The following is a 72089-nucleotide window of genomic DNA, read 5'->3' on the forward strand; positions in this document are numbered from 1 at the left end:
AAATCTTGCTGATTGATAGGGGATCAAGTTATTTCACTCATTAAATGCAAATAAATGTATAACTTTTTTGAAATGCGTTTTTTCTGGATTTTTTTGTTGTTTTTAATTTTTATTTATTATTATTATATCTTTTTACAGTGAATTATTATAAACAGAGTAACCAGTTTGTTTTTCAAGGCTTTAATTGTCAGCCATTTATTTAAAAAATGTAAACAAACTGTGAATTGTTTTGTTTGTTTGTTTCTTTTTTACTTATTTTAAAATATTTTTATAATAAAAAGGTTCCAATGGGAAAAAAGCTCAAAGGGAGTGATGAACTCACCATAAAACCATGACATGTGCTTTTCTTATATTTGTAAATTCATCACTAGTGATCTTTAGCATCTCTCTATAGCGATGTGGACACACTTTCTCAGGTCTGTTCTGATCGGTCAGTCCTGCTGAGAAATTTCCACTCACAAATCTGTGCTTCATCTCTGGCTGACATAAGAGAAAAATTAGAGTGCATGAAAGCAGGAAGAGTGACATATTGTAGTTTTCCTGGCAATCGTCCAATGGTACTCCATAACAGAACATGTCCCACACTTCTCCATGATACAAAATGTTTAATCTCTACATTTCACAGATATTTTAAAAACATCACAATCTGCTTCAGATATACTACTTCATCTACTTTAGAGAAGTATATTAATTCACATTCTTAGCTAAAGGGTATCTGAGATGAATGAACTACACAGTAACTAATAATGTGACACCTCTCATTGACTTACAACATCAATCCCATCTGATCAGTTAATTTAATAACAGCAAACACACTTCTGACAAGATACACTCACAGCAAGACAGAAAATCACTGACTACGACAACTTCAAATCTGATATCCCAATTTTTTAATATAGGCAACAGGCTTCTCTCTCTTTGAATTTTTTTTCACAATTATGTTTTATCTCATTGAAAAGTCAAATTTGTAAGAAAAAATACAGAATTATTAGATGTAGAAAAAAAGTCTGAAGGATAATTGCATCTTTTTATTTTATTCCAATATATGTGTGCACTATATTGCACTTTTATCAACATGTTACTATCAAACTCAGCATCAGAGAGGGTCGCGTCTCTTGTCCAGCTAGTCCACCCTCCCCCATTCATTCAGTAGACCAGCTGAGAGATAAATCAGCGTGGGTGAGATTGGATGACTGGACAACATCATTCTCTCTGCTCCACAAACACAGATATCTGTCACAGACCAGACCTTGAGAGTCTTTAGCCCAAACTCTGACCCTGTGGATGATCTGAAAAAGCAAGATCACGTGAAGAGCTCGGTTCGAGAAAGCAATAGATCACATGAGCAGATCTGCTGGGCAAGATCAGTGGTTCAACAGTAGAGAAGATGATTACATGAGGAGATCTGAGAGGAAAAGAAGAGAGAGATCAAAAAAATATTCTTTGTAAGAGAAAATGACAGTGATAATGTTTATTTAGGGATCTGAAATGCAGATAGAAAATTATTCTCCTAGATGTTTAGTGCATAATGCAGCTTACAAACCTGACATGACAGATCAAGTATCTGTCTTTCTAGTCTATTTGTAAAATGCAAAATATGAATACTGCATCATCCAGATATTTCCAGATACATTATAATTTGCATTGTGGTCATGTTTTCTTATATACAGTTTTAGCTACAAATTAGAGTTACAAGTCGATTTACCACTAAAATGTCTATTTGAGTAATTTTGTGCACTGTGCCACAATTTAGAATGTCCAGTTTCGTTCCTGAACTCTGAATGTAAAACGGTTGATTGAGAAGTGAGGACTGATGGAAAGAGGAAAGGGAAGTGATACAGCAAACGGAGGAAGACAAGCGTGATGGATGGAGGTCAGAGTGAGAGCAATGACCTGCCCTGACACCATTCACACAAACACCTGGCTGTTTTTTATTAGACTGATTGCTGTTTTTACCCTTTACATTTGGTTTTTCATTATTGTTTTACTAAATGGATTTTGCTGAAAAGACAATATTGACTACGTAGCGCTTATAGTGCATCTGGGGGCATGTTGTCACAGAGGGTCACGAGTTTAATTAACATTTTCCCCCCCACTGGTCAATAACTCTAAAACAGAAAATGTTCTATTATTGGCATGACCGTGCCTACACAAACCTGACTTTCATAACTCAACCAAAAAAATTGTGACAACTAGCCCCGTTCTGCTGTGAGAGGCAGGGAAGAGGAGCGCGCTGTGTGTGTGAGTGAGCGAGTGTCGGCGGAACAGGAGCGAGTCCTGGATGATCCCTGCTACAGAGACTAGCTGCTGCGGGTGCGAGCGCTTCATCACCATCATCGCGGTTAGCTCTGGTGAAGTTCTGTGCGGTACTGCTCTGTATCGCGATGTATGAGGCGGAATGGGACTGATGATCAGGGAAACACACGCTCGACCATGACACGCGCGCTCACCATCTTCGTTTGCATATTTACCCTAATCCGAAGTAAGTGAAAAAAACTTATTCTGCCATTAGTGTTTTATATTCGATGCAACTCTTCAGCTTCACAAGTTAAATGCCGTTGCTTATATCTTTTGTCGGTTTGCTGATTTATTGCTGTTGTAAAATTGTAAGAAAACGTGATTGTTGCTTTATTAGGATGCGGATCGGATTTAACGAAAGCCTTCCTTTTGCTTAAAAACACAACATTCTCTCTCTATCTTTGAGTAGGACATCTTACACATCTGAACTATTTAAAGGTAGACTACCATTGTAGATTTTTTGCAAAACGAAATTGGTGGCACTTTTGTTAAGTACCATTAAAGTGATGAATATTTTCATGAGATAAATACACCAGTCATAATAGAGTTTTATGTAAGGCTGTTTGTATTCTACATGGAGCAGGTCACTCTTCCTGGGCCGCCATGTTACTATCACGTGACCAGCTGTCACACAATTCAGTTACTACTAATATTCATAACAATCTAATAGGGCTGCCAACTTTTGAGTTCAACTTGGAATGAGAATTTAAATTGGAGTGAGTTATTTGGGTTGTTTTGTGTTCACATCACTTTTTACTAGTGTTGTCATGATAACAAAATTTTAACTGCGATACAGTACCTGATTTAAATATCTTGATTACCAATACTACGACAAAAAATATAGAATGACAGGTAAAGTAATTGAATAATAGATGATCCAAATGGAGATTATAGTTATTTTATCTATTAAAAAAGCATTTCATTCTCCTTAAAAATAAATAAATAAATAAAATAATAAAAATAACATGCCAGTGCCACTACACAGTACCACACTGTAAAAAAATAATAATAATAAAAACACAATTTGTGGAGTCAACTGTTTGTTACCTTGCTGCCTTAAAATTTTAAGTTAAGTCAACTCAAATGAGTGACAGTTTAGATATTTGAGTTGACTAAACTAAAAATGTGGTGAGCAACCGAGTCTACAGGTATGTATAGATCTTTGTAACTTTAGTAAGTTAGCTATAAAAGATAAAGCCAAATCTTATTTCATAATTTAGTCATTTTATTTTACAATAACAATTTATATAATGATATAGTCATTTTTGTTATTTGATCTTTGTTTTTCATAATAAGAAAATAGATGTAAGTAATAACTAAAGGACAAATACAATAAAGCAGACACAAATGAAATGAATAGGCATCACAAATTCACAAATTCAGTTTTATTTTTTCCAAATTAAAAATGTTTTAGACTTTATTTTAATGGTTACATAAAAAAACCCAAATTGATCAAAAAGCATGTCTATTTAATTGAAATCATGAAACTTACACAATTTAATAGCAATTTATTAAAGTTTAACAAAAGTTAAATTTTTGAGGCCCTAAATACGTTAAAAATTTAATTAAATACGTTTTATTATTTTTCTTAAATTCAGTTTTATTTTTTATCAAATTCTGTGAATCTGTTTTCCATTAGTTTTATGGATGACATTTTAATAGTTTAGTTAAATTTTATTGATCAGAAGCATGTCTAATTAATTTGTAAACATTAATTAGATTTTATAAAGAATTCATTTATTATATTATTATTATTATTTTTTTTTTTTTTTTTTTTTACAGAAATACTATGTTGTATATTTACAGTTTTCTGGTAAATATTCCTTAAATACCGTTTTAATGATGTTTTTATTAGTAGCACTATCATTACATTAAGTAATATTTATGTCAAGTTAAATCAAACCTTTATTTTGACTGGTTTCTGTGAAGACTTTTACGTTTCTGTTTGTATTTGATGTAATGGTGTTTTTTCCCAAAAGTAACAGGAAAATGCTCATGAAGTGATGGGTGTATTCATTATACATATATTTATTAAATGAACACAACATGTTTTTTTTTTATATATATATATACAAGCATGTGTGTGTATTTATATATTCATTATAAATATACACAGTACACAGTGTACACACACACACACACACACACACACACACACACACACATGTTTGTTTTTGTGAATTGTGGGGACATTCCATAGACGTAATGGTTTTTATACTGTACAAACAATATTTGCTATCACCCTACACCTTCCCTACACCTAAACCTAGCCCTCACAGGAGACTGTGCATATCTTTACATTCTCAAAAAAACGTATTCTGTATGATTTATAAGCCTTTTGAAAAGTGGGGACATGGGCAATGTCCTCATAAGTCACCCTCTCCTTGTAATACCTATGTCATACCCATGTTATTACACACATTTGTGTCCTGATATGTCACAAAAACAAACACACACACACACACACACACACACACACACACACACACACACACACACACATTTATTATGTACACACTATTTTTATTTTGGATGTGATTAATTGTGATTAATTGTTGCCTAGTGCTAGTATTCATGTATTCATATATTGAGGCGGCAGAGGCTAAAAACACCACAAGTGTCACATGCGCTTCAGTATGTGTGTGGTAAACAAAATCATGCGTCTGCGTCATTCATTCAAATAGAGATGTGCAGAACATGCAGGATTCATATTTTAAATAGGCAAATTCCGTGATATTCCGTGTTATACAGTAAATTCCATTTTTAAGACTTGATTCCGTGATTCCGTACGCACTTTCTGCTTTGCGGTAATCATAGGGTCCTAAATAAACAGTGTTTTACTAAGTTTAATGAACAGTTTATAGCTACAGTTTTTGTGCAAATGTTTAAAAACAAAAGACCAGAAAGTTTTGAATGAACTTTCTATAAGTGTTACTATCAACTAGCATTCTATTAACTTTAGGTGTGGAAAAATAAAGTAAAAATACGCCCACTGCTATGATTGGCTAACAGCATACATTCTTTCCTCATAGATGGAAGTAATGCTGTGATTTAGGTTTAAAACATGTAACTCAGTACATATCAAACGATCTGTAGAGACAAAGTAATAGTGACCTGACCACGTAATAAAAACAGTTACTCACAATTTTGTTGCGACATCGCTGTCAGATCCAATATAGTCCACATCGCTGTGGCGCGAAATGCAGCTGGAGGGCAGGAAGTGATTTTTCTCTATTGGAATTACTAGCAGAAACTTAAAATGTCTATGTTTTGCTTTGTTTTTGGACGCTCAAATCGGTCAGACCGAGAAAACCACAAGGAGCTTTTATCATGTATGAAAAATTTGCTGTTCATAAAGGGAGAAAGGCAAGAAATTGACTTAAAAGCGCAGGAAAAAGTGGCTTGTAAACCTCCGTCTGTGATCAGGAGGAGAGTCGGATAATGCTTTTGTGTGCAAATGGTTAAGAAAAGATAATATGTTAAGATATTATTAAAGAAATATATAAATAGATACAGGGTGAGAGTGAGAATTCACTTAATGCTAAACGCCACACGTGCACAATGTAAGATATTATATTTGTCGTTTCGAAATAGAATTGAGTGACAGCTTTTTAGTTACTATATGGAAGCGCTATTTGCTTACTTTCTACGCTATAATCAGTATGGAATTTGAATAAAAGTTTAACTTTACGTGCGTGACTGAAAAAGCAGAACGGATGAGATAGAGGAAAGTCTGTAATGGTTTAGACACTATTACAAGAGAAATGTACAGTACAGACCAAAAGTTTGGACACACCTTCTCATTCAAAGAGTTTTCTTTATTTTCATGACTATGAAAATTGTAGATTCACACTGAAGGCATCAAAACTATGAATTAACACATATGGAATTATATTTAATTCTATAAAATATTTAATTCTATATATACTATATACTTCTGCACAACACAACTGATGGTCCCAACCCCATTTATAAGGCAAGAAATCCCACTTATTAAACCTGACAGGGCACACCTGTGAAGTGAAAACCATTTCAGGTGACTACCTCTTGAAGCTCATCAAGAGAATGCCAAGAGTGTGCAAAGCAGTAATCAAAGCAAAAGGTGGCTACTTTGAAGAACCTAGAATATGACATATTTTCAGTTGTTTCACACTTTTTTGTTATGTATATAATTCCACATGTGTTAATTCATAGTTTTGATGCCTTCAGTGTGAATCTACAATAGTCATGAAAATAAAGAAAACTTTGGTTCAAAGGTGTGTCCAAGCTGTGTCCAAACGTTTGGTCTGTACTGTATAAACAGAAAATCACAACTGTTGGATGTGATCCTTATGTTATGAAGACCAATTTTCATAAATAACTCAAAACATAGGCATTTTGAGTTGATTGACACTGCCGTCTTACCTTAATGTCTTACCCTGAGTGAGCTGTAAACTGTCCGTCATTGTTTCGACGCCAGAGCAGGAATAGTCAAGAATGTCTCCTAAGCGATTGAGGTGTTTTGTTGCTGGACGTAATAATGAACATAGCAGTCATCATTTACTCCTGACATCTGAGCTGCTGAAGAACCAGAAGATTACTTTCGTTTTTGAAGGGAATGCACAGATCCCTGATCTGCCTAAATGTGTTTATGTTTGCACAAATCATTTGTGATCCAGCTTCATCTAAAGAAGAAGTGAGTATGAGGGTATTTTATGAATCTTTGCAAATCACCTTTTCTAATAATATGCTAGTTATCAAGTTTCTTGGCTAAATGTAGCTAAAATTTACAGTCTCATAGAGAACCACTCATCAACCCACGGAAGAGAGGGATGGGGTGAGCAGAGCTCATTAGCATTTAAAGGGACATGCACCAAAACAGCTTGCTATGAACAGAGCTGTTTTTGACAAGGTAAAAGGGTGTTGTTTTACACTACCATTAAGAAATTTTAACCTAAGTATGTTATAGACTTTTTATTGAGGCATGTCAACTTGTGTAAAATGGGCATCCGATGACTCCTTTAACCTTGGTTAGTTCTTACTGATGCAGTGTGGAATAAAAAATAAATAAAGTTCATCCCCTCTTTCCTAATGTTGGGATCAGAAGGAAGGCAATGCAAAGACTGTTTTTTTCCACAAATTGGCACTGCAGAGCGTCCTGTTGTTTTTAGAGCCATCTTTATTGTTTGGTTTCTGTATAGACCTGTACGTTCACCTCTCTGTTAAACACTATGCACAAATTGGTGGGTGTGGCTAAAAAAGCAGCAATGTCAGTCTTCTTTTGTGGAGGCAGTGCTTATCTATCTATTACATCATTCAAAAACCTGTAGTTTTGGCAGACTGCCTTCAATATAAGCTGTTTTTAGACTAACAACAAAGTTTTGAGCTCTGAAACTTACAGGATGTTTTTATAGTACAATGACCTCTTATATGTCAAAAAAAAAAAAATAGTATGGTGTAGTATGAAACAGAGAGATATGCAAATGTAAAATAACCGCTTTTCATCTCAACCTCATGCGTTCAGGCTAATGACTGTCAGTAATGTCCAAAAGCACTGGTAATATTTGGACAAATGTAGGCCAAGTAAATTCAAACACATACTTCTGTACCTTTAAGAAGTCTGTAATACCAGTGGTACTGAGGCACTATAATGCATGAGAGACTGAACGCTGTTCATCCGTCACACGTTCATTCACTGTTCGCTGGCCATTTGAGGCCATGTCTTTGTGTGGCTCTGTCTCTTGTCTACAGCTAAGGACAGCCTGTGGTTATAAAACCATTTAACAAATATCACACTGGCTGCATGCTCATGATTTTGGGATTGTATGTCCTTAAATGGACCTGCATGTGACCAGCTTTTGCATTAAAACTGTAGACTGCTTGTGGAGGACCTGTGGTTCCCCATTAGAGGATCCTCCAGTTAAGGAGAACAGGCTTTGATGGGTTCCACTAGTATTATGGGACAGTCTTTAGTCCATCAAATAAACAAAAAGAAAATAAAAGAAGTTTACTTTTTAATATTTTATTTTATTTCAGTTTTTTTTTCTGGAAATGATACTTGGTATATCATCTAGTAGTGTTTTCTGCTGTATTTGGTTTTTGCTGGTTCTTCATATCATCACTTTGAATCAGATCTGTGTTTGTACCGAAGTTTTGCTTTGTCTGTTTGTTCCTGTGGGTCTGCTGTTCATTTCTTGTGTTTTGTGCTTCTTTAATCAGCATTACAAAGGTAGTGCTTACAGTGTAGCTCTGGGTGTCTCTAATTTAACGCAGATCACTGCTCATTAACATTAATTCATCACAATTAAAGCTGCAAGTCTCAGTGATTAGTCCATGTTTTTTATACTGCATTAACAGTGTTGGGTGCAGCACCTCATTAGAGCTGTATGATCTCCAAAAAAGATGATGAAGCATACTGAAAATAAATTTAACCATTTGTGCAGAAACGTAGGAATGATTTGTAATAAATATTATTTTATTGGACGCCAATAAAAACTCATTTGAGTGTTGTCCTGAGTCAGATTAGATTGTGCCAAAGAAAACACTGTGTCTCAGCATTATTTATATGAGTGTAATGAAAAAATGGACTTGCTACAATACTGTAGCTTTGCAGGTAAGTTTCATGAAGCATCTTAGATGTTGCCACAGTTCTTCTGGATTTAGTCTGTCTCCGTTTGTTCTGTTTCTTAATGTCATTCCAGACAGACTGGGGACATGTGTGGAGCACTGGCTGTTGTCAGACTCCTTGTGGAAACAGAAATCTCACTGGATTATTACAATTAATGGCAAAATTAATGTTTGGAAATGTAAACTACAGCAAAATATAGAAATAACTGACTTAAAACCATTTTTAGCTGGTGAAAATACTAGTGTTCTAATAATTTTGGCCACCACTGTATAGTCCATTAATGTTTAATTATTCCTCTCTACTGTGACGAGAGATAAACATCCTCATACTCAATTGATCTACATGATTGCATTGCACTACATGATCAGAGAAACAGAAATATGTACCATATGACAGCTGTACTAAATCAAATATATGGGGTTTTACAGACTTTACAATTAGCTACAGAAATGAATCTCTGTGGCAGATTAAACTATTGGCTGATGATTTAATGCTCTTCACACTGCATGTGTCTGATGTTGAGGGTTTTCTGGTTGATTGTGATTGTGTTCTGCTGACTCTGCAACTCGTTCTAAACTACTGCTGCGCTTCTACAGTCAACACTGCGAGCGAGACTTTAGCTGACAGATAACATTTATCAACATGCTTTACCACCATTGTATTTTCAGAAATCACATGTTTATCTAAGAGTGAAAATTCTATCATTTCTTTTTCAAAGTTGCCATTCATCTGACTTTTTGAGCATTTTGGTGGACATGAGTCTAGGTCACAACTTAAAATGCAGTGCTGCATCCCAGTGTAATATTTTTACCAATACAGTTACCTTACAATCGTGATACACAGAACATCTGGTTTATGAATCTTAGACACAGACCTCTATATTTCCTGCTTTGATATGTCTAGATTTATCAAGCTAACAAGGAACATTCTCAGAACTTTGACTAATGTATGTATCTGACTAAGATTCTCTTAAAGTTATGTACAAACCATTTTTGTTACCTGGTCTTTAGTTATCTGGTCTTTATTTAATAATGTTCTCAAAACATTAGCACACAAACATGTATATACATTATACATTATTCATGTTTTTTTTTCTGAAACATTTTAGTTAAACATTCGTCTAGCGTTTTTTAAATGTTACTACTTGTTTCAGAAAGTTCAGAGAACTTTCAAAAGTGACATTCTCATAATGTTTGCTAAACACAAACTGAAATGTTCCTTTATGACTTGTCTCAAGAAAAAAGGTTTTTAAAAACATTTAAAAAAACTGGACGTCTTCATGTTTCAGAAACCAAACCATCTGCTGAAATTGGCTGTTACTGTTCTGATGTATTTTTGGTGGTCTGCAGGTGGAGTCTGTGCAGACTCAGAGGAGCGTTTGATGAACTGGCTTCTGGGTAAGGAGCGCTATAATAAGCTGATCCGACCGGCGGTGAACAGGACCGAGAGAGTGACGGTTGTCCTGCAGGTTTCTCTGGCACAGCTTATCAGTGTGGTGAGTCAAAACCGGACCTCGACAGCAATCAAAATGTCAATATCTGTGGTTTTGTAGTGTATATCAATGGCCTAAAAGTTTGGCTAATCAGAGAGATTTCAAAATACATTTCAATAAGTTATGAGACCTGTGCAGAGATATTGTTACGTTCATTCACATTTTAATTCACAACTAGCCTCCATTAACCTTAATGGAAGAAGTTTAAAACTTAAGGACTTGTAAGAGTAGAAGAAAATCTCAATGTACCAAAATATTGAGATAGCCTTAATGGAAACCCAGTCCAGAGCATTCAGAACCTCAGACTGGGCAGAAGGTTCACCTTTCAATAGGGCAATGACCCTAAGCACACAGTGAGAGTGGCTTATAGACAACTATGTCCTTGAGTGGCCCAGCCAAAGCCCGGGCTTGAAACCAATCAAACATTTCTGGAGAAACTTTAAAATGTCTGCCAGTCTCCATCCAAGTTGACAGATCTTGAGAGGTGAAGAGGTGAGGCGAAGAATGGCAGATAATTGCCAAATGTTGATGCGCAAATCTTGTTGCATTAAACCCAAAAAGACTTGAGGCTGTAAAGGTGCTTCTGCTAAGTACTGAGTTAAGGGTATGAATACTTTTTTTAATGTTCTTCATCTATTGCCTAAATTCAGTTGTCATAATCTATTAGTTGCAAAGTTCAAGTCTGTGAGGAAATGATTATGATCACAGTGACTATGGGATAATGATGCTGTAAAGATGCTGTTTCATTGAATGTCACATTTCTATGTTAGAATATCTGCAGTCACTGCACTTATAAAATGTTTCCGAAGTCTGTATTAGTGGTATTATCAGTGTGTTTATGTGTTTTTATTTCTTTGCTTCCAGAATGAAAGGGAACAGATTATGACAACAAACGTCTGGCTCACTCAGGTCAGTGTCAGAGGCTTATCAAATGTCAGTTAATACTCAATTAAAGCATCATCAGCTCTGATGTCCTTGTGGTTGATCTTGAATTTATCCATTGCGAGTCCTGTCCAATAATCAGTGCGCTCACGTCCATTCATCACACTGCTAATCAAGCGTGTAATTGTGGCTGGTCTGGGAAAGCTCATATATGAAATAATAAGACAATTGCAATATTATCTGCAGAACTGGAATGATTATCGACTGTCGTGGGACCCGGCAGAGTACGAGGGAATCGACAAGCTTCGGATCCCCTCCAGACACATCTGGCTGCCTGATATAGTGCTGTACAACAAGTGAGTGATGCCAGCGAGTGTTGATGATACAAGAAACCCAGATGCTGCAGGCTGAAGTAGATAATAACCAGAAACTGAACGGAAACTGGCTCTAGCTAGAAATGAGCCACCAGAAATGTACAGTGAGGGAAAAAAATTATTTGATATCCTGCTGATTTTGTATGTTTGCCTGCTGACAAAGAAATTATTAGTCTATAATTTTAATGGTAGATATATTTGAATAGTGAGAGACAGGATAACAACAACAAAAAACAAGAAAAATGCATTTCAAAAATGTTACAAATTGATATGCATTTTAATGAGTGAATTAAGTACTTGACCCCTTCGCAAAACATGAGCTAAACCCTTATTGGCAATCACAGAGGTCAGACGTTTATTTTAGTTGGCCACTAGGTTTGCACACATGCATAATGAAGTTGTCCCACTCCTCTTTGCAGATCCTGTACAAGTCATTAAGGTTAAAAGACTGACGTTTGGCAACTCAAACCTTCAGCTCACTCACAGATTTTCTATGGGATTAAGGTCAGGAGACAGGCTAGGCCACTCCAGGACCTTAATGTGCTTCTTCTTGAGCCACTCCTTTGTTGCCTTGGCCATGTGTTTTGGGTCATTGTCATGCTGGAATACCCATCCACAACCCATCTTCAATGCCCTGGCTAAGGCGAGGAGGTTCTCACCCAAGATTTGAAGATACATGGCCCCGTCCATCATCCCTTTGATGCGGTGCAGTTGTCCTGTCCCCCAACACCCCCAAATCATTTTTCCACCTCCATGTTTGAAGGTGGGGATGGTGTTCTTGGGGTCATAGGCAGCATTCCTCCTCTTCCAAACATGGCGAATTGAGTTGATGCCAAATAGCTTGATTTTGGTCTCCTCTGACCACAACATTTTCACCCAGTTCTCCTCTGAATCATTCAGATGGTCACTGGCAAACTTCAGACGGGCCTCTACATGTGCTTTCTTGAGCAGGGGGACCTTGCGGGCACTGCAGGATTTCAGTCCTTCACGGCGTAGTGTGTTACCACTTGTTTTCTTGGTGATTATGGTCCCAGCTGCATTGAGATCATTGACAAGATTGTAGTTCTGGGCTGATTCCTCACTGTTCTCATGATCATTGAAACTCCATGAGGTGAGATCTTGCATGGAGCCCCAGATCAAGAAAGATTGACAGATATTTTGTGTTTCTTTCATTTGCGAATAATGATACCAACTGTTGCCACCTTCTCACCAAGCTGCTTGGCGATGGTCTTCTAGCCCATTCCAGCCTTGTGTAGGTCTACAATCTTGTCCCTGACATCCTTGGACAGTTTTTTGGTCTTGGCCATTGTGAACAGTTTGGAATCTGATTGATTGATTGCTTTTGGGGACAGGTGTCTTTTATACAGGTAACAAGCTGAGATTAGGAGCACTTCCTTTAAGAGATTTGTTACATATGTATGATTTGTATGATTTTATATATAAAATGCACCTCTAGTAATAACATATCTTACATGTCTGATATTCTGTTCCGTAGTGCTGATGGAACATATGAGGTGACGGTCTTCACCAACGCCATCGTCCTGTTTAATGGGAGCATTGCCTGGCTTCCTCCTGCAATATACAAGAGCGCCTGTAAGATTGAGGTCAAACACTTTCCTTTCGACCAGCAGAACTGCACTCTGAAGTTCCGATCCTGGACGTACGATCACACTGAGATCGATCTAGTGCTAAAGTCTGAGGTGGCCAGCATGGATGACTTCACGCCCAGCGGTGAGTGGGACATCCTGGCTCTGCCGGGCAGGAGGACGGTCAGCGCTTTGGACCCCACCTACGTGGACCTGACATACGACTTCATCATCAAACGCAAGCCACTCTTCTACACCATCAACCTGATCATCCCGTGCGTCCTCATCACCTCGCTGGCCATCCTGGTCTTCTACCTGCCGTCGGACTGCGGCGAGAAGATGACGCTGTGCATCTCTGTCCTGCTAGCGCTCACTGTCTTCCTCCTGTTGATTTCCAAGATCGTGCCGCCCACATCCCTGGACGTTCCTTTGATAGGAAAGTACCTGATGTTCACCATGGTGCTGGTCACATTCTCTATCATTACGAGTGTATGCGTGCTGAATGTTCACCATCGCTCTCCGAGCACACACAGCATGCCAGACTGGGTCAAGCTGGTGTTCCTGGTCAAACTCCCAGCACTGCTGTTTATGCAGAGACCCCGTGGAAACTCAGCCCGTCAGCGCCTTCGGCAGAAGCGCCGCCTGCGAGACTCCGGTTCTCTGCTAGGCCTTGCAGCTCCTTGCAAATCTGCCTTGACGTCGTCTGCCTCTGCACTGTTGGCCGCATCCTCAGCATCAGCTCTCTCATCACCGGGACACATTTACAACAAGGGACCTCAGCTCGAGTTCAACTACGGCTCTCGGAAAGGAGATCTGCGGCCTACAGAATTCCTGCCTAATGGACACAACTTAACACAGGACCTGAGAGGAAACAGGACTGCTCCAGTCTGGGGATCTGAGGTTCAGGAGGCTGTGGATGGCGTTCGCTATGTAGCTGACCACATGATGGGAAATGATGACGATCAAAGTGTGAGTGACTTAATTGTTTCCCAGATACACTTTCTCATACACCTCCTTTTAAAGTGTCTTCTGCTCACCAAGGCTCCATACATTTGATCAAAAATATAGTAAAAATGTAAACTTGTGAAATGTTAGTACTAGGTTTAAAGCGTTAACATATCATAACATAACCAATCAAATGATATCAAACCAGCAGCAAGAGCAATATAACACGAGTGCTGATTTTGTCCCGATCTATCACAAGTTTAAATGTGATTTTATACAATAGTTCAGTAAATGAGAACTTGATATTGTGTTACATTTTAAACACTATATTATGTGTTTTTGCAGAGAACATATTACCTTTGACGCCATAGCAGAATTGTGTCTCCGACCAACACATGTACACATCAAAGTAACCTTAAAGGGATAGTTCACCCAAAAATGAAAATTTTGTTTATCTGCTTACCCCCAGGACATCCAAGATGTAGGTGACTTTCAGTAGAACACAAACAAAGATTTTTAACTCAAACCGCTGCAGTCTGTTAGTGATTTAATGGCAGTGGATGGGCACCAAACCTTTAAAAGTAAAACAAAAAATAAATGCACAGACAAATCCAAATTACACCCTGCGGCTTGTGACGATACATTGATGTCCTAAGACACAAAATGATCGGTTTGAGAAACAGAACAATATTTATATAATTTTTTACCTTTGATATACAGCCATGTCCAACAACTGTCCGGACCGCGTGCTCAGCATCTGGCTCAGTACATGTGTACGCACTCTGGCGTAGTATACGCAAACGCTGGAAGCAATCTGTCGCGTGTATACGACACTCATTGTTTACACAGTGCACAGAGATTGTGGGTATAGCGGCTATTCAAAATGGTAATTACTTGTGCTTATCCTGATTGTTCAAACTGATTTAAAGCTAAAAAATTATGTTTACTTGCGCAAATCCATCTGGGCCAGAACGCATACACAGGTAATGCACCTGATGCTGAGCTGAGTTGGACATTGCTGTCTATCAAAGGTAAAAAATTATATGAATATTGTTCAATTTTTTTTTTTTTGCAAAGACCGATTCGTGTCTTAGGACATCAGTGTATCATCACAAGCCGCAGGATGTAATTTGGATTTGTCTGTGCATGTTTTTGTTTTTTTCACTTTCAAAGATTTGGTGCCCATCCACTGCCATTAAATCACTAACAGACTGCAGCGGTTTGAGTTAAAAATCTTTGTTTGTGTTCTACTGAACAAACAAAGTCACCTACATCTTGGATGCCCTGGGGGTAAGCAGATAAACATCAAATTTTAATTTTTGAGTGAACTATCACTTTTAAGCCGGATAATACAAACTTAAAGGACGCCAATTACAAAGACAGGTGACTGTGATACACTGATGACGAGAACAGGAACTCCAAATAAGGGCATACGGAACAAACCAAAACAGACAGAATGACGGGGGTGTTACAATTCCTGAATGAATCAGCCATTTGAACGAATCAAATCGAAAGAGTAAATGACCCAAGACATTTACCACCACCTGCTGGCAGATTTTGTTTTTTTATTAAGAATATTTCATTAAAACAAAGAAAAAAAGAAAAGAAAAGAAAAAAACATTAAAGGGATAGTTTACTCATCCTCATGTTGTTTCAAACCTTTTGTGGAACTTACAGTATTTTGTAGACTGGTGGTAACAAAGATGTTCTGGTCACCATGACTTTCATTATATGAACAAAAAATACTGAGATGTTTCTGAAATTATCTTCTTTTATGTTCCATAGTTACATAGTCTTCAGTGTCACATGATCCTTCAGAAAGTATTCTGATATACTGATTTGCTGCTCAAGAAACATTTTTGATTATTATTAATGTTGAAAAGAGTTGTGCTGCTTTACATTTTTGTGGAAACAGTGTTATACTACCATTCAAAAGTACCATTCAAGTAAGATAAAAAATAAATTAGTAAATAAATGAATACTTTTATTCAGCATTAAGGATGTAATAAACTGATAAAAAATGACAGTAAGGATATTTATAATTTATAATTAATTCTATTTCAAATAAACACAGCCTTGGTAAGACTTCTTATTCCAATTTTTTGATCTGTTTAACAAATGCATTATTATTTATTTTAAAAAAGTAATAATTAATGTATTTCTGACCCTATACCTGTCAGTAATTTCATATCATCCTAATAATTCTTGAGTGGCATTGATGGCTTTTAGACCTTTCATGCCTTTTATAGTTTCACTAATAAATCGCAAGCCATAATTGCCCTCATCAATCTTAAACGTAAAATATTTGTTCAGTTTGTCAGATTTAAACCAAGAAGCTGAGTTTGTAAGTCTTAATTACTTTTTTTTTTTTTAAGAAAGTGCTAATGAGTCATGGATTTGACTGTAGTGGATGAACTGTTTCATTTGCTGTAATTCTGTGTATTTACATGTACAGACAGGATTATACAGCAAAATCTGAATGTCATTTCAATTCAACAAAGAGCATTTATTTAGCAGACACACAATTAGCAAACAGAGGTGGGATAAAGCAGAGGTTACACTCACGCTTTAGCCAAAGCACATTGTAAGAGCATCGATCGTGTGCTTAAATCACTCTGGAGGAGAGAGAGCCGCTGAATAATAGTGACTATCAAAAAGTGCAGAGGACAGCAGTCTGAGAGATGGAGTGGCTGCGCTGGTCAATAGCGGATGCTCAGCACTGTGTTCTGACTCATTCTGCCTCAATCTGTTTCCTCGTCCCTTATTAGTGCACTAACAGGTCAATAGGTTTATTAATGAGCCAATGTCTGTGCATCTGCGTGTCCACAGGTAATCGAGGACTGGAAGTATGTGGCCATGGTGGTGGACCGCTTGTTTCTGTGGATCTTTGTGATTGTTTGTGTGGTGGGAACGCTCGGTCTGTTCCTCCAACCGCTCTTCCAGAACCAGACTGCTGCCATCCAGCAGCCCAGCACGGAGCTGTCCAGACGGGACGGGATGTGAGGCCCAGCTGATTCGTCTGGAGCCAGAGATCTGAATAAACTGCTGCTTTATATAACCCGACTCAAAGACATAAAGCTCTGAATAATCGTCTGAGCATTAAACACTACTCTCATAGTGATACAGTCATTGTACAATACAACACAATATACTATTGTATTGTAATAATGTGACAGAGCGTTTTCATCACATCAGCAACCATTTGTCCCAGAATATGACTGCAAAGCGCTTGAAACTCAAGTGGCACCAAATTGAATTGCAGAATTTATTATTGTCTTCAAACTGGTTTCACTCTCCTTGTCTGCCATTGGTCAGAAAACAACAGATAACCCAGTCCAGCAACTCTCTTTATTGGTTGATCCATTGTTAGTCACTTTTCCCCCCCACTTTTCAGGGAAATAACAAGTAACACTGAATTAAACAAGAAATTGTGAAGTAGTGAGATTAAAATAGTATTTTCTTGTAAAACTTACTTAATATTTGTTTTATTTTTCAGTGGTCTTGATATTATGTAATATTTAATCACATTTGCAGCCATTCATGTCCATTTTGTCAAAGTCTTAATCAAATCAGTACAAATTTGTCTGTTCTTGTCTGAATGCTTGATTTGGTTGAAGAGCAAGAATCATCTGTTCACCCTTGTTTAATTTTCCAAATCTTCTCTTCAGCATCAGTGTGTTCGGTAGTCAAACATTTATTAGCTTTGTCATTTTATTTCTTATCTTCTGTGTTTCTCCTTGTGTTCACCTGAAAGCACATTCAGATCTGACCTGAGATGGACTCATGTGAATCACTATATGTGTTGCGCCACCTGCTGGCTATATCTGTGTCTTTCACTCACAGTCAGAGCGAATCCATGCAACTCTTCTGTATTTGAGTGAGACCTCTAATCGAGACAACAGGGCATTACTTTCATTCACAAAATACATTATCTCTTTACATAGTGCCAAATGTTGTTATATAATAGTGTTGGAGGTTTAATATTTTCATTTTCATTTCATTCATTACATATAGGACAATGTTGGACTGTGGGAGCAAGAGTTATGGAGTTTGTGGAACATCAGTCTGAATCATCAGACATTTGAAACATGCATCGCCTACCATTTCTTAGAAAGGATAGAGAACATTAGAGTCCATGTAATATGACTGAGACAAAGACACATTTAGCAGTTGTAGGAAAAGTGGTTTGAAAAATACACAGGTAATGAATTTTGACGTAGTTTTGTGTTTATTAGGTTATACTTTGCATAACACATGGAAAACAGAATGATCTCCCTATGTTAATTTCCTCACGTTAAACAGACGCTTTCAGACAAATGTGACCCTGGACCACAAAACCAGTCTTAAGTCGCTGGGGTATATTTGTAGCAATGGCCAAAAATACATTGTATGGGTCAAAATTATTGATTTTTCTTTTATGTCAAAAATCATTAGGAAATTAAGTAAAGATCATGTTACATTAAGATTTTTTGTAAAATTCCTACTGTAAACCTATCAAAATGTAATTTTTGATTAGTAATATGCATTGTTAAGAACTTAATTTGGACAACTTTAAAGGTGATTTTCTCAAAAGGTTTGATTTTTTTGCACCCTCAGATTCCAGATTTTCAAATAGTTGTATCTCGGCCAAATATTGTCCGATCCTAACAAACTATACATCAATAGAAAGCTTATTTATTGAGCTTTTATATGATGTATATATCTCAGTTTTGTAAAATTTAACCTTATGACTGGTTTTGTGGTCCAGGGTCACAAATGTAGGCTATTATTTGGATCTTTCTCAAAACTCTCTAGTCTCTCAAGTTCTCAACCAGTATTAAATGTGCTTTTCAGCTATTAAATGTCCCTGTGCTTTATCATGTAACTAAGTCATAATCACATTATATTACCATAATCTGTGTCTCGCATAATGTGCGTTGCGTTTTTAAGATGGCATGTCAATAGAAGTAGGGGTTCATTAAGGTAAATCGGGACACCTTTTTCCTTTGAGATGACTGGAAAAAAATGCCCATTACACCATTAAGTTTAGATTAAAAAAAAAAAAAAATCAATCCAGTTAACTTGTAGTTGGTCGAAGTTTTAGTACATTTGTACGTGTGCTGTTTCACTGACAGCTGCGCGCTCTCGCCTCTCTCTGTCACTCTCTCTCTTTCTCTCTCTCTAGTTTTTCGAGCTCGCGCTCGACTCTCCATCCGCGCTTCTCTCAGTCTCTCGCCGCTGCTCTCTCGCCTTCCTTCGTCCCGCGTTTACACTCTTGGATTAATCTTCTGTCAGTTTTCCGGATTGTACGATGAAAACCAGACCTGTCGTCATTTTCCACACCTGCTACTTTCTGTTTTTTCTTCTGTCGGGTGAGTAAAGCAAGACTGACCCTGATCCGATCTTCGGCTACTTGTTGCTGTTTATTGAAATATTTTGTGTTTGTTGTCTGTCAACGACCCGAGCCATGAAAACATAACAACAGACAGGCAAAATGAACGATTCGAAGTGTTTATTGACCGTAGTCTATAGTGATTCGCGTAGTTTGGGTTTTCAATCGTTAAATACATTTTTGTTTCGGTTGCAGGAAAAAGTCGGTTTATAACACACGCTGACTATTTGTGACAACATGCCCCAATAGCGGCACACGCTCTCACAATGAAACCTTGCAGTGAAAAACAGCATTTTTAAATGTCTAACACAAATCTTTTGAGCCCAACAGAGATAAATTCGCAGATAATTTTTTAAAATAAATTAAAAAATAAAACAGCATCTGTTTTCATTATTCCTAGTCCAGTTTAACATATACAATTAAACATGTCTATATGCATTCATGTATCTCATAATCAAATCTGACGTTCTAACCACATTTGTGATGAACATGTTTTATTGTAATCATGGTTTTAGCTAGAGTTTAATTCAGGATAATAGTTTTTTTCCCCCTATAGTCCAACTCGGTGAAAAAAGTGACCCAATTTACTTGAATTCAGCTCTATCTATGTGTTAGATCAAAACAAAAGCAAGATATTGTAAAGAAAATGAGTCTGAAATTGATGCTCACTACAATAAAATGTGACAATTTCTATTTTACATTATCTCGTGTTATTGTCTCCTTAAGATGAATCACTTTGTTTTATTCTTCATTTGATAAATTGATAGTAAGTAATGCATGTTTTAGCAACTTAAGATTCTGTAGTTGTATAATATACTAAATGTTAGTTGATTCTCCTCTGGTGATGCATGTTTTCTTAGTAAAAAACAAACAAAAAAAATGATGTGCTTTACTGAATGTGTCTGGTCCAGATTCAGGGGTTTGTGGCTCTGAGGCCGAGCACAGGCTATTCTCAGTCATCTTTTCCAGTTATAACCAGTACATCAGACCAGTGGAGAATGTGTCTGACCCCGTCATCGTCCAGTTTGAAGTGTCCATGTCACAGCTCGTCAAAGTGGTAAGTGCCTGTCCAGAACAGAACAAATACAGGGTTATTTACCCAAGTTTTAGATGAAATCCCTTGGGTAAATCTCTAATGTCTGCTGTTTCTATCAGTCATCTATTAGCTACATGATGAGGCTGGGTCTCTTCAGAGAGCGAGTGTTTCACTCATGCTTGAGTTTCATTGGCTAGAGCTTCAAAGTCTCTGCGCTTTAGCTCTGACCTCAGACACGCATCAATCCGTCAGCATGAATGACCGTGTGAGCGCATGATCTGGTGAATTTTTAGTCTTCTTCACGTCTTTCTTCTTTATTCTCCACCTCAGTCACTGAGAATTTCTCACTTCTATTAAAAGCAGTGTCTATCAAGCTTCTTTTCTTTTTCTTTTCTCTTGATCATTGTTAAACTTGATAATGTTAAGGTTTGTGTGATGCAATAAATGCATTCCGCTTGTTATGCTTTAAAGTTTAGAGAGATCATTTAATGCTTTTTGGGGGGAATGGAAACGCAAACAACAACAAAAAAACATCATAAAAAAATGATTTCAGTATTTTATTGCAGAGGAGAAATATTATGTTCTGAAATGTTCTCATTTCTCTGCCAGCACCTTTAATGGCCTGATTTTAAAATTTGGCAGACTGTTAGATTTAAAAAAAAGATTGTAACGTGTAAATTGAGATCATAAATGAATAAAGTCAAAATAGTTTGATTCATCCTCAATATTTTATTTCAGGCCAAAATGAATTTTTTATATGTGTTGTAAACAGTAAATCTCCATTAAATATATTTTTGAAACTGAAAATATGTTTAGTATCAAACGTCATATACCAAAAAATAATCCAAAATGTATTACAGTGGCAGGAAATAGATTTTCAATCTTAGCAGCCTACTCTTGTGTGTTATATGTTCACATGTTTTGTAGACAACAAAGTTTTTCTTCAAATGAAACACATGCAGTTATTTTAGTTTCATTATAGTTTTTTTGTTAATGTTTTTTGCAAATAATATTTTATCTTTATTTATTTTATTTAATCTGCATTTTCTTGTTTAATTTAAAATTTAATAATCCTATGGTTTTAGTAATTTGTTTTGTGTTTTTGTCATTTTTATTAGTTTCTGTAGTTTTTAAATATAGCTATATAGTTTTAATTAATTTTTGTTTCAGTTTTAGATTTAGTTATTTTAGTACATTAAGTATTAAATGAAAATTAGAAATGTTGCCTTAGTAAAAAAAAACAGGTTATATAGTTTACATTTTAATTAATTAATTAATTAATTTGAAGAGTTTATTTGCAAAAACAGATAACTCAGTTTTTTTTATTTAAAAATCATGCTTTTTATAATATTATCATGTTTTTATTGTGTTTTATAGTTAGCTGTATTTTTTTAGTTATTTTTATTTTATATCAAAATAAACCAACTGCAGTTTGAGATTAATTGAAATGGACAATGAAAACAAATGATTTTTCTTTTTGCAAATGAACTCTTATTAATTTGTGTATTTTTAATAGTTTTAGTTAACTGTAATAACCCTGATGTGAACGTATTTTCTTAGATTAAAAATATATGGAGGGCATTTTTTTTGGAATGCGTATAAAAATATTTATATATTTTTAAATATATTGTCAAAAAATACACTAAAAATGGTCATATGGTTATCTATATGTAAATATATATATTTAGAATATATACTTTTTTGCTGTATGGGATTGTGAGAATTCAAAGTTTTGAGCATTGAAGAAAAGCTCCACAAATGTAAGACTTCTAATTTTAAGATCTACATATCAATCATGTTTATGGGCAGCTGGAGGTCCTGTGTGCATCTTCATGCTCCTTCAGGCGACGGGACTCGCTCTCCATCCAAACACGGCCCATCTGTTAGACACGGAGGCTCCGGTTGCTCCCGTTCAGACTGACGCCTGGAGAATGATTGCTTATGACAGCATGTTTCTTCTCTAAGCTCTAAAATATTAATCTAGAGCCGTGTTTATTCCCCTGCAGGTGATTTGTCTGGGACTCTTACATACTCTTTGTTCCTTTTTTCCACAGGATGAGGTGAACCAGATTATGGAGACCAATCTTTGGCTGCGACATGTAAGCTCATGCATTATTCATGCACATCTAAAGGTCATTGATTCATTTAGATAATTGGACACAATTGTATTCACTATCTTTGCAGTCTCTGTTTAAAATGATTGGTGCACAAGGTGGATTTAATTCCCTGTGGAATACAAATATTTGGTCCTTGATAATGATGTGAAGTTGTGAATGTTAAAAATGAATCCCAAACAAAGGAGTTATGAATGGGATGAAACAACAAGAGGAACCCCATTAAGGCAAGTCAGTCCACTTTATTGATAATTTAGATTCAGATTCAGATCAGCAACACAATATGTATAAGATTTTCAGAACATGCATTAATGAATTAATTAAAGGAAACAAGTGCTGTTCATTAGGGAACTGAGTGAGCAGGTGAAATTAAACAGGTAAAAGCAGACCAAAATGGCAAAACATTTTTTGCTTGCTTTTGCCCAGTGACAACTGCATGTAATGAAACGGAGTTGAATATGGATGATTCAGAATTTGGTAAAGTGTCATAAAGAAGAGTTTGTAAATCAAATTTTGCATTTGTAATGGTGACCCTTTCATTGAGCCACCAATTTGGTGTAAGAGACTTCAATCACCTTGACACACAGAATAAACCTCCAGCTTTGCAATCATGTTACTTTATTTTACTATACTATACGACTTTATAGTTTGAATTTCGGAAAAAGTGATGTGAAATTGAGTTTTTCTAGAGCTAAACTGGGTTTGTTTCTTAAAAGCATTGCATGTGAAGCTTTTCGGAAATGCAGCCCTGAGGTTTGAAATTTGCTTCATGTTATGTGCATCTTAAATATCACACTACAGTTAAAAAAATGGGCCTAACTCTTAGGCTAACTCACCCTTTTACCTATAAATCACTAGCTGGTGGTGATGTGTGTATGATACGCAAATTTGTTTAGGTGAAAAATAAATGTGACTGTGATCTTAGTAATAGTTCCAGGGGTCTCCTTTATAAAGCGTCTGTACGCACAGATTTGCTCTTACACTCTTAAAAATAAAGGTGCTTTAAAGGGTTCTTCAAGCGATGCCATAGAAGACCCTTTTTTGGTTCCACAAAGAACCATTCAGTCAAAGGTTCTTTAAAGAACCATCTCTTTCTTACCTTTTTATAATCCGAAGAACCTTCTTTCGCCACAAAGAACATTTTGTGAAACAGAAAGGTTCTTCAGATGTTAAAGGTTCTTCATGGAACCATTTAAACAAAACAGGTTCTTCTATGGCATCGAGAAGAACCTTTATTTTTAAGAGTGTAGCGTATGCGTACGCTTAAATCCTTGCCAATTTTGTAAAAAAATGGCTTTGACGTGGAAAAGTGCTTAGCGTAACGTCAGGGTCTGAGCAGACGTACACACTTTCTCTTGTCAGAGTACTGCAGGTTTTTTAAAATGCAAGATGATCTTGCAGCTCGCTGTTCTAAATTAAAGGATTTGGATTATAATGGTGATCTTTTATATGTTAATGACATTAATTAGTTGTTTACAAACCATACAGTTGCACACAAGTTCAAGATCATTTGCGATACATAGATTTCACATTAGAAAGAGTTTTCTGTCCGTACGTTCATTTTATGAATCCCACGTACATATATTTGAGAGATGATCGTAAGATCAAATTTCCCAGATTGCTTGCAGACGTCTGCAAGATATCTGTTAGAGATCACTTGATCTGGAAAGCATCTGCTGTGTACGAACATCTGACAGACGTCTGTAAGATGCCAGTTTTACATTCATTCTAAATCATAAACATCTTAAAACATCTTAAATAAAGGAAGTGCATCTCATAATTTCTAATGAGAGTGATTATGTGAAGAGGAATATTTAAAATACAGCAAAGATGCCCTAACCAAATTAAAGGGATAGTTCACCCAAAAATAAAAACTCTGTCACTAATACCCTTATGTCGTTCCTAATGAGTAAGACCTTTGTTCTCTTCAAAACACAAATTAAGATATTTATGATGAAATTTGAGAGCATTCTGACCCTAAAGATCTGGGGCCTCATGTACAAAGACTTGCGTTGAATTCATACTAAAACATAGCGTACGGACAAAGCTGTAAATGTGCGTACGCAGTAAAAAAATCAGATGTATGAAACACTGCGTACGCGGAATTCCACGCATATCTCTTTGTACATCTGAATTAACGTGAAATTGAGCGCACATGCACGAGCGCAAAACCCCTCCCTGCCTCCTCCCCCGTATTAATATGGTAATGACTCCACTTTGGCAAAACCAAACGAAAAAGCAAGCAAGAGAAACTTAACAGAATGTGATTTGAAGGTGCTCCTCACCGGTAGACCGGAGAAAAACTGTTATTTGCAAGTTTGTAAAAAAAAAAAAAATTGAGTGGGAGAGTTTAGCTGACGCGGTTAACGCAGTGGGGTTTGAACATCGCACTGTGAACGAATTAAAAAAGAAATGGTCCGATGTAAAGGTGCAGGTGGAGAACAGCGGCGACTTAGCCTACGTTTCAGCGCATCAGTCAGAGTCATAGAGCGCAAGCAGATGAACATCGTTGTCTTGTAACGGTAAAATATCTTGTTTGAATAAGTGCAACGTTGTCTTTATGAAATAAACAATAGTAGGCCTATGTCTATAAAGGTTCATATAATGCCTCACCACACGGTGTGATGTTGACATAATGTGATTTAGTTTGACACAAAGCAACCGAGTGATCCTTGTCAGCTAGGTAAAATATTTTATAAGAAATTTCTATTTTGATTTTATGGTTATCTGCTGAATTTGCTGATGCTTGTAAATTACATGATGTAATTTATTAACATTTCATCATATTATATAGCCTATATAGCCATTGAGAGGGACATCCCAGTGGATCGCAGTGTTGTTTGAATTAGTTTACATAAGATATATATATTATATATATATATATATATATACATAAGATATTTACATACCCTCTATATGTATATTATCTGTATAAAAGTTATTAATACTAATTAAATATAAAATAAGAATATTGTAAAGACCAACAGAGTAGTTGAGCACTATTTTGATTACAATAAGTTATAATGTTTTATTATTACCGTATCGGGCTTTTATTTTGATAACAAAAGAAACCGGAAGTATGGTGACGGAAACTAAACGGGAAAAACGGCGCAAAGGACGAAAGGAAAGTCTAAAAAGGTTCACGGTTAAAAACAGTAAAGGCCACGGAGAAACAGTTAAAATTACAAGGTTTAGCTTCGGTCAATTGGGGAACAAGGTTGGTAGAGTTAATGAGAAATATATTTGAGTTACTCGAAATGTTTATCGTAAAATGTATAATTTGGTAATGCTATCAGATTGAAACTAATGTAATGAGCTGTGTAACCTTTGAAATGTGATGGTAATGCATGATTTATTTGTTCATACTCAGCTCTTACGTTGGTGGAAAACACGATCGGCAATAAAAGTCAGTTTCACCATCAGTTCTGGCCTTCTCAATATTGACTGGATGCTACAGTAAGAGCTTAGCCACCGCCGCACGCTGCACAACGGGCTACGAGATCCAACGCATTACCCGTGACGTCCAGCAGATGGCAGAAGTCGGTCAGGAAATAAAACAGTTCAACGAAAAGGGCTCAAAATGGAAGAATCACAGGCTGTTTCAGTAAGTCAAATGGACATAAATGAACAGATCACAAGTTTACAACAAGAAATTCAAGATTTAAAAGACTCACTTAAAGACGAAAGTGAGGAGAGACAAAACATTAAAGATTCAATCACATGTAAAGAACAAATCTTAACAGAGCTTCAAAACAAAGCTCAAAGCATGTCAAAGTTGCCAAGACGTTCTGAAAGAGTTAAAGTACAAACGGAAAGGATGATAACATTCCAAAAGGAAGAAATGAGTAAAAAGGAAAAAAGACTAATAACCTTTTATGAACAATGGAAAGCACAGGTACGCGAAACAAGAGAAAGATTAAAGTTAGATATCACAGACACGGAGATGTCAGAACTCGCAGACATGATAGAACGAAAGAGAGATGATGTACTGAAGTTATATTCAGAAATAAGAAACCAAATGGCACCATCATCTGACATAAGGAGAAAGATGGATGCATGCGATGCAATAACTCATGACATCGTAAGGATAATTCTGGAAAGATTAAGTGGTGTTGTTGAGGAGTTTGATGCAGAGCGTGAAAGAACTCGTTTACGGGGACTTTTAGAGCACGACTACGCCCAGTCCATATACGGCTCAACCGCAGCATCAAAGCGCAGCCAACGGTCCTCAGTTTCACAGCTCACAGCAAAACGAGCCGAGGCAGCAGCAGAGTTAGCTGCAAAGGAGGCTGAATATGAGATCGCACTAGAGGAACAAAGACAACAGGAAAGGATAAAAGCTCTAGAGGAGGAGCACAAGAAACAAATGGCAGCTCAAACATCAGAGTTGGAACGCTTGAAAGCACAGAAGGACGTGAAAGCAGCTCGAGCCAGGTTTGAAGCATATGACAGAGAGTTATCACAGGTGGATGATGTACAGTCAATTAAAGGTGAACAGGAGAGCCCATACTTCACACCCAAACAGCCCACACCAGCGACCTCTTTCATTCCTGTGCAAACAGCTCCCCCTAGTGTCACTCAACTAGCTCAAGCAGTGCAGGACAGCATTAAACTGAACAGACTTCCCGCGCCAGAACCGACAGTGTTTAATGGCGAACCAATAAGCTTTATTGAATGGAAATCCACATTCATATCACTGATTGAACAAAGGGGCATCTCAGCGGCAGACAAGTTGTACTATTTGAAAAGATATGTTACGGGCCCAGCTCGAAAATGCCTTGAAGGGACTTTCTTTAGAAACGATGAGGAGGCATACAGTGACGCTTGGGTCAAACTAAACCTAAGGTACGGCCAGCCATTCGTGATTCAGAAGGCATTTAGAGAAAGGCTATCAAACTGGCCTAAAGTGCAGGCTAGAGATGCCGAAGGACTAAGGGCATTTGCAGATTTCATAAATGCATGCATGCTTGCAATGCCTCATGTAAAGGGGCTACAAATACTCAATGACAGCGAAGAAAACCAAAAACTGTTGCACAAACTACCAGACTGGATAAATGCGAGATGGAACAGGCAGGTAACCAAGACTTTAATGGAGGGCGGTGAGTTTCCAAGTTTTATTGCTTTTGCCTCCTTCCTCTCATTAGAAGCTGAAGTCGCCTGCAACCCAGTCACCTCCATTCATGCACTTCGCTGCACTGAAACAAACGGCGACAGAAGGAACACAAAGGAAATCAAAAGAAACAAGGCAAGTGCATTTAACACAAACACAACTGAACAAAGTGATAAAAGGACAATAACAAAAACACCTACCGGCTCTCCATGCACAATGTGCCAAGGCACCCATCAACTTCACAAGTGCCCTGACCTCTTGAAAATGTCTCTAGAAAACAGAAAGAAGCATGTGAAAGACAATAGACTTTGTTATGGCTGTCTAAAACAAGGACACAGTGCTAAGGACTGCAAACGCCGCCTCACTTGTGAAACTTGCACAAAGCGACACCCGACATGTCTTCACGATGAAACCTACAGGGACGGTCTGCAAAGAGAAACACGTGCGAGCACAAACTACGCAGCCCGAGATGGCTCACCTGAAACAGCAACAGCCATGTCACTTAATGTTGCCAGATCTGAACAGTCAGTCAGCACCTCAATGATAGTTCCAGTGTGGCTGTCCACTACCACTAACCCACTCAAAGAAAAACTGGTCTATGCGTTATTAGACACACAGAGTGACACTGTATTCATTGATCAGGATGTCACACATGAGCTGCAGGCAGATGTTTGTCCAGTAAAGCTAAAACTAACAACTATGATGGGTAGAAATGCAGTTTTAAGCAGTGGAAAGGTGTCTGATCTCTTAGTGAGAGGTTACAACTCGGCCACAGTCATAAAGCTCCCCACTGCATACACAAAGGATTACATACCTGCTAACAGAGAACACATACCTACATGTGAAACAGCCAAACAGTGGAGTCACTTGTTATCGATTGTAGACGAGGTCCCTCCACTCCTCAGTTGTGAAGTAAGTCTCCTCATAGGTTATACTTGTCCTAGAGCTCTCGCACCCAAACAGGTAATCTTAGGCAAAGGAAATGAGCCCTATGCCATTCATACTGATTTGGGATGGAGCATAGTTGGCAACTCGACACCATGCAACGAAACAGACTCGGCGAGCAGTCTCTGTCACCGGATCATTGTTAAAGAAATCCCTCCCTCCACTCCAGCAGATGCAATACGTGCTTTGGAGAGAGATTTCAAAGAGACCGATGGGAAGGAAAAGACTGTGTCGCAAGAGGACTTAGTATTCCTTCAGAAACTCGAGCATGGTATAACACAGACGGAAAATGGACATTTTGAAATGCCATTACCATTCAAAGAAAGACCACAGATGCCAAATAACAGACAACTCGCTGAAACCAGGCTAAACCAGCTCAAACGCAAATTCATGAAAGATGAAAATTACAAAAGAGACTACATGAAGTACATGAACGACATCATCAAAAGAGGGGATGCCGAAAGGACTGATGATAATGGACCGCCCGGAGAGACATGGTACATACCGCACCACGGCATCTATCATCCAAAGAAACCTGAGAGGTTGCGCGTGGTCTTCGACTGCTCTGCAAAACACAAAGGCACCTGTCTTAATGAGCATTTATTGAACGGTCCTGACATGATCAACAACCTAACTGGTGTGCTTGTGCGCTTCAGACAGCACCAAGTAGCTCTAATGTGCGACATTGAAAAGATGTTTCACCAGTTCCAAGTCAAAGAAAATGATCGCAACTACTTGCGCTTCGTATGGTGGAAAGACGGAGACATGAACAGCCAACCACAAGCGTACAGGATGACAGTACACCTCTTTGGCGCCGTTTCTTCACCCGGTTGCGCGAACTATGGACTCAAACATTTAGCCAAAGAGAACAGTTCTGCATATCCAGCTGGTTCACAGTTCGTAGCAAGAGATTTCTATGTAGACGACGGAGTCACCAGCGCAGAGACAGTAAAGGATGCTATACGACTGGCAAAGGAAGCACGCGAACTATGTGCCAAAGGTGGACTAAGGTTACACAAATTCGTGTCCAACAACTCTGAAGTTTTAAAAAGCATTCCAGCTTCAGAGCATGCAACAGATACAAAAACAAAGGACTTGTCGTTTAATGAAACACAAACAGAAAGAGCACTTGGCATTTATTGGAATGTGGAGAAGGATAGCTTTACATTCAACATCACACTAAAGGACCAACCACCAACCAGGCGGGGCATCTTGTCCACGGTCGCAGCAATATACGACCCCCTTGGTTTCATTGCTCCCTATGTGCTCAAGGGAAAAGGGATTCTCCAAGAAATGTGTCGTGAAGGAACAGACTGGGACGACCCGCTACCGGAGCATCTTAAACCACGGTGGGAGTGCTGGAAAGGAGATCTACACAATCTAAAAAATGTGCAAATCAACAGATGTTATGTTCCTGCAGATTTTGGAGAAGTGGTAAAAAGGGAAATACACCACTTTTCTGACGCAAGCACCACAGGATATGGACAGTGTTCTTATCTCAGACTCATAAACAAAAGGGAAGATGTCCACTGTACCTTCCTCATGGGCAAAGCACGCGTCTCTCCAACAAAGGTCACTACGATCCCAAGATTAGAGCTTACCGCAGCCACAGTATCAGTCGCTATAAGTAACATGCTAAGAGAGGTACTGCTTTATGACAAAGTTGAGGAGTTCTTCTGGACAGACTCAAAGGTCACTCTAGGATACATAAACAACGATGCAAGGCGGTTTCACACGTTCGTGGCTAATAGAGTGCAGAAAATCCGCAATAGTACCTCACTGCAACAATGGTTTTATGTGCCCACCAGCAAAAACCCAGCAGATATGGCGTCCAGGGGCACATCTGTAAATGAACTGCTCTCATCTAATTGGTTCACAGGCCCTCACTTCCTGTGGGAAACGAAAATACAGCTTCCAACAAAAGAGACCATTGTACTTACGGTAGGAGACCCTGAGGTGAGAAAGGTACATACGCTAAACACAGAAACGGTTGAACAGACCAGCCTTAGTGATCGGCTCACAAAGTTCTCATCCTGGTCCCGTGCAGTCAGGGCAGTCGCACGTCTCAGACGATACGTGCTCAAAGACAAATCAAGGACACTCACAACTGTAACTGAAAGACAAAACACAGAAACTGTGATCATCAAAGATTTACAAAGACAAGCATATCAAAACGAAATAGAGACATTAAACAAAGGCAAACAACTTTCAAAGAACAACAAAATGTACAACTTGGATGTTCTCTTGGACAAGGACAATGTGCTTAAGGTGGGAGGAAGGCTCCATCACTCATCGCTTCCTTGCTCATTTAAACATCCAACAATCATTCCGAGAGAACATCACGTCACAAAACTGATAATTGCTCACTGCCACGAAAGGGTCAATCATCAGGGAAAGGGCTTCACGATGAATGAGATACGAGCCAATGGCTATTGGATTCCAAAGTTGAGTCAAACGGTTGCATCCTACATTCGCCAGTGTGTGTTTTGTCGGAAACAAAGGAGACCTGTGGAAGGACAAAAAATGAGAGACTTACCCACAGAAAGAATTGAACACTCTCCACCTTTCACCTACTGTGGTATGGACGTTTTTGGACCATTCCTGACCAAACAAGCAAGGAAAGAATATAAAAGGTATGGCCTCCTTTTCACATGCTTTTATTCACGTGCAATTCATGTCGAAATGTTAGAAGACCTATCAACGGACACTTTTATAAATGGACTCAGATGCTTTATCGCTCTAAGAGGCTCTGTCAGACAAATAAAATGCGATCAGGGTACTAACTTTGTAGGTGCCAAAAACGAACTGAGTGCAGCACAAGGTGAAATTGACACTGACAAACTGAAGAACTTCCTTGCAGAAAGCCAATGTGATTTTGTCCTAAACACGCCTCATGCTAGTCACGCAGGTGGAGTATGGGAACGACAGATACGTACTGTAAGGAACGTTCTTAATGCAACATTGGCTCTCACACCAGGTCGACTCACCGACTCTTCACTCAGAACCTTCTTGTATGAAGCAGCTGCTATAGTAAACAGCCGCCCCCTTACAACAGACAATCTCAACGATCCAAACAGTTTGGAGCCGCTAACTCCAAATCATCTTGTCACATTGAAACCCTCAACTCCTCTACCTCCCTCAGGACAGTTCGTTAAAGAGGACTTATATGCACGAAAACGATGGCGTCAAGTACAGTACCTGCTTGAACAATTTTGGAGCAGATGGAAAGGGGAGTACTTGCAGAACATAATGGTCAGACAAAGATGGCACAAGCCTAAAAGAAACATGCAAATAGGTGACATAGTAATGGACAAGGAGGAAATGCAACCACGATCACAGTGGAAACTTGGACGAATCTTGGACACTGTAAAAGATACAGATGGACTTGTCAGAAAGGTCAAAATAGGCTTTGCAGACAGAAATCTTACCAAAGGGGGTCAACGTGTGAACAAAATGTCTGTAGTAGAACGTCCAGTACATAAGTTAGTTCTGCTACTAGAAGATTGTGAAAGGTAAATTTACAATGCTTAAGTGTATTGAAATGTTGAAGTTACAGTTGTAACATGTTTACAAGTTATTTCTGTATTCTAGTTAAGTGACTTGGAGAAATTATTTACGTTTTTATTTTTTATTTTTTATTTATATGTGTAATAGCAAATAATTTGGTGGGAGTGTAAAGACCAACAGAGTAGTTGAGCACTATTTTGATTACAATAAGTTATAATGTTTTATTATTACCGTATCGGGCTTTTATTTTGATAACAAAAGAAACCGGAAGTATGGTGACGGAAACTAAACGGGAAAAACGGCGCAAAGGACGAAAGGAAAGTCTAAAAAGGTTCACGGTTAAAAACAGTAAAGGCCACGGAGAAACAGTTAAAATTACAAGGTTTAGCTTCGGTCAATTGGGGAACAAGGTTGGTAGAGTTAATGAGAAATATATTTGAGTTACTCGAAATGTTTATCGTAAAATGTATAATTTGGTAATGCTATCAGATTGAAACTAATGTAATGAGCTGTGTAACCTTTGAAATGTGATGGTAATGCATGATTTATTTGTTCATACTCAGCTCTTACGTTGGTGGAAAACACGATCGGCAATAAAAGTCAGTTTCACCATCAGTTCTGGCCTTCTCAATATTGACTGGATGCTACAAATATTATTGTGTGTTTTTTTTTTTTTTGGTGGTGGAGGGGTTGCCCTTTTTTCAGTTTCAGCACATGCCCCTCAAAAGGTCTGTGCACGGCTCTGGTGCCACCGGCATTTCAGCTGCCCAATCGCCCGCTCTACAAGTGCGAGAATGGGCATCATTGTATCTGCGCTCTTGGTCAGTTTGTGTGTTGTTGAGGGGGGTTAACAGCCACGTCTTTAATGGATAACCGCGGTCTCCTGATATGCAGTTAAATAATTACGCTCAATAAAATAAAATAAAGTAAAACTTAGCTGTTTCCGATTCCAAATTGTTCTTCAGATGGCGCCTTTATAGCAATGTCCGTGCAGTCGATCGCTTGCGCTTACATTAGGATAACCGGTGATCGCTGCAAATTGCGCTTTGTTTGGCTGGTCAACTGCATGGTATGGAAATCTTATATACCTGCTAGACATGCGGATGATCCCGTCCCATACAGCTGGCATTGCACGGCTCAAAGACGACTGGCTTAACCCCGAGCGATCTGCCAGTTCCCTTTGGAAAGAACAATTTGCCAGGAAACCAAGCGTTATCAGCACCTATAAGGGAACGGGTAATGCGTGGCTCCTCGCTGTCTCCAAATTTGGACCCAACTCAGCAAAGAGCTCCAAGAGGATAGCTCTTGGAAATCTGAAACAGCTTATAAGCCAGTCATCATCGTGGGCCAGAAAATCACTGTGATCCCTAAAAACGCGTTCCCTTCGGATTTGGCCATTGACAATGGCCAGACATGGAGTTGGCGTGGATCAACGCACATTCTCACGTTAATTTCATCGTTAGTAAATCCAAACGTGAGCGTGAAATCTGGTGTACGCAAAGTTTTTGTGCGTACGCAGCGTTGATACATGAGGCCCCTGGCCATTAAAAATGCGTCTATTTTCACGTCTATTTCACTATTTTCAAAGACAGCAAGGGTACTACCACAGTCAAGGCACAGAAACGTTAAAAGAATGATTTCAGTGTTATATTGCAGAGGAGAAATATTAAGTTCTGAAATGTTCTCATTTCTCTGCCAGCACCTTTAGTGGCCTGATTTAAAAATTTGGCAGACTGTTAGATTAAAAAAAAAGATTGTAATATGTAAATTAAGATCATAAATGAATGAAGTTTCAACAAGTCAAAATTGTTTGATTGATCCTATATATATATACAGTGGTGTGAAAGAGTGTTGGCCCACTTCCTGATTTTTTTTTTTTTTTTGCATGTTTGTCACACTTTAATGTTTCAGATCATCAAACAAATTTAAATATTAATCAAATATAACACAAGTATTTTTTTATGAAGGGAAAAAAAATCCAAACCCACATGGCCCTGTGTGAAAAAGTGTTTGAAGGACAATGTCCGGCCATCTGTTCGTGACCTCAAGCTGAAGCGAACTTGGGTTCTGCAGCAGGACAATGATCTAAAACACACAAGCAAATCCACCTCTGAATGGCTGAAGAAAAACAAAATGAAGACTTGAGTGGCCTAATCAAAGTCCTAGTTAAGGCATGACCTTAAAAAAGCGGTTCATGCTCAAAAACCCTCCAATGTGGCTGAATTACAACAATTCTACCAAGATGAGTGGGCCAAAATTCCTGCACAGTGCTGTAACGGACTCATTGCAAGTTATCGCAAACGCTTGATTGCAGTTGTTGCTGCTTAGGGTGGCCCAACCAGTTATTAAGTTTAGGGGGCAAACACTTTTTCACACAGGGCCATGTGGGTTTGGATTTTGTTTACCCTTCATAAAAAAAAAAAATAAAAAAAAATCATTCAAAAACTGCATGTTTTGTTTACTTGTGTTATCTTTGATTAATATTTGAATTAGTTTGATGACCTGAAACATTAAAGTGTGACAAACATGCAAAAAAATAAAAAATCAGAAAGGGGGCCAACAGTTTTTCACACCACTGTATATATATATATATATATTTTTTTTTTTTTTTTTTTTTTTTTTTTCAGGCCAGTTGTAAGGACATTGTTAAAATGGTCAGTTTGACATCATTGGTTCAACTGTAATTTTACAAAGTTTTGTGAATACGTTTTGTGAACAAAGAAAACAAAAATGTTTTTTTCTTTATTCAACTTTATTCAACAAATTTTCTCCTCCATGTCACCGTAGGTACCATTAATGAGATTACCTTGACACATCCACGTGTGTTTCTACCTGTGCATTCCTACATGTGTGTGTGTCATAGGACTCTCATTAATGGTGGCAGAAGAGACGAATGAAGTATTGAATTAAGTGAATATTTTTGTTTTCTTTGTGCACAAAAAGTATTCTTGTAGCTTCATAAAATTACAGTTGAACCACTGATGTCACATCAGGACTATTTTAGGCAAGGCAAGGCAAGGCAAGTTTATTTATATAGCACATTTCATACACAATGGTAATTCAAAGTGCTGTACATAAGAGGAGTTAAAATCACAATAGCATAAAAATCATAGTCATAAAAATTTAAAATAATAATCACACAAACAGAAGAACATTTTAAATGATTTTAAAATTTATTTAAAAATTAATTAAAACAGTAGAAATGGTTATCACACTAACAACAATAAAATCAGAGAATTTAAGAACATTTAAGATGATTTGAAAAATTGATTTTAAAATTAATTTGCACAGTAAAATTATTATACATAAAATAATGCAGTCTGTTCGGACGTAGCACAGTGCTCATTCAATAAATGCACAACTAAACAGGTGAGTTTTCAGTCTTCATTTAAATGTGGCTAATGTATTAGCACATCTGATCTCTTCTGGAAGCTGATTCCAACTGCGGGCGGCATAATAGCTAAAAGCGGATTCCCCTTGTTTTGTGTGAACTCTTGATATTACTAACTGACTCGATCCTAGTGATCGGAGTTGTCTGTTAGGTTTGTATACAGTGAGCATATTTGCAATGTATGTAGGTCCTAGGCCATTGAGTGCTTTATAAACAAGTAAATGTACTTTAAAATCTATCCTAAACATAACTGGTAGCCAGTGTAAGGACCTTAGGACTGGTGTAATATGCTCTGATTTTTTGGTTCAAGTCAGAATCCTGGCAGCAGCGTTCTGTATGAGCTGCAGCTGTCTAATGGTCTTCTTGGGAAGGCCAGTGAGGAGACCATTACAATAGTCCACCCTGCTGGTGATAAAGGCATGAACAAGTTTCTCCAAATCTTGACGGGAAACAAAACATCTAATTCTTGCAATGTTTTTGAGATGGTAGTATGCTGATTTAGTTACTGCTTTGACATGGCTACTAAAACTGAGGTCTGACTCCAGAATCACACCAAGATTCTTGACTTGATTTTTTGTTTTTTGACCCCTAGTGTCAAGGTACGCATTTACCTTATGAACTTCATCTTTGTTTCCAAATGCAATGACTTCCGTTTTCTCCTTGTTTAACTGTAAAAAGTTTTGGCACATCCAACTGTTAATTTCATCAATGCATTGGCAGAGAGAGTCAATGGGGCTGTAGTCATTTGGCGATAAGGCTAGGTAAATCTGGGTATCATCTGCATAGCTGTGATATGCAATTTGGTTCTTTCTCATTATTTGACTTAGTGGAAGCATATACAGGCTGAACAACAGCGGCGCAAGAATTGAGCCTTGTGGGACTCCGCATGTCATGGGCGTCCACTTAGACTTATGTTCTCCTATACTCACATAATAGCCTCTCCCTTCTAAGTATGACCTGAACCAATTTAGAACCATCCCAGAAAGCCCGACCCAGTTTTCCAGTCTATCTAGAAGAATGTTATGATCGACAGTGTCGAACGCAGCACTGAGATCTAGTAGTACCAGCACTGATATTTTGCCAGAATCTGAATTTAGGCGAATATCATTTATTATCTTTATGAGCGCTGTCTCTGTGCTATGATGTTGTCTGAAGGCAGATTGGAAATGGTCCAGGTATCCATTTGAGTTTATGTAGTGATTCAGCTGATTGAAAACAACCTTTTCAATAATCTTGCTTATGAAAGGAAGATTTGATATTGGTCTATAGTTGCTCAGTATGGTGTTATCAAGATTTTTCTTTTTCAGAAGGGGCTTAACAGCTGCAGTTTTCAGGGAGTTTGGAAAAGTCCCAGAAAGAAGTGAGGTGTTCACCACTTCTAAAAGATCTGCTTCTAAACAGTTAAGCACACTTTTGAAAAAAGATGTGGGAAGTGTGTCAAGGTGGCAGGTTGACGATTTGAGGTGCTGTACTGTTTCTTCCAAAATGTTGCTATCGATTTCTTCAAAAGTAGACATAATGACTTCTTTTTGAAATTGCGGTCGAATCTGTCTGACCTCTGCATAACTTGAGGGTGTGCTAATTGTCTTTCTGATATTATTGATCTTCTCAGAAAAGAAGGAAGCAAACTCATCGCACTTGCTGTCAGAGAGCAGTTCACTAGGGATCTGACTAGGGGGGTTTGTTAGTCTCTCAACGGTAGCAAAAACAACGTCCTACATTTCTGTGTCTTGACTGTGGTGGTACTCTAGCTGTCTATGGAAGGTCTCAAATTTGATCAAAAAATATCTTTATTTGTATTCAGAAGTTGAACAGAGGTCTTACAGGTTTGAAATGACATGAGGAAAGTAATTAATGACAGAATTTTCTTTTTGGGTGAACTATTTCTTTAAAAATGGTCCCCTCTTCCTGAAATAATCATTCAGTTGATTTATGTTTTAATGACAAATCAGTGATCACATTTAATCAAGCTAATTGAATTAATTACATAGTTAATTCACCTGGGTGGTAAGTCATACAATATATTTAAGCAGCTGACCTAGAAACACTGCATCTTTTGACAGTGTCAGTTCTTTTAAATGTCCCCTGCATTGGCATTGCCTCCCTAAAATATATTAAACAGGGCAAACAGGATCGGTGTGTCCTGAGTGACTCTTTTCCTCTGCCGTGCATCCTCTCGGTGACGACAGGACTTTGCTGCTGTTTTGTCAGATTTAACCTGAGACGGCCTGGAGAATAACAAATGAGAACATGGCTTACAGCCACGTCTTTGAAACACACACAACTCTAAATGTTAGTGAACAGCTGATTGTTGTTTGTTTAGACTGTTTGTTTGCTCTAACCCTGGAATACTAAATGTAATAACAATGCATTCTAGGAAATATTACAGCACATTCTGAATATCTTCTGAATATTACCTAGTTTTCACTTAGTAATTGCCAGTGTATTTCACATATCGCAACAAATTTCTTGGAGTAGAAAAATAAACTTTTTTTCAGAATTGTATGATATAAATTCGCAGTTGCAATTTGCAAGTTATACAGTCAGAACTGTGGGATGTGAATTCGCAATTGCGAGAAATAAAGTCAGAATTGTGAGACTTTTTTCTTGCAATTACACGTTTAAATCTCTCAAGTTTTAGAATTGTGAGAAACTAAAGTACAGTTCTAAGGGAAAAAATAATTTTCTTACAATTGCGACTTTTTATCTCAATTCTGAAACTTTTCTCAGAATCTTGTGATATAAACTTACAACTGCATGTTATAAAATCAGAATAGCAAGATATAAACTTAAAATTTTGAGCAAAAAGTCAGAATGGCAAGATGTAAACTCACTTGTGAGATAAAAAGTCAAAATTACCTTTTTATTTATTTATTATAAATATGTATTTACTCAGTAGCAAAAGCAGAAAACTATTTTTTTTCAGTGTGTTTCTACTTTTCCTAGATTTGGAATGATTATAAGCTTAGGTGGGATCCCAGGGATTTTGGAGGCGTTGAGTTTATCCGTGTGCCCTCCAACAAGATTTGGAAGCCAGACATTGTGTTGTACAACAAGTAAGTGCTCCATTCTGATCCTAATTTTGTTATTGACATCATCAGGTCTTCATGATCAATCTTTGTTTCTGAACTACAGCGCAGTTGGAGACTTCCAGGTGGATGACAAAACAAAAGCTCTTTTACGCTACAATGGAGACGTAACCTGGATCCCACCGGCAATTTTTAAGAGCTCCTGCAAGATCGACGTCACATACTTCCCTTTCGACTACCAGAACTGCACCATGAAGTTTGGCTCGTGGACCTATGACAAAGCCAAAATCGATCTGGTGCTGATCGGCTCCACCATCAACCTGAAGGATTTCTGGGAAAGCGGCGAGTGGACGATTATCGACGCTCCTGGATACAAGCACGATATTAAGTACAACTGCTGTGAGGAGATCTACACAGACATCACATACTCGCTCTACATCCGTCGCCTGCCTCTCTTCTACACCATCAACATGATCATTCCCTGTCTGCTCATCTCCTTTCTGACCGTTCTGGTGTTCTACCTCCCGTCCGACTGTGGTGAGAAGGTGACGTTATGTATTTCTGTTCTTCTCTCCCTCACGGTGTTCCTCCTGGTCATCACCGAAACTATCCCATCCACGTCTCTCGTCATTCCTCTGATTGGAGAGTACCTTCTTTTCACCATGATATTTGTCACTCTGTCCATCGTGATCACAGTCTTTGTGCTCAATGTGCATTACCGCACACCTAAGACACACACCATGCCCAGTTGGGTGCGGCAAGTCTTCCTCAGTTTGCTCCCTCGGGTCATGTTCATGACACGGCCTGAGAAAGACCTGGAGAGAAAGACAGAAGGCCCTGTGAGATCTTGCACTCTTCACACTCCAGGTCTGGTTTCTACCAAACAGACAAATCTGTCACACCGGCCTCATCTGCTCCTGTGCTCCACTGAGCTTAACAACCTGAGTGAGGCATCCAAGACAACACCTGGCTTTCTGTGTCGAGAAGGCCGATGTACGTGCTGCTGGAAGCAACACGGCACTAACATCTCCAATGAAGGAGCAGAAGATGGAGGAGGAGGAAGTCCGTGCTCTAGCTCTGAGTCTCTGGATGCAGGCTTTCTGTGCATGTCGGCTCTCTCACCACAAGTCAAAGATGCCATAGAGAGTGTGAAGTACATCGCTGAAAACATGAGGTTACAAAATGAGGCTAAGGAGGTAAAAGAACCGAAATCAAATGCATTCATAATGAATTGGTCTGATATTATTGCTGTTATTGTTATTGGCACTTTTTATTTCTAGTTCTTTAGTATTTTGTTTATTTAACTTGAATTATAGAATGATTAAATTTTGATGCTTGAAATATAAATCGATTAGATCTTTATAACAGCACATTAGATACTTAACACAAAGTAATATAGATATCATTTGTCACTCTACAGGTGCATCTCAATAAATTAGAATGTTGTGGAAAATTTATTTTAGTTTATTTTAATTTATTTTAGTAATTCAACTCAAATTGTGAAACTTGTGTATTAAATAAATTCAGTGCACACCGACTGAAGTAGTGTAAGTTTTTGGTTCTTTTAATTGTAATGATTTGGCTCACACTTAACAAAAACCCACCAATTCACTCTCAACAAATTAGAATACTTCATAAGAAAAAAAATAAAAAAACATTTATAGTGAATTGTTGGCCCTCTGGAAAGTATGTTCATTTACTGTATATGTACTCAATACTTGGTAGGGGCTCCTTTTGCTTTAATTACTGCCTCAATTTGGCGTGGCATGGAGAATGGAAGCCCAGGTTTCTTTGACAGTGGCCTTCAGCTCATCTGCATTTTTTGGTCTCTTGTTTCTCATTTTCCTCTTGACAATACCACACAGATTCTCTATGGGGTTCAGGCCTGGTGAGTTTGCTGGCCAGTTAAGCACACCAACACCATACCATGGTCATTTAACCAACTTGCTTTTGGCAGTGTGGGCAGATGCCAAATCCTGCTGGAAAATGAAATTAGCATCTTTAAAATGCTGGTCAGCAGAAGGAAGCATGAAGTGCTCTAAAATTTCTTGGTAAACGGGTGCAGTGACTTTGGTTTTCAAAAAGCACAGTGGACCAACACCAGCAGATAACATTGCACCCCAAATCATCATGGAAATTTAACACTGGACTTCAAGCAACATGGGCTATGAGCTTCTCCACCCGTCCTCCAGACTCTAGGCCTTGGTTTCCAAATGAAATACAAAACTTGCTCTCATCTGAAAAGAGGATGTTGGACCACTAGTCAACAGTCCATTTCTTCTTCTTCTTAGCCCAAGTAAGACACCTCTGATGTTGTCTGTGGTTCAGGAGTGGCTTAATAAGAGGAATATGACAACTGTAGCCAAATTCCTTTACACGTCTGTGTGTGGTGGCTCTTGATGCCTTGACCCCAGCCTCAGTCCATTCCTTGTGGAGTTCACCCAAATTCTTGAATCGATTTTGCTTGTCAATCCTCTCAAGGCTGCGGTTCTCTCGGTTGGTTGTGCATCTTTTTCTTCCACACTTTTTCCTTCCACTCAAATTTCTGTTAACATGCTTGGATACAGCACTCTGTGAACAGCCAGCTTCTTTGCCAATTAATGTTTGTGACTCACCCTCTTTGTGAAGGGTGTCAATGATTGTCTTCTGGACAACTGTCAGATCAGCAGTCTTCCCCATGATTGTGTAGCCTAGTGAACCAAACTGAGAGTCCATTTTGAAGGCTCAGGAAACCTTTGCATGTGTTTTGAGTTGATTAACTGATTGGCATGTCACCATATTCTAATTTGTTGAGATAGTGAATTGGTGGGTTTTTGTTAAATGTGTGCCAAAATCATCACAATTAAAAGAACCAAAGACTTAAACTACTTCAGTCTGTGTGCATTAAATTTATTTCACAAGTTTCACAATTTGAGTTGAACTTGTAGATTGTGTGCAACAGCACAGTTTGATTATTTAAAAGCCTTAGAAATGTGCATATCAAATATGATCCAGGCGATTTACAGAGTTCATATCTTGCTCTTCCAACCCTTTTCTTTAAAGGTCCAGGATGACTGGAAGTATGTAGCCATGGTGATTGACAGGATCTTCCTGTGGGTGTTTGTCCTCGTATGCATTCTGGGTACAGCTGGACTCTTCCTGCAGCCACTCCTGATGGGCGAGGACATGTGATGCCTTTACATGCACAGACTTTACATCTGAACATTTTAATAGCCATAATCTAATTTTCAGCAACCTTAGCTCAGCATTTTTTTTATGTATTTGTATTATGTTTCATTTTGGGCTGAGTTTAGAGGTCAGTTTACAGGTTGGTTGACTCTGGAACCTTTAGGAGATCAAATGGAGCAGCTAAAATGAGGATCATCAATGACTTTCAAGAAGATTTCTATGTACCCACCCAACGGCTTACTGTCCTTCTTTGTCACTTCTTATTTCCATCAAAGTCATGCAACCTAGTTACATTATATAAGTCTAAAAACATTTTACCAATGACTGGACAAAATATTGGGCTTGTAGATGAAGTATCAGAGGCTTGTGCAACTATAGAGTATTTAAGTGTCATCTTAAGAGGAATAGTTCACAAAAAAGTATTTTCTGAATGTATTTTCCCTTTAGATCTGACTGTATAAACTCACACACATACACATCCCTTCATAAGATATGGACTGCTGTTTATTGTCATATATGATCATTTTGTTTTACAATTTTAATAACAATAAACACTTATCTGACATATTTGACAAAAATACACACTTGGGCAAAGTCACAATCTCCTTGTGTGAGTATTTTAACAGCTTACTTTCAGGTAAAAAGCGCCACCTAGTGAATACTTTGAGTCCCTGGTAAAAAAAAAAAAAAAAAACATTCTGTAAAACTCAGTAATAGGTCTCAAAAACAGTTAAAATGTTTTATTTTTCTGTTTCTTCTTTTTTCGATGTGATGGGTGTCTTCACTGTACATAATGTAAAACCTTGATGCACATTTTCAATCATTTGAGGAATCTTGCAAATAAAGAAAGAACGAGAACTATGAAGATATGCTGTTCTACTAGCACCAAAATTGGCTGGCTGAAAATGATTTATCTTCAGTTTTGTGAGAATTTCAGTGTTGAGCTATATATCTGCCCTGGGCTGCTTTGACATTTATCATAGGCTGTAACGTTTTTATAACATATTGTAAATTACTGTCAAACACCTGTTTCTACGTCACTAATAGTTAACATGGCTTGCATAAAGCAATAAAACCAAATAAATTGTTTCTGACATTTAGACTTGTATATATATACTGAGATCCAAAAATTAATTATCAAATTCACAACTTAATAGGAACCTATTATTAATAGCAATAATGTGTTGTATTCTACTGTGCATCCACACCAACCACTGAGCTAAAAGCTCTTGAGGGGTTTCTAAGTCAGAAAAGGATTAGAATCTTCCTTCAGGCACTTTCACTAAATGTAAATGTGAAGGTTTTAAATAGAAACAACTGATATGAACCTTTTCACACTAGATCTTACTGTTTTTTTTTTTCCCTTTATCAGTTTTTTTCTTCTTTATCGTCGGGTGATGAAACACCATCAGGTTACTTATTTTATTACTCATTTTATTATGTTTAATCTGGCATGGTGACAACATACTTAAGCAAAGAAACCGACATTCGTTTATGAAAAGTGCTACTGGGAAAACGACTGGGGGTATAACTAACCTTTTTACTAATGTTAAATATAGTTAAAATTATATAACCTTATGCCGTTATGCAAATGTTGAATGTTTTCCAAATCTGTGCACAAGCACAAGCATAACAAAATACATAACCTGGTTTGACACAAACTTCAAACAGTGAACAAAACCGCGAAACATAATTGTGCATGTTGCTGAAACATCAAATCAAGCAGGTCATATACTTTTTAACGACAAATTAATAAAATCTTTCCAGCTGGTTAAACAAGTCTCATATGCAATGTCATTAAAAACTAAAAGACATAAATGATCAACAAATGTTTTGGTACCCCAAACTGCACAATATTTTACAGTGACTTTTATAGTCTGTAATCATTGGAAGTTGTAAAACATGAGCAAAAGTTACAGTCGTTTGCCATTCAGAGACATTGTTCAAGTGGCATTTATTCAAAATCATTCTTTACAGAAATTAAATGTATGTGCATAAAGAGTCCTAAAACTTATAACAGTATTATGTTCTGATCCTGCTTTTCATTCTTTAAGCTGTATGACCTTGTGAGAATTCTGCTAACTGAGCAAGGCATTTGATAATCAAAGTCACAGATCTGGCCTCTGGCTGGAACAGGTTTAGTTAACATTTCACAACATATTATAAATTACATGACTGTCATGCTACTACTACTGTCACACGATCATGTTACAACATTAATGAGATATAGGCTACAAATCAATACAAAGGTAAAAAAGGTTTTCTGCCAACTGCAGAAAAAAAAAGTAGGATACGCGTAATGGATATTTCATTAATCATTTTGAAACATCGAATGGTTGATGTGGAATGCTACATCTCTACGTAGACGCAGATGAGGAAATGATTTTTCTATTTTTCCGAATAAACAAAAATTTCAGACCAAAAGAAATACATATATAAGTAAATAAGTAAAACTCAAACTGAGGCTAATTGTTATAAAGTTGAACAATTATTCAAAAAAGAAAAGACATCAAAATGTCAACTCAGATTAACGTTAAAACACTGATGCACAATGTGGCTTTGGGCAGAACTGTTACGAGAACGCAAATGATCCTGTCCATCATAGCTTGAAATTTGCCTTTGGGTTGCTAAGACAAAATGAACTCTTTACACTATTTTAAAATGCCTTGTGGCTAAAAAACACCTGAAGGCTAGACCACTCCTACTCACTGAAAGTATAAAACTAACACCACCACCTGCAGTGCTCATCCTGAATCTTTAATCCACCTGTGCATCGGCCCATCAGTGCGACAACATAAGCAGTATGTTCAAGTCAGCGTTCCAGTCAAGCTTCCAGAACATCCTCGGCTTTGTGAGTGATCTCTCAGACTTTCTTGCACTCTTGACATACATTAGCCTTTCTAAATTAACTTGTGCATTTTCAGAGATAGCTGAAGTTGTGTTTAAGTGTATGTAACATACACTCTTAAAATTAAAGGTGCTTTAAAAGGTTATTTACAGCAATACCATCGAAGAAACATTTTTGGTTCCACAAAGAACCATTAAGTCAAAGGTTCTTTAAAGAACCATCTCTTTCTTATCTTTTTATAATCTGAAGAACCTTTTGTGAAACAGAAAGGTTCTTCAGATGTTAAAGGTTCTTTATGGAACCATATAAACAAAAACGGTCTTCTATGGCATCGCAAAGCACCTTTATGTGTAAGAGTCCACAGAAATGCAGAATACTATATTTATTATGCAGAGCGTCCCTTACGTGAGTCTTATCTCTGGAGGACTAAAAGCTGGGAAAGCTATCTTCATTCAGGGAGCTGTTCCCCCTGGATGTGAGAGGTGAATCTTTCTGTTCTTGACTTGAGTTCTCTAGAAATGCAAGTGTGTTTAAGTAACTAGTTAACTCCTTCACATTGTCTTTGATCATTGCAGCTTTGTGGTGAATCTGAAGTGTGGGGAGTCTGAAGGAGATGACATTGCTTTTCAAATCAAGCCCCAGTTCAGCAGCAACTGCATAGTCCTAAACAGCCGCCAAAATGGGTCATGGGGGAAAGAGGAGAAAGTGGAATTACCTTTAAAACAGGGGAGCGGCTTTGATCTGATCATTTCCATAAATTCTGAAAATTATCAGGTGTGTTTTGGTGTTTGTTCTATGCAAAGAGTGCATTGTGCAAAGGCAAAAAGTTTTAAAAAGATATCTAAATATAGTCATTTTCTATCTGAAGGTGTTTTTGAATGAATGCGAAGTTGGCCAATTTCAGCATCGTATACCTCTGGATCGTGTCATTGCTCTAAATGTTGGAGGAGAAGTTACGTTGACAAACGTGGCATTCATCGAGGTGAGTGATCCTCCTCTTTTACATATGTTTTTAGACTACATTAAAATTAATTTAGTTTTCATTACAACACAGGCATTTATGTTATTTTTTTGCGTTAGGCAATAATACTAGACAGATAAACACTTCAGCATACTCATCATGTCTTATGTGATGCAGCAGTCCTGCAATGTGACCTGCTATACTCCATCAAAACCTATTATAAATGGCAAATTAGCTAATTCTTTGATTTGTAATATGCAAGACTATACTATAATCACAATTGGAAGTGTGTCTGGATTACTTAAAAAAATTAATGTCACTATAGAACTGCTTAAGTAAATAAAAGCAAAAGGTAATGAAAAAAAAAGTCTGGTAGATATTATACAAATTGTGTTATTCAACTCTTACCATCTTGCTTTTACAGAGCTGGGCTGGATCTTCTATCTTTGAGCAGGGTACAAGAATGCTTCGCTCGCAGAAAGGGACTGTGACTTCTGGAGAACATTCTTCTGTGCTGGGTGGAAGCTGGTCGTTGATTGGCTCTGAACATAATGTGCAAACTATCCATCCACACATGGGATTTTCATTGAGCAACCCAGTTCAAAATCCTGTGAGTACCAGACACTTTCCAGGGATTCAGAACACAACAAAGTGCAAGCACAGAAACAGCAAGGCATACATTTTTTTTTTTTTTTGGATTTTTGATCTATCCCTTTTAAATAAAATATAAAAAATCTGAAGTTTAAAGACTGCCATAAGAATCAGGTTAATATAGGCTGATGCCTATTTTCTTGTGTTTACTGCAGACTCTTCCTTATGTGGGCCCAATACAAGGGGGACTGAAAGAAGGCATGGCCTTGTACTTGAAGGGAGTCGTTCCTACTAATGCTGATCGGTAAAGAATTGTTTTGTTGGACAGTTTGGTGAAAAAAAGAAGAAGAAGAAGAAGAAAAAGAAGTGTAAAAACTGTTGTTTAGATTTGTTTGTTTTAAAATGTTTCTTCATCCCTGCAGGTTTTCAATCAATTTCAAGACTGGTCAGTCAGACAGTGATGACATTGCTTTCCACTTTAACCCTCGAATGGACCAGGAGGTGGTCATGAACAGCTTTAGAAATGGAGGATGGGAGGCTGCGGAAAGTGTCTCTGGCAACCCATTTAAAAAAGGAGAAGCGTTTGAGATGTTCACTTTGATCAAATCCGAAGGATATGAGGTGTGTGTTTTGAGACAGGAAAGTCATCAGATTACCCTTAAAGAAAGCAAGGATCTTGTCCTCACATGGGTTGTGTTCCTTGGGTTCTTCAGGTATATGTGAATGGTAAGGAGCAGTACACATTCAAGCACCGTATACCGCTGGAAAAAGTGACTACATTATATATCAAGGGAGATGTGGTTGTGAACCTTTTTGGCTTCATACAAGTAAGTTACATTTTCTACAGCTGTAGAAATATTGCAACATGAATGATACTGTGTCAGAATCCAGTGAGAATGACATGAAGATTGATATGCTTTCTAAATACAGTACATTCTCTCTGTTACCTCATTAGAACTGGGGCACATCTTCATTTCCTACAGAAGTCACAACATTCCCCGGTGTAAGCAGGCCACGTAGGGAACTTTCAACCATACAATCAGAGATCTCGCAGCCAGTCCAAAACCCTGTGAGTGACCAGTCTTATCCAGTGACTGCACAACAAACTGCAATCACTTAATGAAACAGCAAATTCTCTATTGCGACAAGTTCAAAATCTAGAGTTCAGAATCTAGTTAATATACGCTAATGCCCATTTACTTGTGTTTACTGCAGACCCTTCCTTATGTGGGCCAAATTTCTGGAGGACTGAAAGAAGGCATGGCCTTGTACTTACAGGGAGTTATTCCTCCTAATGCTGACCAGTGAGGAATTTATTTATTTATTGTACAGTTTGGGAAAATTTGACAAAAATACATCACTGTTATTTGGGTTTGGGTGCTTGAACACATTTAAACTTCTATACAGGTTTCAACTAAATTTCAAGACTGGGCAGTCTGAGAATGATGACATTGCTTTTCACTTCAACCCTCGAATGAACCAGAAGGTGGTCATGAACAGCTTTAGGAACGGAGGATGGGAGACTGAGGAAAGTGTCTCTGACAACCCCTTTAAAAAAGGAGAAGCTTTTGAGATGTTCGCTGTCATGAAATCCGAAGGATATCAGGTATATGTTTTGTCACTTAAAACCTGCAGTACACACCTAAAAAAGAAGTTAGAACCTTGTCCTCACACATATTGCTTTGGTTCATCAGGTATACGTGAATGGTAAGGAGCAGTACACATTCAAGCACCGTATACCGCTGGAAAAAGTGACTGCGTTAAATATCAATGGAGATGTTGCCATGAACCTTTTTGGCTTTATAAAAGTAAGTTACATTTTCTGGAAATATTGCAGCATGAATGGTACTGTGTCAGAATCAAGTGGGAATGACATGGAGAGTAAAGAGCTTTCTAAATACACTCTGTTCATTCTTTAGAACTGGAGCGCATCCCCATTTGTTACTAAAGTCCAGTCAACAACTGCATATCTGGGTAGCCCACGTGAAAAAAGATCTACTGTACAATTAGAGATCTCGCAGCCAGTCCAAAACCCTGTGAGTAGCCAATAATTTCTTCTAACATCTGCACAACAAAGTGAAACGGCAGTACATGAGACCTATTTCAGCAAAAAGCAATTATCTCACTACAATTTCAGGATTGTGATGACAGCTTTAAACATGTGAAATTTCAGATTTAATGATTGATACAGGCTGATGGCAATTTTCTTGATTTTGCTGCAGAACCTTCCTTATGTGGCACCAGTGTTAGGAGGACTGAAAGAAGGCTTGGCCTTGTATTTGCAGGGAGTTGTTCCCACTAATGCTGAACAGTAAGAAATCATTTAGTTTGAAAAATTGGGAAATTGAACAAAAACAATTCAGTTATTATTTGGGTTCAGATTCTTAAACACATATCAACTTCTATACAGGTTTCAACTAAATTTCAAGACTGGGCAGTCTGAGAATGATGACATTGCTTTCCACTTTAACCCTCGAATGGACCAGAAGGTGGCCATGAACAGCATCAGAAACGGAGGATGGGAGACTGAGGAAAGTGTCTCTGACAACCCCTTTAAAAAAGGACAAGCTTTTGACATGTTTACTGTCATCAGATCTGAAGGATATCAGGTACACTTTTTGAGAACAAGACTCACCACACCCCTACAAGGAAACTTGTATTCATTTGTGTTGTGTTGCTTCAATTAATCAGGTTTATGTGAATGGTAAAGAGCTGTACACATTCAAGCACCGTATACCGCTGGAAAAAGTGACTACGTTAAATATCAATGGAGATGTTGCTGTGAACCTTTCTGGTTTCATACAAGTAAGTTACTTTTTCTTCAGATTAAACAATATCACAGCATGAATGTTATAGTCACAAAATCAGTTAAGAATGGCTTGGAGAGTGAAGAGCTTTCTAAAGTCACTTTTTCTCTGTTCCCCCATCAGAACTGGAGTAGTTCTTTGTTTCCTACAGAAGTTACATCAACAGTTACTGGTCTGGGAAGCTTACATTGGGAACTTCCCCCCGTACAATTAGAGATCTTGCAGCCAGTCCAAAACCCCGTGAGTGACCAATCTTTACGAGTTACTTCTGAAAGCACAACAAATGGCAAACATTGAAGAGCAATTGTCTCACCACAGTTTTAAGATTGCGATGACCATTTTAAACATTGTTGAAATTCTATATTCCCATTTGCTGGGGTCAAATCCTGCCATAAAAATCAGGTTAAATATACATTGAAGCCTATTTACTTGTGTTTACTGCAGAACCTTCCTTATGTGGGCCAAATTTCTGGAGGATTAAGAGAAGGCATGGCCTTGTACTTACAGGGAGTTATACCTACTAATGCTGACCAGTAAGGAATCTTTTTTGGACAGTTTTGGGAAATTGGACAAAAACAAATCACTGTTATTTGGGTTTGGGTGCTTAAACACATTTCAACTTTTATACAGGTTTCAACTAAATTTTAAGACTGGGGAGTCTGAGAATGATGACATTGCTTTTCACTTCAACCCTCGAATGGACCAGAAGGTGGCCATGAACAGCTTTAGGAATGGAGCATCGGAGGCAGAGGAAAGTGTCTCTGACAACCCCTTTAAAAAAGGACAAGCTTTTGACATGTTCACTGTCATCAGATCTGAAGGATATCAGGTACACATTTTGAAAACGAGACTCAGCACACCCATAAAAGCAATCTAGTGACTTGTATTTACATGTGTTGTGTTGCTTCAATTCATCAGGTTTATGTGAATGGTAAAGAGCTGTACACATTCAAGCACCGTATACCACTGGAAAAAGTATCAACGTTGAATATCAATGGAGATGTGGCTGTGAACCTTTCTGGTTACATACAAGTAAGTTACTGTTTCTTCTGCTGAAACAAAATTGCAGAATGGATGATACTGTCATGGAATCCAGTGAGAATGGCTTAAACGGATAAGAGATTTCTAAAGTCATCTTTTCCCTCATTAGAACTGGAGCACATCTTTACTTCCTACAAAAGTTACAAGAAAAATCACCAGTCTGGGCAGCTCATATGGGGAACTTTCCACTGTACAATCAGAGATCTCACAGCCAGTCCAAAACCCTGTGAGTGACCAGTCTTTTTCAATGACTTCTAAAAGCACAACAAATTGAAAGCACCTAATAAAAAAGCTGTGCATGGGAACTGTTTCACCCAAGGGCAATTGTCTCACCACAGATTCAAGATTGTGATGACCATTTTAAACACTGTTGAAATTCTATATTCCCATTTCTTGAGGTCAAATCCTGCCATAAGAATTTGGTTAATATATGTTAAAGCCTATTTACTTGTGTTTACTGCAGAACCTTCCTTATGTGGGCCAAATTTCTGGAGGAATAAGAGAAGGCATGGCACTGTACTTACAGGGAGTTATTCCTACTAATGCTGACCAGTAAGAAATCTTTTTTGGACAGTTTTGTGAAAATGGACAAAAACAAATCACTGTTATTTGGGTTTCAATGCTTAAACACATTTCAACTTTTAAACAGGTTTCAACTAAATTTTAAGACTGGGCCATCTGAGAATGATGATATTGCTTTTCACTTCAACCCTCGAATGGACCAGAAGGTGGCCATGAACAGCTTCAGGAAAGGAGGATGGGAGACGGAGGAAAGTATCACTGACTGCCCCTTTCAAAAGGGAGAAGCTTTTGAGATGTTCACTATTATCAAACCCGAAGGATATCAGGTATGTGTTTTGAGACACAAAACTTGCAGCACACACCTTAAAAGGACACTAGAACCTTGTCCTCACAGGGGTTGCGTTGCTTTGGTTCATCAGGTATACGTGAATGGTAAGGAGCAGTACACGTTCAAGCACCGTATACCGCTGGAAAAAGTGACTACATTAAATATGATTGGAGATGTCCGCATGAACCTTTTAGGCTTTATAAAAGTAAGTTACATTTTTATTGCTGCTGTGGAAATATTTCAGCATGAATGGTACTGTCAGAATCCAGTGAAAATAAAATTAAAAGTAAATAGCTTTCTAAATACACTCTTTCTCTTTCCTCTTTAGAACTGGAGCACATCCCCATTTGTTACTAAAGTCAAGACAACACCTGCACATCTGGGTTGCCCACGTGAAAAAGGTTCCACTGTACATTCAGATATCTTGCAGCCAGTCCAAAACCCTGTGAGTAACCGATCATTTCCAGTGGCATCTGACTGCACAACAAAGTGAAAGCACCTAATAAAAAAGCAGTACATAAGACCTGTTTCAGCAAAGAGCTATTATCTCATGAGAATCCAGTGAGATTATGATGACAGCTTTAAACATAAATTAAATTCTATATTTCCTGTTTCAGTGATTAATACATTTGAAATTTGTGTTTTAATGGATAAAACAGACTGATGGCTATTTTTTTTTTTTTTTTTTGCTGCAGAAGCTTCCTTTTGTGGCCCCAGTTGAAGGAGGGCTGAAAGAAGGCATGGCCTTGTACTTGCAGGGAGTTGTTCCCACTAATGCTGAACAGTAAGGAATCATTTTGTTTTAAAATGTTGGATATTGAACAAAAGCATTTCATTGTTATTTGTGTTCAGGTTCTTAAACACATTTCAATTTCTACAGGTTTCAACTAAATTTCAAGACTGGGCAGTCTGAGAATGATGACATTGCTTTTCACTTCAACCCTCGAATGGACCAGAAGGTGGCCATGAACAGCTTCAGGAACAAAGGATGGGAGACTGAGGAAAGTATCATTGACAGCCCCTTTAAAAAAGGAGAAGATTTTGAGATGTTCACTGTCATCAAACCCGAAGGATATCAGGTATGTGTTTTGAGACACAAAACTTTCAGCACACACTTTAAAAGGACACTAGAACCTTGTCCTCACAGGGGTTGTGTTGCTTTGGTTCATCAGGTATACGTGAATGGTGTGGAGCAGTACACATTCAAGCATCGTATACCGCTGGAAAAAGTGACTGCATTAAATATGATTGGAGATGTCCGCATAAACCTTTTAGGCTTTATAAAAGTAAGTTACATTTTTTTTGCTGCTGTGGAAATATTTCAGCATGAATGGTACTGTCAAAATCCAGTGACAACAAACTTAAAAGTAATTAGCTTTCTAAATTCACTCTTTCTCTTTCCTCTTTAGAACTGGAGCACATCCCCATTTGTTACTAAAGTCAAGACAGCACCTGCACATCTGGGTTGCCCACGTGGAAAACGTTCAACTGTACATTCAGATATCTTGCAGCCAGTCCAAAACCCTGTGAGTAACCGATCATTTCCAGTGGCATCTGATTGCACAACAAAGTGAAAGCACTTAATAAAACAGCAATACATAAGACCTGTTTCAGCAAAGAGCTATTATCTCATGAGAATCCAGTGAGATTATGATGACAGCTTTAAACATAAGTGAAATTCTATATTTCCTGTTTCAGTGATTAATACGTTTGAAATTTCTGTTTTAATGGCTAAAACAGACTAATGGCTATTTTTTTTTTCTTTTTTTTTTTGCAGAAGCTTCCTTTTGTGGCCCCAGTTGCAGGAGGGCTGAAAGAAGGCATGGCCTTGTACTTGCAGGGAGTTGTTCCCACTAATGCTGAACAGTAAGGAATCATTTTGTTTTAAAATGTTGAATATTGAACAAAAGCATTTCACTGTTATTTGTGTTCAGGTTCTTAAACACATTTCAATTTCTACAGGTTTCAACTAAATTTCAAGACTGGGCAGTCTGAGAATGATGACATTGCTTTTCACTTCAACCCTCGAATGGACCAGAAGGTGGCCATGAACAGCTTCAGGAACAAAGGATGGGAGACTGAGGAAAGTATCATTGACAGCCCCTTTAAAAAAGGAGAAAATTTTGAGATGTTCACTGTCATCAAACCCGAAGGATATCAGGTATGTGTTTTGAGACACAAAACTTTCAGCACACACTTTAAAAGGACACTAGAACGTTGTCCTCACAGGGGTTGTGTTGCTTTGGTTCATCAGGTATACGTGAATGGTGTGGAGCAGTACACGTTCAAGCACCGTATACCACTGGAAAAAGTGACTGCATTAAATATGATTGGAGATGTCCGCATAAACCTTTCAGGCTTTATAAAAGTAAGTTACATTTTTATTGCTGCTGTGGAAATATTTCAGCATGAATGGTACTGTCAGAATCCAGTGACAACAAAATTAAAAGTAAATGGCTTTCGAAATTCACTCTTTCTCTTTCCTCTTTAGAACTGGAGCACATCCCCATTTGTTACTAAAGTCCAGTCAACAACTGCATATCTGGGTAGCCCACGTGAAAAAAGATCTACTGTACAATTAGAGATCTCGCAGCCAGTCCAAAACCCTGTGAGTAGCCAATAATTTCTTCTAACATCTGCACAACAAAGTGAAACAGCAGTAAATGAGACCTATTTCAGCAAAAAGCAATTATCTCACTACAATTTCAGGATTGTGATGACAGCTTTAAACATGTGAAATTTCAGATTTATTGACTGATACAGGCTGATGGCAATTTTCTTGATTTTGCTGCAGAACCTTCCTTATGTGGCACCAGTGTTAGGAGGACTGAAAGAAGGCTTGGCCTTGTATTTGCAGGGAGTTGTTCCCACTAATGCTGAACAGTAAGAAATCATTTAATTTGAAAAATTGGGAAATTGAACAAAAACAATTCAGTTATTATTTGGGTTCAGATTCTTAAACACATATCAACTTCTATACAGGTTTGAACTAAATTTCAAGACTGGGCAGTCCAAAAATGATGACATTGCTTTTCACTTCAACCCTCGAATGGACCAGAAGGTGGCCATGAACAGCTTTAGGAATGGAGCATGGGAGGCAGAGGAAAGTGTCTCTGACAACCCCTTTAAAAAAGGACAATCTTTTGACATGTTCACTGTCATCAGATCTGAAGGATATCAGGTACATATTTTGAAAACGAGACTCAGCACACCCATAAAAGCAATCTAGTGACTATATTTACATGTGTTGTGTTGCTTCAATTCATCAGGTTTATGTGAATGGTAAAGAGCTGTACACATTCAAGCACCGTATACCACTGGAAAAAGTGTCAACGTTGAATATCAAAGGAGATGTTGCTGTGAACCTTTCTGGTTACATACAAGTAAGTTACTGTTTCTTCTGCTGAAACAAAATTGCAGAATGGATGATACTGTCATGGAATCCAGTGAGAATGGCTTAAACGGATAAGAGATTTCTAAAGTCATCTTTTCCCTCATTAGAACTGGAGCACATCTTTACTTCCTACAAAAGTTACAAGAAAAATCACCAGTCTGGGCAGCTCATATGGGGAACTTTCCACTGTACAATCAGAGATCTCACAGCCAGTCCAAAACCCTGTGAGTGACCAGTCTTTTTCAATGACTTCTAAAAGCACAACAAATTGAAAGCACCTAATAAAAAAGCTGTGCATGGGAACTGTTTCACCCAAGGACAATTGTCTCACCACAGATTCAAGATTGTGATGACCATTTTAAACACTGTTGAAATTCTATATTCCCATTTCTTGAGGTCAAATCCTGCCATAAGAATTTGGTTAATATATGTTAAAGCCTATTTACTTGTGTTTACTGCAGAACCTTCCTTATGTGGGCCAAATTTCTGGAGGAATAAGAGAAGGCATGGCACTGTACTTACAGGGAGTTATTCCTACTAATGCTGACCAGTAAGAAATCTTTTTTGGACAGTTTTGTGAAAATGGACAAAAACAAATCACTGTTATTTGGGTTTCAATGCTTAAACACATTTCAACTTTTAAACAGGTTTCAACTAAATTTTAAGACTGGGCCATCTGAGAATGATGATATTGCTTTTCACTTCAACCCTCGAATGGACCAGAAGGTGGCCATGAACAGCTTCAGGAAAGGAGGATGGGAGACTGAGGAAAGTATCACTGACAGCCCCTTTCAAAAGGGAGAAGCTTTTGAGATGTTCACTATTATCAAACCCGAAGGATATCAGGTATGTGTTTTGAGACACAAAACTTGCAGCACACACCTTAAAAGGACACTAGAACCTTGTCCTCACAGGGGTTGTGTTGCTTTGGTTCATCAGGTATACGTGAATGGTAAGGAACAGTACACATTCAAGCATCGTATACCGCTGGAAAAAGTGACTACATTAAATATGATTGGAGATGTCCGCATAAACCTTTTAGGCTTTATAAAAGTAAGTTACATTTTTATTGCTGCTGTGGAAATATTTCAGCATGAATGGTACTGTCAGAATCCAGTGACAATAAAATTAAAAGTAAATAGCTTTCTAAATTCACTCTTTCTCTTTCCTCTTTAGAACTGGAGCACATCCCCATTTGTTACTAAAGTCAAGACAACACCTGCACATCTGGGTTGCCCACGTGAAAAACGTTCAACTGTACATTCAGATATCTTGCAGCCAGTCCAAAACCCTGTGAGTAACCGATCATTTCCAGTGGCATCTGACTGCACAACAAAGTGAAAGCACTTAATAAAACAGCAATACATAAGACCTGTTTCAGCAAAGAGCTATTATCTCATGAGAATCCAGTGAGATTATGATGACAGCTTTAAACATAAGTGAAATTCTATATTTCCTGTTTCAGTGATTAATACATTTGAAATTTGTGTTTTAATGGCTAAAACAGACTGATGGCTATTTTTTTTTTTTTTTTTTTTTTGCAGAAGCTTCCTTTTGTGGCCCCAGTTGCAGGAGGGCTGAAAGAAGGCATGGCCTTGTACTTGCAGGGAGTTGTTCCCACTAATGCTGAACAGTAAGGAATCATTTTGTTTTAAAATGTTGAATATTGAACAAAAGCATTTCACTGTTATTTGTGTTCAGGTTCTTAAACACATTTCAATTTCTACAGGTTTCAACTAAATTTCAAGACTGGGCAGTCTGAGAATGATGACATTGCTTTTCACTTCAACCCTCGAATGGACCAGAAGGTGGCCATGAACAGCTTCAGGAACAAAGGATGGGAGACTGAGGAAAGTATCATTGACAGCCCCTTTAAAAAAGGAGAAGATTTTGAGATGTTCACTGTCATCAAACCCGAAGGATATCAGGTATGTGTTTTGAGACACAAAACTTTCAGCACACACTTTAAAAGGACACTAGAACCTTGTCCTCACAGGGGTTGTGTTGCTTTGGTTCATCAGGTATACGTGAATGGTGTGGAGCAGTACACATTCAAGCATCGTATACCGCTGGAAAAAGTGACTGCATTAAATATGATTGGAGATGTCCGCATAAACCTTTTAGGCTTTATAAAAGTAAGTTACATTTTTATTGCTGCTGTGGAAATATTTCAGCATGAATGGTACTGTCAGAATCCAGTGACAATAAAATTAAAAGTAAATAGCTTTCTAAATTCACTCTTTCTCTTTCCTCTTTAGAACTGGAGCACATCCCCATTTGTTACTAAAGTCAAGACAACACCTGCACATCTGGGTTGCCCACGTGAAAAACGTTCAACTGTACATTCAGATATCTTGCAGCCAGTCCAAAACCCTGTGAGTAACCGATCATTTCCAGTGGCATCTGACTGCACAACAAAGTGAAAGCACTTAATAAAACAGCAGTACATAAGACCTGTTTCAGCAAAGAGCTATTATCTCACGAGAATCCAGTGAGATTATGATGACAGCTTTAAACATAAATTAAATTCTATATTTCCTGTTTCAGTGATTAATACGTTTGAAATTTCTGTTTTAATGGCTAAAACTAGGGTGACCATAATCTGAGAATCCAAAAAGAGGACACCCCCCCCCCCCCCCCCCCGAATCAGCAAAAGTGCCCAAGTGCTCAATAATGACAAAGCGCTTTAAGAAATCACACATTTATTTAAATTCTCTGTCTGTTTGAACTGAATCTTATATCAAAACCTTATTGCCCTGTAAAAATATCATCTCTCTTAGTCTTTTCTTTATACAGGCCTAATACAAACATAAATAAATAACACATAAAATGCTTAAATAAGAATTGCCTTGTAAATATATATATATTTTTTTTGCAATTCGTCTGTGAAACTACATTTGCGTTTCGGCATGTTAGTGTCACACAGCTCTTGCAGCGCAGCTCCTCGTTTGTTTTGTTTTGACAATTGGGTCTTTCACGTCATCAGACAGGTACCCAGGGCTGGACTGGGGTTAAAATTCGGCCCTGGACAAATTCAGCCCATCCGGCCCACAAGTTCCACATGAAAGTTTTCTTGGGTTTCCTGGTGAAAAAACCCCCAGCTAAAACCAGCCTGTGCTGGTTGGCTGGTTTTAGCTGGTCAGCAGGCTGGTTTCAGAAGGGTTTTGACCACTTTTCCAGCTTGGCCAGGCTGGTCTTAGCTGGTCAGGCTGGGAAACCACCAACTAAAAGACCAGCTAAAACCAGCTACTTCCAGCCTAAACTGGCCAACCAACCTAGGCTGGTTTTAGCTGTTTATTTCAGCAGGGTTATATGGTATTTAATTGGAGTACATAAATGAATAAAACAGGACATAAACAAATAATGATAAATACTGCTGAATTCAAATGCAACAAACTTAATTGCATTTTTGTCACAGAGAAATGCATGCAGTAAAGCATTGATTTTGAGCTAGAATGCAGGAAATTTGTTGCTAATAAATTATGTAATAAAAAAAAACCATTCAGTAATAAAAATCATCACCCTCATGTCGTTCCAAAACTGTATGGCTTACTTTCTTCTGTGGAACACAAAAGATATTTTGTAGAATGTAACCAAACATATTTGGTTACCCATGATTTCTACTTAATAGACAAAGGAAGATACTTTGAGAAATTCAAAACTTTTTTATGTTACACACTGTACACAGAAGAAAAAAGTTCATACAGGATTGAAATTACATGATGTTGAGTAAATGATGACAATTTTTATTTTTGGGTGAACTGTCCCTTTAAGAACTTTATTATGTATAGTAAACACCTAATTTATATAAGACCCATATTTAATTCTTTAATCAGGCTCTTATTGAATTAACATTTTACTCCAATTAAAACGAATTACAACTAAACATTTAAAAGAAAGAAATTATTGCTTAGAATATTAGTAAGACGGTGGTCACAAGAAAACATTAGTTATATGGTTTTTAAAATAAATAGTAATAATAAACTATGAAATTTTTTATAATTTGACAGTAATTATTTATTGGCGTTTTCCACTTTACTTCATCATGCAGTATCCAATGTCGTGGCTGTTTTCAGCCAGCCCAGCAGAACTTACAGAACCTTTAATGTTCTCATATCACATGACTGTATAACACAATTCTGTGTGTTACCTGAATGGATCAAGCAACTTACACTGTTTATCACTGTACATCGTGTCAGAAGTGCAGCGCGCCTTCGTCAGAACTGTGCGGGTGATTGATCCCACCGCTTCACACTTTTCGACTATTTGCGGTTTTGAATGCGCTATAATTTAAAATAGCGCCTAATATGGGGGAGGTCTCCCTCGCTTCGGTGATCGGCCCACTACTCCACCGGCCCACCTGGTATGTCCCGGGGCTCCCGATGGCCAGTACATCCCTGCAGGTACCTCAGAATAATGCCGGTGGGCAGTGGCTGCATTTAAAGTGCTGCATTAATGACGGTCAGTGAAATGAGGTAAAAAAAACAAAAACAAAAAAAAAAAAAACCGGACATTTTATGATATTTTACAAAATCCCCCCGGACATAATTTTATAGCCAAAAAGGAGGACATGTCCGGGTAAAAGAGGACGTATGGTCACCCTAACTAAAACAGACTAATGGCTATTTTTTTTTTTTTTTTTTTTTTGCAGAAGCTTCCTTTTGTGGCCCCAGTTGCAGGAGGGCTGAAAGAAGGCATGGCCTTGTACTTGCAGGGAGTTGTTCCCACTAATGCTGAACAGTAAGGAATCATTTTGTTTTAAAATGTTGGATATTGAACAAAAGCATTTCACTGTTATTTGTGTTCAGGTGCTTAAACACATTTCAATTTCTACAGGTTTCAACTAAATTTCAAGACTGGGCAGTCTGAGAATGATGACATTGCTTTTCACTTCAACCCTCGAATGGACCAGAAGGTGGCCATGAACAGCTTCAGGAACAAAGGATGGGAGACTGAGGAAAGTATCATTGACAGCCCCTTTAAAAAAGGAGAAAATTTTGAGATGTTCACTGTCATCAAACCCGAAGGATATCAGGTATGTGTTTTGAGACACAAAACTTTCAGCACACACTTTAAAAGGACACTAGAACGTTGTCCTCACAGGGGTTGTGTTGCTTTGGTTCATCAGGTATACGTGAATGGTAGGGAGCAGTACACGTTCAAGCACCGTATACCACTGGAAAAAGTGACTACATTAAATATGATTGGAGATGTCCGCGTGAACCTTTTAGGTTTTATAAAAGTAAGTTACATTTTTATTGCTGCTGTGGAAATATTTCAGCATGAATTGTACTGTGTCAGAATCCAGTGAGAATGACATGGAGAGTAAAAAGCTTTCTAAATACACACTTCTCTTTCCTCTTTAGAACTGGAGCGCATCCCCATTTGTTACAAAAGTCAAGTCAACACCTGCACATCTGGGCAGCCCATGTGAAAAAAGTTCCACTGTAAATTTAGATATCTTGCAGCCAGTCCAAAACCCTGTGAGTAACAGATAATTTCCAGTAATGTCTGACTGCACAACAATGTAAAAGCACTTAATAAAACTGCAGTACTTGAGACCCTTTTCACCAAAGAGTAACAATCTCATCACAATTTTAGGATTATGATGACCACTTTAAACATTAATAAAATTCTATATGTCCTGTTTCATTGATTAATATGTTTGAAATTTCAGTTTCAATGACTGACATGGGCTGATATCTATTTTCTTGTTTTTGTTGCAGAAACTTCCTTATGTGGCCCCAGTTTCAGGAAGACTAAAACAAGGCATGGCCTTTTACTTGCAGGGAGTTGTTCCCCCTAATGCTGACCAGTGAGGAATCATTTTGTTGTAAAATTTTGGATATTGAACAAAAACATTTCACTGTTATTTGGATTTAGGTGCTTAAACACATTTCAACTTCTATACAGGTTTGAACTAAATTTCAAGACTGGGCAGTCCAAAAATGATGACATTGCTTTCCACTTCAACCCTCGAATGGACCAGAAGGTGGCCATGAACAGCTTCAGAAACGGAGCATGGGAGACTGAGGAAAGTGTCTCCGACAACCCTTTTAAAAAAGGACAAGCATTTGAGATGTTCAGTGTCATCAGACCTGAAGGATATCAGGTACACATTTTGAAAACGAGACTCAGCACACCCATAAAATACTTCTAGTAACTTGTATTCACATGTGTTGTGTTGCTTCAATTCATCAGGTTTATGTGAATGGTAAAGAGCTGTACACATTCAAGCACCGTATACCACTGGAAAAAGTGTCAACATTAAATATCAATGGAGATGCTGCTGTGAACCTTTCTGGTTTCATACAAGTACGTTACTTTTTCTTCTGCTGACACAATATTGCAGCATGGATGATACTGATGGAATCCAGTGAGAATGGCTTAGATGGATAAGAGATTTCTAAAGTCACTTTTTCTCTGTTCCTTCATTAGAACTGGAGCACATCTTTACTTCCTACAAAAGTTACAAGAAAAATCACTTTACTGGGCAGCTTATATGGGGAACTACAATCAGAGATCTTACAGCCAGTCCAAAACCCTGTGAGTGAAAAATCTTTCCCTATGACTTCTAAAAGCACAATTAATTGCAAGCACCTAATGAAAAAGCTGTGCATGAGAACTGTTTAACCCAAGGGCAATTGTCTCACCACAGATTCAAGATTGTGATGACCATTTTAAATATTGTTGGAATTCTATATTCCCATTTGTTGAGGTCAAATCTTGCCATAAGAATCTGGTTAATATACGCTGAAGCCTATTTACTTGTGTTTACTGCAGAACCTTCCTTATGTGGGCCAAATTACCGGAGGATTAAAAGAAGGCATGGCTTTGTACTTACAGGGAGTTATTCCTTCTAATGGTGACCAGTAAGGAACCTTTTTTTGACAGTTTTGTGATATTGGACAAAAACAAATCACTGTTATTTGGGTTTGGGTGCTTAAACTCATTTTAACCTTTATACAGGTTTGATCTAAATTTCAAGACTGGGCAGTCCAAAAATGATGACATTGCTTTCCACTTCAAACCTCGAATAAACCAGAAGGTGGCCATGAACAGCTTCAGGAATGGAGGATGGGAGGCTGAGGAAAGTGTCTCCGAAAACCCCTTTAAAAAAGGAGAAGCCTTTGAGATGTTCACTGTCATCAAACCTGAAGGGTATCAAGTATGTGTTTTGAGACACAAAACTTACAGCACAGACCTTAAAATGATGCTAGAACCTAGTCCTCACAGAAGTTGTTTTGCATTGGTTCATCAGGTATACGTGAATGGTAAGGAGCAGTACACATTCAAGCACCGTATACCGCTGGAAAAAGTGACTGCGCTAAATATCAATGGTGATGCTGTTGTGAACCTTTTTGGCTTTATAAAAGTAAGTTATATTTTCTGCAGCTGTGGAAATATTGCAGCATGAATGATACTGTGTCATAATCCGGTGAGAATGACATGAACACTAAAGAGCTTTCTAAATACACTGTTTCTTTTTCCTCTTTAGAACTGGAGCACATCCCCTTTTGTTACTAAAGTCAAGTCAACACCAGCATATCTGGGAAGCCCATGTGAGAAAAGTTCCACTGTACACTTGGATATCTTGCAGCCAGTCCAAAACCCTGTGAGTAACCAATCACTTCCAGTGATCTCTGACTGCACAACAAAGTAAAAGCATTTAATGAAACTGCAGTATGTGACACCCATTTTACCAAAGAGCAATTATCTCACCACATTTCCGGGATTATGATGACAGCTTTAAACATCAATAAAATACTATATTTCCTGTTTCAGTGATTATTACATTTGATATTTCAGTTTCAATGGCTGAAATAGGTTGATGGCTATTTTCTTGTTTTTGCTGCAGAAACTTCCCTATGTGGCCCCAGTTTCAGGAAGGCTAAAAGAAGGCATGGCCTTGTACTTGCAGGGAGTTGTTCCTACTAATGCTGACCAGTGAGGAATCATTCTGTTGTAAAATTTAGGATATTAAACAAAAACAATTCACTGTTATTTGGGTTTAGTTGCTTAAACACATTTCAACTTCTATACAGGTTTGAACTAAATTTCAAGACTGGACAGTCCAAAAATGATGACATCGCCTTCCACTTTAACCCTCGAATGGACAAGAAGGTGACCATGAACAGCTTTAGGAATGGAAGATGGGAGACAGAGGAAATTGTCTCCGACAACCCCTTTAAAAAAGGACAAGCTTTTGAGATGTTCACTGTCATCAGACCTGAAGGATATCAGGTACACATTTTGAAAACGAGAAAGCGCACCCATAAAAGAATCTAGTAACTTGTATTCACATGTGTTGTGTTGCTTCAATTCATCAGGTTTATGTGAATGGTAAAGAGCTGTACACATTCAAGCACCGTATACCACTGGAAAAAGTGTCAACGTTGAATATCAATGGAGATGCTGCTGTGAACCTTTCTGGTTTCATACAAGTAAGTTATTTTTTTCTTCTGCTGACACAATATTGCAGCATGGATGATACTGTCATGGAATCCAGTGAGAATGGCTTGAACAGATGAGAGATTTTTAAAGTCACTTTTTTCTCTGTTTCTTCATTAGAACTGGAGCACGTCTTTACTTCCTGCAAAAGTTACAAGAAAAATCACTTTTCTAGGCAGCTCATATGGGGAACTACAATCAGAGATCATACAGCCAGTCCAAAACCCTGTGAGTGACAAATCTTTTCCAGTGATTTCTAAAAGCACAATAAATTGCAAGCACCTAATGAAAAAGCTGTGCATGAGAACTGTTTCACCCAAGGGCAATTGTCACACCACAGATTCAAGATTGTGATGACCATTTTAAATATTGTTGGAATTCTATATTCCCATTTGTTGAGGTCAAATCCTGCCATAAGAATCTGGTTAATATACGCTGAAGCATATTTACTTATATTTACTGCAGAACCTTCCTTATGTGGGACAAATTTCCGGAGGATTAAAAGAAGGCATGGCTTTGTACTTACAGGGAGTTATTCCTTCTAATGCTGACCAGTAAGGAATCTTTTTTTTTTTTTTTTTTTTGGACAGTTTAGGAAAATTTAACAAAAACAATTAACTGTTATTTGGGTTCAGGTGTTTGAACACATTTCAACTTCTGCACAGGTTTCAACTAAATTTCAAGACTGGGCAGTCCAACAATGATGACATTGCTTTCCACTTTAAGCCTCGAATGGACCAGAAGATAGTCATGAATAGCTTTAGGAACGGAGGATGGGAGGCAGAGGAAAGTGTCTTACACAACCCCTTTAAAAAAGGAGAAGCTTTTGACATGTTCACGCTCATCAGATCTGAAGGATATCAGGTACATGTTTTGAGAACGAGACTCAGAACACCCATAAAAGGAACTTCTATTCACATCTGTTGTGTTGCTTCAATTCATCAGGTTTATGTGAATGGTAAAGAGCTGTACACATTCAAGCACCGTATACCTCTGGAAAAAGTGTCAGCATTAAATATCAGTGGAGATGTTGCTGTGATCCTTTCTGGCTTCATAAAAGTAAGTAACTTTTTTTTTCAGCTGAAACAATAATATTATTTGTTTTAATTACTTTTTTCTTTGTTCCCTCATTAGAACTGGAGCACATCTTCATTAGTTACATCAAAAATCACCAGTCTAGGCAGCTTACATGGGGCACTTTCCACCGTACAATCAGAGCTCTTGCAACCAATTCAAAACCCTGTGAGTGACCGATCATTTCCAGTCATTTATGAAAGCACAATGTAACAGCAGTGCATGAAAACTGTTTAGAGCAATTGTCCAATTAAGAGCAATTGTCACACCACAGTTTCAAGACATAAGGTTCTATATTCTCGTCTGTGAATTCAAAACTGTGGATAAGAATCTGCTGATACAGATTTTCTTGTGTACTGCAGAACCTTCCTTATGTGGGTCACATTTCAGGAGGACTGAAAGAAGGAATGGGCTTGTACTTACAGGGAGTTGTTCCTACTAATGCTGACAAGTAGGGAACCTTTTTTTGGGGGGCAGTTTGAGAAATTGAACAAAAACAATTCACTGTTACAACAGGTGCTTAAATACATTTCAACTTCTATACAGGTTTGAACTAAATTTCAAGACTGGGCAGTCCAACAATGATGACATTGCTTTTCACTTTAACCCTCAAATGGACAAGAAGGTAGCCATGAACAGCTTCAGGAACGGAAGATGGGAGGCTGAGGAAAATGTATCTGACAACCCCTTTAAAAAAGGACAAGCTTTTGAGATGTTTATTGTCATCAAGTCTGAAGGATATGTGGTAAGTATTGTGAAAAATTAAATTCACAGCACCACTAAAACAAAGGTAAGAACTTCTACTTACACAGATTGTTGCTTTGGTTTATCAGGTATATGTGAATGGCAAGGAGCAGTACACATTCAAGCACCGTATACCGCTGGAAAAAGTGTCAATGTTAAATATCAATGGAGATGTCTTCGTGAATCTGTTTGGCTTTATACAAGTAAGTTACATGTTCTGCAGCTGTGGCGATATTGCATCATTGGTAGTGTCAGAATCTATTAAAAATGACAGAAATGTAAAAAACTTAAAATATAAATAAAAATCTTTCTCTTTGTAGAACTGGAGCAAATCATCATTTGTTACTAAAGTCAAGTCAAGAACTGTACATCTGGGTAGCTCACGCTGGGACCTTTCAACCATACAGTCAGAAGTCTTACAGCCAGTCCAAAATCCTGTGAGTGACCGATTCTTTCCAGTGATTCTCACTGAGTAATAAAATGCAAACATTTAAAAAATTGTTATGTTTAAACTGACTGAACGCTTAAGAACTCCTAAACAGGAGCTTGAACAGATACTTCTTCTTCTTTTTATTTTTCTGTCTTACACATGCTTTTTAAACATGCGCACACACTTCAAGAACTTTGTAACATACTAAACACAACATCATCACCAACTTGAAACTTGAAATTGGGCTACCTGTGAAGAGGAGGAGAGTTCTGGGATTTGGTGAATAGCCACGATATTTGACTGAAAACGAACGATGCCCTACGAAATCAATGGCTGCGGTAGCGAACATGCATTTCTCTGCATTCAGTGTAAGATTTTACACTATAAGAGCGCTAGCCACCCTATTGAGACAGTCATTATGCATCTGGATATCTGCTACATGAACTACTATATCATCCAAGAAAACTGCAACTACGGGAATACCAGCCAAGATGGTGGTCATTACCTTTTGAAAGCAGCTGGGGGCAGAGCTCAGGCCAAATGACATGTGTGTACCAATATTCCACAGTGTTTGTGACAAACACTGTGAGGTTTCTGTTGGAAGGATGCAGTGGCACCTGCAGGTAACCTTGGCACAGGTCTAGCTTAGAAAAGACCGTTGACCCATAGAAGTCAGTGATCAACTTCTCAGCCGTGGGTAAAAAGTTATTTTCAGAAATAACCGCCTTATTGACAGAGAGCAAGTCAACAAAGACTTGAATTCCTCCGGACATTTTTTTCTGGCTATGACCAGGTTGGAGATCCAGATCCAGTCTCAGGAGGTTGGCAACCTGCTCAGTAATATATAAGGGAAATGATGGCAGGTGTTTGGAGAAATAATGGACTGGAATATGAAGAAGACCAAGCAGAGAAATCTTAGAGCTATCATAGCTACATAGGGTGTGCAGGGTTGCTACAGTGGCAGATGGGAAAAGAACTTGGGGCTCACTTCACCAAGAAGCACAGTACACGTCTTAAAAGCTCTTTGGCCTGCTGATACATGTCTGGTTTCAGCACAATTATTAAAGGCAGGCGTGTGTCACTACTGAGATGCATGCGTAGCAGAGGCTGATCAGCATACTTTATTTGTCTGGACACTGAAGCATTAGTGTAGCTTCTATATGTTGAAAAGTATTCGTTGTTAGCCCGTAAAGTGGTTAGCGAGGAGAGCAACTGCTTCTTTGTAAGTTTCTGCATGCCCGAGAGTGTGATATATTTTCTGTCCCACCGCCCCAAGACAGTGGCAAAACAGGGCGATCATTGTAGTCCATAGCCTCGAGCTATACTGAGAAACCATCAAACCAACTTGTCCATGGAATAGAAGGATCTACAGGCATTGTAAGGTGCTGGAGGCAGTGAGCTAAACTCAGCCATCCTTGTCACCAATGTTATGTTTAAACTGATTGAATGCTTAAGAACTCAGGCTTTAACAGATGTTTCTTCTTGTCTCATGCACACTTCTCACGCATGCTCACACATTTCAAGAACTCTGTAACATACTGAACACAACGGAACTGTTTCATGTAGGACTAAAACCTATTTTCTTGTACTTACTACAGACTATTCCTTATGTGGGTCCAATTTCAGGAGGACTGAGAGAAGGCATGGCCTTGTACTTGCAGGGAGTTGTCCCTACTAATGCTAACCAGTAAGCTAGTATTCTTTTGACTTTGTTTATGCAACAAAATATAACATGAATGGACCATATTCTCTGATGTGCACTGATGTATGTTTAGGTAACACTTACCACCACATGGTAAGATAGATATTGAAGTAGCCACAGTTCAATATATCGCCATGCATCACAATATTATAATTGTTTTGATACTGCACCAAACATGCAAGAGATACACAGACCTGCACTAGATTTGTTATATTTATTTTATTTTGGACCAATATTTCCAATCTCAGTCCATCATAATGTAGGGAAATGAGTCATTAGAATTAACATGTCTCAACTTCCATACAGGTTTAAAATAAATTTCAAGACTGGGCCAACTGACAAGCATGACACTGCTTTCCATTTCAACCCCCGAATGGGCTCGAGGGTGGCCATGAACAGCTTCAGAACTGGAAAATGGGAAACTGAGCAAAGTTTCTCAGACAACCCCTTTAAACAGGGAAAAGATTTTAAGATGTTCTTCGTAATCAAATCTGAAGGATATCAGGTATACGTTTTGAGACAGAAAGCTCACAGCACACCCCTAAAAGAAAGGTAAGATCTTGTTCTCACATAAGTTGTGTTGCTTCGGTTCATCAGGTATACGTGAATGGTGAGGAGCAGTACACATTCAAGCACCGTATACCGCTGGAAAAAGTGACCACGCTAAATATCAACGGAGATGTTGTCATGAACCTTTTTGGCTTCATACAAGTAAGTTACATTTTCTGTAGGTGTGGCAAAATTGCAGCAGAATCTGTTGAGAATGACAGAGAATAAAGAGCTTTCTAAATACACTCTCTCTGTTCCCTCATTAGAACTGGAACAAATCTTCATTTGTTACTTCAGTCAAATCAAGACCTGTACATCTGGGCAGCCTACGTGGGGAACTTTCCACCATAAAGTCAGAGGTCTTACAACCCATTCAAAATCCTGTGAGTGACTCCTCACAATAATATGCAAGCACCTAAAGAGATGGTCCAATTAAAAGTCTGTCATTTAGTTTCCCTCATGTCATTCTAAAGCCATATGAATCTCTTTCTTCTGTGGAACAAAATCACACTGTATTATTTGAACACTACTTTCTTTAACTGGAGGGTTGTGATTGTGATAAGCATTGTAACCATCACTGCATTTCAGATTTCCATTTTAAGGAATTCAAACCCTGCCACAAGATTTGGACTAATCCCTATTTTCTTGTTTTTACTCCAGTCTCTTCCTTATGTGGCCCCAATTCCAAAAGGACTGAGAGAAGGCATGGCCTTGTGTGTGCAGGGAGTCGTTCCTACTAATGCTGATCGGTAAGTTACAATTCCGTTGGCCATGTGTAAGAAACAAATCCTCTGATATGTACTGAATTAGTTGGGCTTAGGTAACAGAAACATGATACATGATACATGATAAGACACATATTCATAGAACAATATTATTATTATATTAATACTGGACCTAGGCCTGCACTAAATATTAAATTCAGTAATATGTGATCTGTTGTAGTTCTGATCATTTAACTTTATGCCTCAACTTCCCCGCAGGTTTTCCATAAATTTCAAGACTGGGCCAACTGACAAGGATGACAGTGCTTTCCACTTCAACCCCCGAATGGGCTCAAAGGTGGTCATGAACACCTTCAGGAATGGAAAATGGGGAGCTGAGGAAAGTGTCTCTGACAACCCCTTTAAAAAGGGAGAAGCTTTTGAGGTGTTCTTTGTCATCAGATCTGAAGGATATCAGGTATGTGTATTAAGACATAACCGTTTCAGCACTCTAAAACTCTTTTTTTTTTGCCAATGATTCGTTACTACATCTACCCCCAGTTTCATAGGGGGTAGGCTGTTTCAAGGCTTAAGCATAGTCCCAGACTAAAATGTAAGTCTGAGCTGTTTCAACTGAAAGAAGCCTGCACTAACTGATCTTAAAATATGTTAGTGCCTTTGTTTTGTCTCAAGATGCACACCAGTAATGTATTTTTTTTTTTTTTTTTATGGCACATTTTTAAAAAATGACTTAAATGTCCTTATTGAACTATTACCTAATCCTGGCTTAACCTAAGCCCTGTCTGAAACCAGGCCCTTTTTTTACCAACTGTCAAATGGTGATGTGACCACAAGAAACTAAGCCAATATTTGTTAAGTTGCCACTTCTAATATGGTTTTGTTTTGGTTAGGTTCGTATAAAAGGCCAACAGCACAGCATGTTCAAGCACCGCATTCCTTTGGAAAAAGTAACTACAATCAACATTTACGGAAATGTCTCCATCAGTTTCCTTGGTTTTGTCATGGTGAGAAATACCAGCCTGCTTGTTCTCTACATGCATAAAATACACTGAAAATGCACATATAAAAATGCCAAGCTTATAACTTTCCTTTTTTTTTCACAGGAAATGTGAGGAGCATTTCTGTAACTCCACCTATATTAAAGCACAGAGAATAATGTGAAAGTCATTCATGTCCTCATCCTGGTATTCACACATGTAGTGTATATCAAGTATATCATTGATTTAAATCTAATCCTTTGCCACAAATCAAGGTTACTGCTTTCATGGCAAACCATCTGTCCTAAACCATACCATATATTGCATGTTTTGGGTCACAATACAAATACATTTTAAAAAGGCTCTGTCATCATATGGACAGACATGTAACGCATTATATTCATAACAGGATTTTTTTCATTAAAACATAAATGATCTGAAGTTTAATAGCAATGTGAGGTGATTTTTAGAGAAGCTCAATTATTGTGTGACTCTTTATGGCAAACCATCCTAAAATTGCACCTTAAGATTTACAGAGAATACAGCAACAAAACTTAAGTTAAGTTATTTTTTAACATTTAAAATTTTGTCCCAAAGGTAAATATCACTGAGAAACTGATTTCACAGTTGATCTAGCTCAATAAAGTATATTCAACATGTGTCTTTACAAATGTTTTTAGATAAATGGCCACAAGGTGGAACTATTTCTTCAGTATTACAGACAGTGAACTGTATTCCCTTGTCATCAGTAGGCTTTTGTCTGAAAGCAATAATGAATTGAGTACAATATGCTTATTGTTATTATTACCCGCTATCATTACCAACCTACAAAGAATGATTCATTATTGTCTTAGAAATATGTCACTATATCAGAATTGTGTGACAAATAAAGAATACTAAAATACTGGTGTTTACTGTTTTTTATTTGCTTTGGTACTATTTTTTACAAGTAATGTGTATATTTTGGCACAACTCTTGGTACAAAACTGATCATACTTGTAATACTGCTAGTCATTCTTTCAAAACCTGTCTCATGCTTCCATTACAATCTTCTTTCAATTTAGTAATTTTAACAGTCAGTTTATTCAAGAGCAAACAATGCAAGATGCATGTTTTGGTAACACTTTAGAAAACTGTTCTGTCATTAATGAATAGCTAGACAGGAACAATGACTACGCTCTATTAACATTTTATTAACTGCTATTAACTAACAAGAAACTCTGATAACAAGAGCACTCAGTTGTAAGTGGTAGTTCACTATTAGCTAATCAATAACTACTTTTTTCATATCTCCTGGAGAACTACTATATACAGGTACTACTATATACATAATTAACATGAATAGTGCTACATTTATAATTAATAATAACATGAAGATCATGGTAACCCGCTTGTAATTACTCAAGTGTTACCAAATCCATTAGAAGTAATTGCTAATTATTTGGATCAGTATACTAAAGTGAATAACATCATAACATCTAGTAACGACTGAAGTCACTGAAAGCTTTTGAGGTGTATATAAGGTCCTTCTGATGGATTTGGTAAAACTTGAGTCATTACTAGTGGGACCATGATCTTTACTAAATAAATAAATAGTAGTTACTGAATAGCTAATAGTAAACTACCACTTTAAAGTGCTATTACTTAATGACTCGTTAAATCAGAGTTTCTTGTTAGATAATTAATAGTGCATTAGTCATTTATTTCGGTGTTATGCCAAATTCCGCCAGATTACTACCCCCTAATATTGGTAGGTTTAGGGTTAGGTGTGGGGGAGGGGTTAGGATTAGGCAATCAAGTAGTGATTTCTACAAGAGTGGTTAATAATTTGGCAGGGGTCGAAAATAGGCAAAGTAAAGTAAAAAATACACTTACATTACCTAGCTTGCATAACTGCCAAACTCATAAATACTTCACTTGTTTCATTACTGAATGAATCAGTGTTTTTGAACAATTTTGAACATGAAGGATTCAATGACAGAGACATTTTGTTAACAGTCACTTGTTGCCACCTAGTGGAGAAACAATGCAATCAACATAAACCTTATTTGACGCTCCAATTACTTTAAAAAGATTACGTGCTCTACTTCGATCGCTACCATAGACATCAATGTTTATATCCGAACTATGACCTTTAATCCCAGTATTTCTGATAATATGAATGACTATAAGGCAGAAAAAGGAAGAAATAATACTGGGTAGTTTGTGAAGCAGTTTCTTACCTAAACATGGTAACTGTATGCTTTATGTATCAGCGACAACACAAACACAGCTTTGAATGTTCAGACTTTTTCATTTAATATGAGATTGCATGGATGTTTTAATGATTATTTGTGTCTGGGTTCACGTCACCATCCAGAGGATGAGTATTAATCCTGCATTAGGCCTATGTGTGTTACATTTTACTACGGTATATATACTGACATTATTAGTAGTAGCAGTAGTAGTATTTATTGATAGTAGCATCTCTGTAGCAAATGCTAATAAAATACAACTACCACTACAACTGATTTTTTTTTTTTTTTCAATTCTCCAGATACCTATACCATTCATTTCCAGGCTATAATAATGCTCTCTTCCATTTTCTGATTCAACTGGACCTGTCCATAAGCTCTTCGCTGATTGGCTTGCACGAGAACGCGTCATGCAAGTTTTCCGCTGGAGTTGAAATTATTGAGCTTGCGCGGAATATGCGATTGAGGCGAATATTGCGTGTTTGCAGCAAACGCATCACGCATTTTGCGCCGCCCTGTGCGAATTCACTTCTTTTCACGTCTTTGCATTTGGTTGTAATCTACTCGCGCAAACAATAAATTTGTGTTTGGTGTGAACACAGCATAAGACCTAAACGTGTCATTGTTTATGGTCAATGAATAAAGGAATTAATAGAGATGGGCACAAAAATGATTAAATTTCCTCCCGTTTGTCTCGCCCCGCACTTGTCATGTCTCTATTCTCCACCAAAAACGCTGCCTTAAAGGGAGGCTTTTTGGTAATTTTGTCAGGTTTGCACATTTCTGGGTACCAATTTCCCACAAAATATGGTTAAGTAGGCACATTTTAACTATTTATTCAAATCCACTTAAAATA

At 37.8% G+C, this 72089-nt stretch overlaps 3 protein-coding genes across 3 annotated transcripts; all 3 read left to right on the forward strand.

Annotated features, from left to right (window-relative positions):
* Positions 1-2433: 2433 nt before the first annotated feature.
* On the forward strand, positions 2434-17187 carry chrnb4 (cholinergic receptor, nicotinic, beta 4 (neuronal)). Its single transcript, XM_073850034.1, has 6 exons — positions 2434-2482; positions 10255-10400; positions 11262-11306; positions 11526-11635; positions 13149-14208; positions 17014-17187. Exons 1-6 carry the CDS (start codon positions 2434-2436, stop codon positions 17185-17187), a joined length of 1584 nt encoding a protein of 527 aa, XP_073706135.1.
* A 2287-nt stretch (positions 17188-19474) lies between these two features.
* chrna3 (cholinergic receptor, nicotinic, alpha 3) lies at positions 19475-42560 on the forward strand. The gene is made up of 6 exons (XM_073851070.1): positions 19475-19535; positions 20467-20612; positions 22646-22690; positions 38605-38714; positions 38794-39883; positions 41730-42560. The coding sequence occupies exons 1-6, from the start codon at positions 19475-19477 to the stop codon at positions 41856-41858; spliced, it is 1581 nt and encodes a 526-aa protein (XP_073707171.1). The 3' UTR covers positions 41859-42560.
* Positions 42561-60266: 17706 nt separating this feature from the next.
* On the forward strand, positions 60267-69539 carry lgals4 (galectin 4). The gene is made up of 27 exons (XM_073850958.1): positions 60267-60459; positions 60549-60662; positions 60786-60893; positions 61131-61219; positions 61317-61515; positions 61609-61722; positions 61846-61962; positions 62206-62294; positions 62393-62591; positions 62678-62791; positions 62919-63026; positions 63264-63352; positions 63464-63662; positions 63744-63857; positions 63933-64040; positions 64235-64323; positions 64419-64617; positions 64706-64819; positions 64937-65053; positions 66645-66733; positions 67055-67253; positions 67346-67459; positions 67564-67680; positions 67958-68046; positions 68281-68479; positions 68913-69026; positions 69126-69539. Exons 1-27 carry the CDS (start codon positions 60328-60330, stop codon positions 69132-69134), a joined length of 3342 nt encoding a protein of 1113 aa, XP_073707059.1. The 5' UTR covers positions 60267-60327; the 3' UTR covers positions 69135-69539.
* The last annotated feature ends 2550 nt before the right edge of the window (positions 69540-72089 follow it).

The sequence above is a fragment of the Garra rufa genome, chromosome 11 (genome assembly GCF_049309525.1).
Source record: "Garra rufa chromosome 11, GarRuf1.0, whole genome shotgun sequence".
In the NCBI taxonomy this organism is placed as follows: Eukaryota; Metazoa; Chordata; class Actinopteri; order Cypriniformes; family Cyprinidae; genus Garra; species Garra rufa.

Excerpts from the sequence above, each read along its gene's own strand:
- chrnb4 (XM_073850034.1), top strand. The coding sequence starts at position 2,434 with ATGACACGCGCGCTCACCATCTTCGTTTGCATATTTACCCTAATCCGA. Across the intron at positions 11,307-11,525 it reads CAAACGTCTGGCTCACTCAG|AACTGGAATGATTATCGACT; the intron begins GTCAGTGTCAGA and ends TATTATCTGCAG. Across the intron at positions 14,209-17,013 it reads GAAATGATGACGATCAAAGT|GTAATCGAGGACTGGAAGTA; the intron begins GTGAGTGACTTA and ends GCGTGTCCACAG.
- chrna3 (XM_073851070.1), top strand. The coding sequence starts at position 19,475 with ATGAAAACCAGACCTGTCGTCATTTTCCACACCTGCTACTTTCTGTTT. Across the intron at positions 38,715-38,793 it reads GACATTGTGTTGTACAACAA|CGCAGTTGGAGACTTCCAGG; the intron begins GTAAGTGCTCCA and ends TCTGAACTACAG. Across the intron at positions 39,884-41,729 it reads TACAAAATGAGGCTAAGGAG|GTCCAGGATGACTGGAAGTA; the intron begins GTAAAAGAACCG and ends TTTTCTTTAAAG.
- lgals4 (XM_073850958.1), top strand. The coding sequence starts at position 60,328 with ATGGACCAGAAGGTGGCCATGAACAGCTTCAGAAACGGAGCATGGGAG. Across the intron at positions 61,963-62,205 it reads TGCAGCCAGTCCAAAACCCT|AAACTTCCCTATGTGGCCCC; the intron begins GTGAGTAACCAA and ends TTTTTGCTGCAG. Across the intron at positions 64,820-64,936 it reads ATCTGTTTGGCTTTATACAA|AACTGGAGCAAATCATCATT; the intron begins GTAAGTTACATG and ends TTCTCTTTGTAG.